Raw genomic sequence first — 72,089 nt, 5'->3', positions numbered from 1 at the left:
TGAAGAGCAAGGCTTAGATGTGGACTGTGTGGTGGAGGGCATCAGATGCCGTGCATTAGTGGACACAGGGTCAACCATCACTCTTGTCCTCCCCAACACAGTCCAACCATCCCGGCCTGGGTGGATCACAATGGCAGTACAGATGGTTACGGTCACTGGCGGCTCTGTGGCGATGAGAGGGAAGAGGTTATTCACTTGTGTATTTGTGGCTCACCCTAACTGTAACTGGGGAGTGGAATAGTCACCTCCCCGTCTGTATGAGACTGGTTGGGTTCACTCTCTGGGTCATGGTGCCCAGTTTGTTTTCTGTTTATCACAATAAAATGGTTGTTCAGTTCATTTAGCTTCCTCATCTGCCAATATGGACCAAATACTTGCCACAATACCTACAACTTGAGAGCAGTAATATCATTTCAGTAAATAAAGGTTATGTTTTAATTGGAAAACTTTATTATGCTTAAGTGTGATTGTGTGTGCTGTGAGGATGACCATAGAGTGGATCTGTTTCAACTCATCCTTTCAGGCCTTATCAGGCAATTTGGTTCCAAATCAGTCTTCCAACCCTAAAATGATAAATAAATGAGAAATGTCTAAGTTTTGCTGAGATGGGTTGTACTTGCAGCAAAGTGATTAATTGATTAGTCTTGTAGTCCGGGGGCCAGGATTAATCCAGCCAATGAGTTTAGTAGCCACCAGGGTGTTTGCTGAATTTATACACAGTTAAGGATGTAAATCAAAATTAAAGTCCTGTTTTCTTTTCTTTTTTTTGTAATTTACTGTTTATTGAAGATCATCATCAAGCAAACATTTCCATAAGATGTATTTCAGACATTGTACATATATATCATATAATCATATATATCACAAATCTCCACAAAGTATTTATCTGAGGTACACACTTATAGAAAAGAGGGAAAGGAAAAACAAGCAAAAGGAAAAAACTATATACAAGTAGGGAGTGTTTTTTTTTTACAACATATTCATTGATTTGTGAGAATAAAATCAGGCCTATGAGGTATTATGTAGTTAAACCATTTTTCCCAGTATGAATCAAATTGTTCCAGCTTATGACTAACAGATGCTGTTATCTTCTCCATTGTGTAAATGATCATTGTAAAGTCCTGTTTTCAAGAGTGATGACCACAAGACTATTGGGCTTCCATTAAAGAGTGCATATGATTCAGTAATTCTATTAATGAAGATAATAGTGGCAGCTTTATCCAAAATTAACTAGATGCAACCAGGCCAAATGTTACCTTCAATGTAAAGGGGCCCAGTAAAACACTCAGATATATTAAAACACTGTGCGTGGCTGGAATACATTGATCACGTGGACACATGTGGGGAAGGAAGGTGGTTTATCATATCTTCTCAGGCAATTGGGGATAAGTATTAACTATTAGCCTTGCCAGCATTATAGACAAGCAATGGACAAAAGGGAGATGTTCCCTATTTTATAGGGAACATTTTATAGACAAGCACTAAAATAACAACACGGAGTCAGTAAACTGCAGTTAAAGAAGATTTTATTTGAACTTCACAGCCTTGCTTTAAAGCCTCCCTGATCCCGCCCTCCCCGGGCGCGGATGCTATAGGGGGCACGTACTCACAATCCCCCGCAGGCTTTTCCCTTTGTTGGTGAAGCAGACCTGGCGCCCTTTTGGGACTGGCCTTTGTGCCGGCGCGCTGCCTATTTGTGAGCCGGTTCGAGTGCGCTAGGAAGTGGGTCACCACACCCTCTTGATTTCAGCTTGTAGAATTCACACTGCAAGTTCCTTGAAGTGAAAACTGATAACTGTGCAACAAAGCATTCAGATTTAAGTGGTCAATGAGGCTAATAGATTAGAGACTGGAACAGAGTAGCCACAGAGAAGAAAATAGACTGAATTCATAGTCAGAAAGATCAATAAATGAAGGGAATGATTGGGCTTTAAGCTAAATGGTAGGAGAGAGTTCAGAATCAGGTTTATTATCACTGGCACGTGTTGTGAAATTTGTTAATTAAGCAACAGCACTATAATGCAATATAGAAGAAAAAAAATAAGTAGAGCAATTAAAGTAAGTGTATATATATATATATATATTTATATATATTAAATAGTTAGATTAAAATAGTGCAAAGTAGAAATAATATATATAAAAAAGTGAGGTAGTGTTCATCGGTTCAGTGTCCATTTAGGAATCGTACGGCAGAAGGGAAGAAGCTGTTCTGAATCGCTGACTGTGTGCCTTCAGGCTTCTGAGTTGATTCAACAGCGTAGAAAAATATGGATAAAGTAAAAGGAATGGAGCGTGCAGCAGAGGTTACAGAAGTCTCCAAAATAAACAATGAAACAAAAAAATAGGAATTTAACTTCAGGCAATATGGGGACAAAATTGAAAAAGAAAGCTGGTGAATACAGGACAGAAGATGTTATATTTGAATTCATGTATGAAATAAGGTACAGTAGATAATCTCGGAGGTAAGGTAGATGATGCTTTGTTTGTTTTGATCCCATGGAATCTGTGGAATTCATTGCCACAGGCAGCTGTGGAGGCCAAGTCTTTGGGTATATTGAAAGCATAAGCTGTTAACTAGTAAGGGCATCAAATGTTATGAGGAGAAGGCAGGTGACTGTGGATGAAAGGGAAAATAAATCGGCTATGATTGAATGCTGAAGCAGGCTTGATGGGCTGAATGGCTTTATCTTGCTCCTATGTCTTATAATCTTACGGCCTTATGAAAATGGAACCTGTAGTTTAATTTGCACACTAGCTGGACAGTTGGGTTAATTGGCAATGTAGCAATATAAATCACTTCATTATTATAGATGTCCTTGTACCAACTCTAGCTTTATATTGCCAATTTCATTGACAATTAATTTGCCAAGACAACAACGTCAATAGACACACAGGGATGCTGGACCATTTCAGATGTTGTTTTTTTGGCAACAAAATGTAGGGCCTTGATATTCCAACTAGTACATTTTGGGAGTTTGGGCCAGGATTATTTTTATATCTTTGGGGAGAAACATACATTGGCTGTGGACAGTTATGAACAGATTGCTGCCTGTACCTCTGATCTCAAAGTATTCAGACTGTGTTGGCTGGTGAAGACATCCTACCTGACAACATTTTTCTGTTTCATCAGATTGTATCTTCACTAAAAATGAAAGCTCCCTAGCTTGGCTGCATCAAAAGCAAAAAAGATACATACTGTGTGTAATTTTGTATCATTCCAGTACTAACACTTTAATTAAAGCATGTTTAGGATTAAAGTGACAATTGAATATGGACAACACACACTCACAAAATGCTGGAGGAAGTCAGCAGGCCAGGCAACATCTATTGAAAAAGTACAGTCGACATTTCGGGGCAAAGCACATTGCCAGGACCTCCTTCCGATTGAGTATGGACCCCATTCTGAGACTCTTGAATTATAGCATAACCATTTTACTCAAGCCATTCTGAATATGATATCAACTATAAACTTTGGATACTTGAAATACCCTGGAGCCAATGTATGCTTCAAAGTGGCAATCATCACACTGAATAATGTGTTGCTTCAATAATTCATGTTCTTTGCTGACATTTAGGTTAAGTTGTTCTCTCATCTTGGCAAGTTACTTGCAAATGTTTCATCACCATTTGAGGAAACATCATCAGTGTGCTGTTGATTGTGGTGTGTCATCCATATGCTTGGCCTTTATATACTTTTCGAGCAGTTTATTGGATGCCATTTTGGAAACTCATTTATGATGTGGGGAGGAACTCTCAGTGCTGATTGGTTGCATGGTGAACCATGCATTGTGGTCCAGAATTTTGCCTGCATCAGCTCATAAACAGGATTGAGGTCTACATGTGTGTTTACAGAATTGCTTGTGGATAACCATGCTTCTTGGAATTCTTTTGCATGCTGTGTGTTCTTCACCGTGACTTTCACTGATGCTCAGTCGAAATTGTGCCCACCTCGATCTTCACGGGCAGAGACTATAAGAGCTGGTCACACCGTGTTACAGCCTGTTGACGTTCACGGATCCTTCATTGCCAGCTACAACTTTGACACTTAGGGGAAAACCTCAATTCCAATCCATACTGAGGCACTTGAAAAAAACTGTGCCTAGTTAAGGGCTTTATATCGAGTGCATAGCCAAACGATGCAACGTGCACATATTTCTCTGCACAATATTTCTTGGTCATTTAATCATCCTGTCATGCATCAATCAACTGGGCACAGGCCAGGCATCTCATTAGGATGGTGGCTTTAGCTAGATGCAGCCATGTGCATCCTTGAGAGTTTAGTTCTCATGACAAACCCACAATATTTCACAAAATAATAAGCAACATTAAGTTTTCTATTACATTTTTTGTACTTCTATGCATATTTAAGTTTTAACAAAGGCTGATGATTAGTGCAGGGCAGATTTTTTTTTACTGTTAACTGCCCAGCTGTCTGAGGGAACCACATGACCACAAAGACTGCTCTTGAATCTGGAGTTAATGGTTGTGTCTAATGATAATTAATTAATGGCCGTCACACAGTCGGGCTTGGATAACTAAATGTTCTTTTAATGGGAGGCTGATCAAATCTGGTAATAAATGCCACAAGTAAAGGAGAGCTCCCTCCAAATTCCTGTGTATATTTTAATGTTATTTGTACAATCCAGAAAAAAAATTCACTTGACTCTTTAAGATACTTATATCACGCTCACCTCAAGTTGAACATAGTTAACCATTGCCACCAGTGAAAAAATATCAAATATTAACCACATAATCAATACAAAATCAAATTAAGGTGAGACTAACAGTCAGTCTGCAACTTTCCTTGTATGTCAAATGTGTGCACACAGTGAACTTGAATAACCTTGTAAACCCTTTTGGAGTCTCCCATCATCCGTCCCAAAACTATTCGAAGATACGTGACCATCTCGAAACGCCTTGAAGTGGCAGTTTGTGAAAAGTTTCTCAGTGGTCTCATTGTGGCTATGTGCCAGCGGTGAATTATCACTGGGGTATGGGTGACCTGGGTTGAATAACAATTTAACATCAAGACCCCAGGTGCAGCACATTGCTGACAAGTATACACAAGAGGCTGAATAAAATTTAAAAAAGACAATGGCAAGGCGATGCCAAAACTAGACTTCAAATGTGTGAGAATCAGCAAGCCGTGAAAATAACTCCATCCTTCTGAAATCCCAGGAGCAATTCCCAGGAGTTGGATTATGAGACAGCGCAACAAAATTCAGCTCTGACATAGCAAAGAGGACATGAACTGCAGATATTTTATTCCTGACTAAACACATGCATTTATTTTTAAGTGTGTTTCTTTATAGGCTTGTTAGCAAGATTGATGCTTACAGTAATAACACCATAAAACATCGGCAACACACTGGAACTCAGCAGGCCAGGCAGCACCAATGAAAAAGAGTACAATTGACTTTTCAGGCCAAGACCCTGGGTTCTTCCAGCACTTTGTGAATGTTGCTTGGATGTCCAGCATCGGCTAATTTTCCCTTGTATGCCAAAAAACATAGGGATAGAATCAGGCGATAAGGCCCATTCAGTCTGCTCTGCTGGTTGATCCTTTATTCCTCCTCCTCAGTCCCACTCCCCAGCCTTCTCCTTGCAACCTTTGATGCCATGGCCTATCAAGAACCTATCAATCTTCACCTTAAGTACACCCAACAACCTAGCATCCATAGCTGCTCATGGTAACAAATTGCACAAGTTCACCATTCTCTGGCTAAAGAAATTTCTCCGCATCGCTGTTTTAAATGGCCGCCCCGTTATCCTGAGGCTGTGCCCATTTGTTCTATACTCCACCACCCTGAGAAACATCCTTTCCACATAAACTCTATCTAGGCCTTTCAATACTCAAAAGGTTTTACTGAGATCCCCCCTCAAACTTCTAAATTCCAGTGAGTACTGGCCCAGAGCCATCAAATGTTCCTCATGTGATACCCCTTTCATTCCCAGAAGCATCCTTGTGAACCTCCTCTGAACCCTGTCCTACGCCAGCATCTTTTCTTAGATAAGGAGGCCAAAACTGTTCACAGTACTCAAGGTGGGGCCTCTCCAGTGCCTTATACAATAAGAATTATGGAAATTGAATTATAGAGTCATATAATGATATAGAATGCAAATAGGCCCATGAGCCAACTCATCTAAGCAATACACTACAGGCTTCAGAACCTGGACAACTAATGTACTTGATGTTCTTAGTGACTGAAATTTACAAATTCTGCACAGAACTTGGAATTTTCTTACACATTAACAATTATATAAACTTGATGGTAGAATGACAAATGAAGATTAGGCAGATGAAATTGACACTGAAAGGTGGGTTCGTTATTTTAGACAGATGAATGAAGATAGTTGGGAAGTTGATTTTAAATGGGGCTTGGTAATGAATTAGTTTTTAAAAAAGCAAATAGGTTTCCGGGCTACATAAATATTTAAGTGAGTAGAAGATGAACTGATCTCCAAAAGTCATACAGTTAAAGATGGAACATTTGTTTCAACATTATAAGCAAGATTATTGTATTATTTTTGTTCTGTACAATTTTAGAGAAAAAAAAATGGGAAGGAACACCATGTAAACACCATGTAAAAGCTAAGAGATTTGCGCTCTCAGATAACTTTTACCAAGGTCTCAGACCTTAATTAGCTTGTTAGGGCTATGGCTTGTTCGTTAGGAAAGGCCAGTTGATGCAAATTTCAAAGCTTTATAAATACCATGTCCCAATAATCAGCAGCCATGGGCTCGTCTAAGCAGCTGCCTAGCATTCTGAAAATTAAAATAAATGATGCCCAAAAAGCACAAGAAATCTATAAGAAGATAGCAAAGCATTTTCAGGTAGCCGTTTCCTCAGTTCGTAATGTAATTAAGAAATGGCAGTTAACAGGAACTGTAGAGGTCAAGATGAGGTTTGTAAGACCAAGAAAACTTTCTGAGAGATCTGCTCGTAGGATTGCTAGAAAAGCAAATCAAAACCCCTGTTTGACTGCAACAGACATTCAGGAAGATTTAGCAGACTCTGGAGTGGTGGTTCACTTTCTACATTGCAGCAACACCTGCACAGATATGACCTTCATGGAAGAGTCATCAGAAGAAAACCTTTCCTGCCTCCTCACCATAAAATTCAGTGACATAAGTTTGCAAAGGAACATCTAAACAAGCCTGACGCATTTTTGAAATAAGTACTGTGGGCTGATGAAGTTAAAATAGAACTTCTTGGCCGCAATGAGCAAAGGTATGTTTGGAGAATAAAAGGGTGTGTTGCAAGGACATGGCTGGGGACGAACCCAAGTGCAGGACACAGGTGCGGAGATGGACAAGAGTGGAAAAGATATCCAGGAGAGTCTTTATGCGGAGACCAGGTTCACGTAGAGAATCCAGGAAATGATGTGGAACTTAGAATTGACCGTCCTAAAGAACCATGAAATGAGGTTACTCATACAGGAATCGACCAACGAACTGGCATCTCCTTGTTGTGATTTCAGAGATTTTATACTGATGGGAAGCAGATATGTGTGATTATTGGAACTGGGAATGATAGGAAATTAGATGAGGGGATTGAGACCCAATTATGGAGGTAACAGCAAGGTGGGGCATTGCTTGACGGGACCAGGACTGGGTGCAGAATTTCATGAAAAGAACATCTCTCCAGCTGTTAAGCATGGGGATGGATTGATCATGCTTTGTGCTTGTGTTGCAGCCAGTGGCATGGGGAACATTTCACTGGTACAGGGAAGAATTAATTCAAATAAATAACAGCAAATTCTGGAAGCAAACATCACACCGTCTGTAAAAAAGCTGAAGTTTAAAAGAGGATGGCTTCTACAACAGGATAATGATCCTAAACACACCTCAAAATCCACAATGGACTACATCAAGAGGCACAAGAGATCAGAAGATCTTGTCACGGTCCTCATGGTTCCCCTACCTAAACATCATCGGAAATCTGTGGATAGACCCTCAAAAGAGCAGTGCATGCAAGATGGCCCAAGAATCTCACAGAACTAGAAGCCTTTTGCAAGGAAGAATGGGCAAAAATCCCCCAAATAAGAATTGAACGACTCTTAGCTGGCTACAGAAAGCTTTTACAAGCTGCAATACTTGCCAGAGGGAGTGTTACTAAGTACTAACCATGCAAGGTGCCCAAACTTCTGCTTCAGGTTCTTTGTTTTTTTAATTTTGAAACTGCAGAAGATGGAAATAAAAAAGTAATCTTGCTTAAAATAGTAAAGAAATGTATCATCTTTAACTTTATGCCTTTTGGAAATCAGGTGACTTTTTACTTGGTTAGCTATTCATAGCAACAGAAATTTTGACCTTGGTGCCCAAACTTTTGCATGTCACTATACATTTGGAAAAATGGAAAAAATACCTTAGAGCAGGGATTCCCAACCTTTTTGATACCATGGACCAATACCATGGACCCCAGGTTGGGAACGCCAACTTTAGAATAAAACCTTGTGATGGCATGTGTTTCCTCTGGGTGCTCCAGTTTTTCTCACATTTTCAAAATGTTGGACTTAGTAGGTTAATTGGTCACATAGGTGTAATTGGACAGTGTGGTCTCAATGGGCCAGAAGGACCTATCATTATGCTATATCTCAAAAATGTACATGAAGATATGTGTTGGCTGGAGTAGTGCCATGAATATGGACCAGAGTTTGGGATGTTTCTCTAAAGTGAGACTTAGCAAAACTTAACAGAGTTGGTTAAATTATGCACTGCTCACTTAAAATAAATGAAACCCCCTTTTATACCGGGTGTCTGTAGAGATGCAGTTCCTTAGCCCCTCGCTAACAGCCACCTTCCCCAGACTCCCTACGTCTAGGGTTGATATGACTTGTGTCGCACCAAACCTAGGAGGTTGGGATGTCTCGCCCACCCAAACCCCAAGCTAAGTGAATACTGGGTAAACGCTGCTCACTTGCAATTAACTGTCAGCAAGAAATCACAGATCATAAACTGCACGCAATTATAAAGAAAGTGTATTTACAAATTTCAGTTTTATCCTACAGCATAGCAGTAAAAAGCTTAACCAGGATGTTACATAAATAAGTTGGAAACTGTTTTCAATGGTCGTAGGTGAGATTAGCCAAAGAATTAGAACTAAATTGAGAAGAATCTTGTTTGAGCAAAAAATAATTTGGATTTGGACTATTCAGTCTATGAGGTGAAGGACAGAAGTTTAAACGCTGCTCTGAAAAAAGGGACTTCATATATCTGAATGAAAAAAAACTGCAAAGATATAAAGAAGATAAGCAGAACATTCCAGAATGCCCTTCACAATAATCAGCAATAATTCAATGGGCCAGATGGCCAATTATGTACCATTCTTTCCCGAAAGCAAAGAAAATTCAGGGAATAAGTTCATATAAGTTTGCCATTCTTCATTTGGTGTCTAGCCTCATTTTTATGCAGAATTTATTTTTCCCTTTGCTTGTTTCTGTTTTTGACCTTTGCAAAATTTATACTAAGACATAAAAACACAGCAATCTGAATCACTGCCAAAACAAACAGAGCTTTGAGATGAATTTTAGAAAAAAAAACCATGAAAATCAGTTTTATCAATCATTTAAAGATTACACTTTGAAGCCTCAGAGCAGTTGTAAGTCTTTCTTTCCATACTTTTCTAAGGTATTGTATGTTAACTAATATCTCCTGAATTTCCTTCTCTGTTTCTTTTACTCTTATCTGGTGTTTTGGTTTCAGGTTGGCAGAAGTGAATGGCTCCCTGTGATTGTCACATTGATAACAAAAAGTTACATCTGAGCAGTCCAGGAGAGGAGGGAGAAAGCTGTTGTAAAGGAGAGAATGGGCAGCTAATTGATAGGAATATATCTCTTGTACCTGTAGGTGTGTGCATGAAATAAATACTTGATTCACCGTATTCCCAAAATTAAAGTAAGTATGGCAGACAGCCACTGTCTCCATACAGAGCTCAGAAAATAAATTATATTTCCACAACAAAGTCTATCAGGAAGATGAAGTTAAGTGTGAATACAGTTTGCCTCCAGTGGATTCAGCCTATATATATGCGTAAGCTGTGGAAGGAGTTTTTAATTGGTACACTTCGAACACGGCAATCTCATCTCCCACACCCAATCTCCTTGCATCCCATCCCACATAATGCCCAGGGGTTGTTGTAGCCTTGTGGTTTTTGTCAGGTGCCTTGTCAGGCTGGTTTGATGAGGTAAAGGTCTTTTACTGCAAGAATCTCAAATGAGGAACGGGTAATGATTTCAATATTCATGAGACAGTGTGATGTCAGAAATCTTCCCACAAAGTGCAGGATGAATCTAGAATCCTCTCCCCCTTAAGGCTGAGATGAAGTAAAAATGTCAGAAATGGGACTAATTCTGTCAAAGTATTGCATACGGCATGAAGACAGCAAAAGGCATTGTGTCAGAAATCAGGCGTGATCTAACTTAATGGCAGAATACTAACATAAATAGGAAAAAAACAAATTGTTTGAGATATTAGCGGGTGAGGGGGCATCTACAGAAGGAAAAACAGAGTTAATGTTTCAATTCAAGGACCTTCAAAGGGACACCTACAAAGTTCTGATGAAGTGTTTTCTATCCAAATTTTTAATATTTCTCTTTCCAAAGATGATGCCTCATCTGTTAACAGCTTCAGCATTTTCTGTTTTATTTATTTCAGAATTCTATGATGTGTATTTTTTATTTATAATTCTATATACTCCAGGATTCAAGGTTGTTTAATGTCAGTGTTAAGGACAGTGAAATAACTGCTACTGCAAATCTGATGCAGCACAAAAAACACAATAAAATGAAGAATACAATAATAAAAACCACAATAAATATGAATATACCTGTATAAGATAGTTTGTCCACATAAATTGGTTTTATGTCCATAAAGTGACAATAGGCACTGGAGCAGGAAATGATAAAGTAGTGGTGGTAGGGGCTGTAGAGGTGTGGTTTAGTGGGCGGAGTTATTATTCAGCCTTAATATTTGGGCGAAGTAACTGTTTTTGAATCTAGTGGTCCTGATATGGCTGCTACCTAGCCTCCTCCCTGACAGGAGGGAAACAAACAGTCCATATGCAAGGTAGGTGGGATCCTTCATGATATCGCTGAACTCTTTCTGACACCTTTCTGGATATATGTCCCTGATGCCAGGTAGGCTGGTGCCAGTGGTGCATTGGTCAGTTTTCACTACCTGTTGTGGAGCCATCCTGACTGCCGATGGGGAGTTTCTGTACCATGCAGTCTTGCAGCATATTCGGACACTCCATACTGTACACCTGTAGAAAGCAGACAATATTGATGTGCATTGTCCAGCTCTCTTCAATCTCCTCAGAAAGTAGAGGTGTTGGTGTTATATAGAATGTGCTCTGGGACTATGAGAGATTGAGCAAGATGCACAATGATAGGAGCTTGAAACTGCTCGCAATTTCCACTGCTGTGACACTAATGTAAAAAGGAGTGTGAGGGGGTGTGAGGCCTCTTCAAGTCGACAACCATCTCCTTTGTCTTGGTGACATTGAGGAAGAGGTTATTTGCCTGGCAGCAGGCTTTGAGCTCTTCCACCTCCTTTCTGTAGGCTATCTTATTGTTGTTAGTGATGAACTCGACCACTGTTGTGTCAGCAGTCAATGTGATTACACAGGTGTTTGGCCATGTGTGAGCAGAGAGTACATCAGTGGGCTCAGCACACAGCCTGTGTTGAGGATGATGGGGAGAGATGAGCAGTTGGACATCCTGACTAGCTGAGGTCTGTTGGTTAGGAAGTGCAACACCCAGTTGCACAGTAGTGTATTTAGACCAAGGAAGGGGAATTTTTTTCACCAAGGTCTGAGGGACAATAGTGTTGAATGCCAAACTGAAATCCAGTAAAAAGCAGTCTGATATAAGTGATTTTGTTTTATAGATGTGTCAGAGCAAAGTGCATGGCAGATGCAATGCCGGTAATGGTGAGTGTCCAATCTGGCAGAAATGGTGTTTTGGATGGGTGCCATCACCAGCCGTTCACAGCACTTCATGATGATAGGGAACAGTGACACCAGACAGTAGTTGTTTAGTTCTGAAGATGTAGAGTTATTTGTTACAGAAATGATGGTGGCTGATTTGTATTCTGTTGGTACAGCAGCCTGGATAGGCGAAGTTTCGAAGATGTTTATGAAGTCATCACTGAGCTGGTGTACTTGGGCTGGATGCCTTACAGGAATTAACTCACTGAGGAGTCCTTACATATGCTCCTGTAGCTGCTCAGCTGAAAGGGGATATCTTTCATTGCTGGCATTGTGCTGCATGCTTCAAAGCGTGCATAAAAGTTGTTTAGAGTTGCAGGGAGGGAGGTGTCACAATTACAGTCTAATGCTATTTTTCCTTGCATAGTCAGTAATGCTCTTGCTGCTCATCCACATATGCTATGGATCATTATCAGATAGGTGAACTTCTTGTGCAAAAGTGATCTTTGCCTTCATGATGCCTAAGATGTTTCATCTGCGTACTTTGAGGGCTATTCTTGCTTTAGACCTGAAGGCAGCATCCTGGGCTTTTAGTAGGAAGTGCGCCTTTGCGTTCAGAAAGGGCTTCTGGTTGGGCCATGAAATGACCGTTCTTGAGGTACTAACATCATCCACACATTTACAGATGTGGCCAACGACAGATGAAGCATATTCCTTGAGGTCTGTGTCTGTTCAGCTTGTGGCATCTTCCTTGAGTATCTGCCAGTCAGTCCATTCAAAACGGTCCTGAAGCATAGGTATTGTCTCATTAGGCCATACAGTGATGGTTTTCTTGACTGGTTTCTCCATTATCATCAACAGTAGTATGCGGGGATTAACATCAGATGGCATCTGTGGCGGAAAGTGGACCATTAACTCACCATTTCCCTTCACAACTGAGAACATTACGTTCAAGACCACATAATTTATTTACTTATTGAGACGCAGTGCGAAATAGGCCCTTCTGTCCCTTCAAGAAAGACCACCCAGCAATCCCCCTGATTTAATCCTAGCTTAATCACAGGACAACTTACACTACCCAATTAACCTACCAAATGGTATATCTTTGGACTGTAGGAGGAAACCTACACGATCATGGAGAGAACGTAGAAATCCCTTACAGGCAGTGGCAGGAATTGAACCTGAAATCTTTGATACTGTATAGATCACAATGTTCCCATACTGCATATGTACATAGGGTAGACATGCCTTGAAAATTGTTCTTTTTACAGCGGCAGTACAGTAAAATCATGAGCAAACATAAACTTAACTTAAAATAAATTATGAATAACAATATTTACTACAATGGGTTGTAAAATAAATTCATTAAATCTGATTTGAAAGTGGATTTTACGCTTGATAAACAGTGGTGAATTCTGAAAAGAAGAACAATGAACATCAACAAGATCTTCTAAGCACTTGTGAGAATGTTACATTTCAAAAGGGAAGATCATCTAGCCCAACAAGCTTGATAGCCTATGACTCTCTCACCACTTTTGTCTATTTAGCACATTTTGTACAAACCAATTGCAACTGAAGTACTGGCTTTAGTTGCTAATCTGTATCATGAGGAAAAAAAATCAATGATTTAATTCATATGCTTGCTCGAGCCTTGCTTCACTTCATCCCAGAATATTTAGAGATCTGTATACTTATTTAAATGAACAATTCTCTAACTGCTGAAGCTTTGAGATCAGGTGACACTAAACATGTTTGACACACTGAAAGGTCAAATGTCATATTGCAAAACAGTTGGTCCAGAATGTCAGTATGTTATTTAGAAGTCAGATGTATTTGTTGTAGAACTCACCAATAAGAATGTCATTTTTACTCCGAGACTGTAATAATCCCTGACAGAACTGGCGTGCTGAACATTAAAGTATCAGTAAGTTCTGAATCCACTTGAAGCTCACAGAAAGAAGATAATGAAAGCACTGCAGATTCCACTGAGAAACACTGAACTCTAGATAGCCAAGCTAGATAAAATTCGAGAAAAGGTGAGTGGTAAGCATTGCCAACTACTTCACATCATAACAATAAACAATAGACAGTAGGTGCAGGAGTAGGCCATTCGGCCTTTCTAGCCGGCACCGCCATTCACTGTGATCGTGGCTGATCATCCACAATCAGTACCCCGTTCCTGCCTTCTCCCATATCCCTTGACCCCGCTATCTATAAGAGCTCTATCTAACTCTCTCTTGAATGCATCCAGAGACTTGGCCTCCACTGCCTTCTTGGGCAAAACCAACTTTTGAATGGTTGTTGATTCCCTACATTGAGATATCACAGCAACTTTATAAATCACCATGTTTCAAGTATCACAGCATTATATAATCAAGTTGCACAGTACAAAGGCATTCAGCTCATGAAGTCCCTTTTAAGAGCCTTTCATTTTCTGATATACTTCAAATTATAACACATCATATTTTCATTTAACATATTACATACCCCGTGAATACCTTCTGACTGTCTAATGGCCATGATGTATTTGTCTTGTGATGGTGAGGTGATGTAATTTTCCCACCAGTGTGAGGTCACATGATGTAATTTTCCCACTGGTGTGAGGTCATGTGATGGCATGTTCCAACAGGGAAGCCCCTGTTGTGACACAGGTTAGATCGTTAGTTAGTTTTGCTGCGTATTTGTCTCATGACGCAGTTTTGTTTTAAAGTGGAGTCTTACTTTCTATTTTAAGGTGGAAATATTATTGTCGGCTGTTTTGCCAATCGCTGCCAGTTTTTGTTTGTACACATTTGTTACCTTTACAGTCTAGTTTTAGAGAGGGAAGTCTTTACCAAAGTACCGGAACCCGAAGGATTCAGTAAAGTTGGTCTCGTTTCGTGGTTTTGTTAAGGATCGACCTTATTGAATCTTCATTCAGGGATAGTGACCTGCATCTGAGATCACCCCTGCAAGATCAGGAAGGTTTGTGCAGTGTTCACCCTGCAGCAAAAAGGTCAGTTCATTTAAGCCATTTTATTTCCTTAGTCATGAATCCTTTGAGACAAGGCATATCTCAGCTGGGATTGGCAGTAACATCACGTCTTCAAAGAAATAAGTTTTCAGGGAAGTATCTCCTTACTGACTGTATAAATCACTTGGACTTCTGAATTTACCACTTTAAAACTGTGTTTGAATTTACCACTTTAAGAACTATTCCAGAGTTTGGCTGTTTGTTAAGTTGCCATATAGCAGTTAACTTCCAGTTAAGTTAATCCTGTGTTTACTTTTCACTTTTGTTGAGCAGAGTTTAATAAATGTTTATGTTTGTTTATAAAACCTGACTCAATTCTATATTCATTGTTGCCAACCGCATGACAAACATCTGCAAAGTGATTGTAATCATGGAGGCACGAGACTACAGATTCTGGAATCCGAAACAAAAATCAAACCTCTGTAGTAACTTAATTGTTAATCAGCATCTGTAAAGGGTAAATGGCCATTAACTAGCCATTTCCACTCACAATTCAGATCATGAAATAGTTCAAGTTCATGTTCAAGTTTATTGTTGTCATAAACATACCTATATAGGGCAGAAAAGTCATGAAAATGACCTTTTTGCAGCAGAAGCACAATAAAATTATGAGGAAATCCTAATTGGCAGGTTGTATTACCTGTTTTCCCAGGAAACTGTTTTAGACATTCATTTTCTTTCTCATGTTTTGTTCAGCTTGCTTTCTAGCATCTGCCATTTGTAAGATCACAAACAGATGTAAATAAACTTATGACTGACAACTTGTGTAACTCCTGATTGTAAATGGAGGTCAGTATTCAGCTCTTAAAATTTAAATGTAAAGCAATAATCAGGTTGAAGTTAAAAACACAGCTTTGCAAACAAGCCCCATCTAGTAGGGTCTCAGTCTATGACAGCAGATGCTAGCTCACTACACCCGTTTTATTATTGCTCATGAATAGAGTGTCTGATGATGGGTTGTTTCAAATGACAAGCTGATTCTTAAGTTGCTTAGTTCAAGGAAGCTTGAAGATCAGGTGGAAAATATCATTTCACATATCAATAACTGATATATGTATATTTGAAGCTTTTATATGCTCAGGAAGATTAGTTTCACAGCATTTACAACATTAATAGAAGGAAGCTAAGATCCATATCTCTAAAATACTTTTAGACCATTTATGTTAAAAGGACATCTGAAGGAATATCATATGCCTGTGAAATCACCCAAATGGGAGAAAAAAAAGAATGAATGTAGAGAGCTGTTCAAGCTTATTAGGAATGGCTTAAAGAACATCAAGAAGCCATGATAGAAACAAGGAGTGAATGAGAATCTATTCTTCCAGCTTTGGTTTCTGCAAACAGACAATTTATTTGTCTGTATTGAGAGCATCTCTTTTTAGCTTATAGGAATTGTACTTGTGTTTTGAAAATGCTTTGAGTTTAAGAAATCCTTTATGCTTTGTGCTTTTTGTTTGGAAATGGGTAGTATTTTATAAATTCTTTTTTTGGAAGATGTTTAAGATAGAAATCCTCTGAGTATTAAATATGTTTTAAGAGAGTTGTGTGGATTTAAATGTGTTTCACTGTAAATAAATGAACTGTGTTCTAAACTACTTTGTAAGTGGACGTATCTACTCCTTGGTAAGGAAAGAGAACCCACAGCTCCAGTTGAGGGTATTAACAGCTAAACTCACAATTGAGATTAAACAAGTAAGTAAGCTAGTCTTTGAAGATTAAGTAGTTGCAGTATAATTATCCTTTAATGAGAATATTCATGGCAATTTTTTTAAGTATGTCTTAGTCTTCATTTTGATTTAGAACTTCTCAGTCAGCAAACCCAATATTATCACAGTTGGCACCCAATTTGGCCATGTTATACCAAATATCCTGGTTGTTCCTCAAATTGAACATGATGGATATTTTAATCTTCAAGTCAGAGACTGGAATGATGAAAGGATAGAACAGAGTAAGAAGCAGATTACACAGGCCAAACCCTGCTGTACAACCGGCTGGACTCAGACCAGCCCAACTTATTCAATATCCCAATGCCTGGAGACAATAAATTGGCCCCATTTTAGATTCCCAATGCATGGAGGCATTGTGCATTCCTATCAGGCACACATGAGGTAGTGCCCACACCAATAAGCCCTAGAGGTACTTATGAAGCCTGGAGAACAGATGCTTGAGAACATGTACAAGAACAGGGGTTCCCAACATTTTTATGCCGTGGACCCTTACCATTAACAGATGGGTCTGTAGACCCCACGTTGGGAACCACTACACTAAAATTACTGAAAGGTTTGACTATAGCGAGGAAAAGAGGCCTACAGAGTCAGGTTCCTGTAGAGGGAGCTGCAGCAGCCTCACCAGTGCAAACTTCTCATCAAGTTTTTGGACTTCTGACCAGCTGATGCTGAAGGACTTCTGCAGTAGTTACTTGAGAATGCCGAGAGGCTACAAACCATCAGGGCCAGTCATATTCCCCAACATATTCAGCAATCCTTATTAATGTTATTTCCCAAAGCCTTAGTACCACCTCCTCTTGAATGTGGAAATTCATATCAGATATATGCCAGAGCTTAATAATGGCTTATAAGATCAGAGAACAAATGACAAGAGCAGACAGGAAGCTAGTTCATTCTATAATGTTACCCCTTTATCCTAGTAAAAACCTCTGCATCATGTGCAGAATAACCTGCAATCAACACTCGATACATGATCAATTTCAGATTGTTCAAGAGATTCTGAGCATCCACATGTCAGTAGCAGCATTTCCTCTCGTTCACACAGAAGGGCACTGAGGTGTCAGTCCTCATATCCCTCTGAAGGGCACATAGGGCTAGTAACAAAGTTATCAAACTAGTTTTATTCCTTGGGTTGATCACATTGACAGTGCTCTCCTATACCAGCCTCTCAGCAAGGAAGATGTAATCATTAAATCAAACAAGTTCCCTGGATAATGCCTACCTTAGGAAAAGTTATCTCCTAAATGGCTGGACATTGGGTTTAGGCCACAACTTCTAGCACCACCCCCTTTCTTTGTGGACAGAAATCTTTAAACAAATATATTTATTCTCGGAGAGAGGGAACATTCAGAGGCCACATCAATATTACAGAGAAGAGCATGAAACTAAAGGTGCACAATGAGACCCACCTCAGCCTTCAACCCCTAAATATATCAAGAGATAGAGCCAAATCCTTAACAACCATTCCCTGCCCAGCAGCTCCTGGAAAACAAAAATGTGAAGAAGCAGAAGGCCAAAGTTAATGTAACAGAAACTACACAGGAGAATTTTACCAACTCTAATCAAAATGCTCCATCTGATGAATACTATACAGTCATATCTAGTCTTACATTTCTATATGCCAGAGCTCATATTTTTCACAAAATTCAACCCTGCCATTTAAACACAGCAACATTCATTACAACAAATGCTGCTAGGATTGAATCATAAATGTATAAATCTTGCACAGATCTGTCCAATGGCTTATGGTCACACCAGTTTCAAGAAAGTGACAGAGAGAGGCTTTTACTTAACATTAAAATCTCTCAACTCTGTCATACAAATTTCCTAGGTGTGACAATTACCAATCATGGATATGGTTTAACACCTGAATTTAGACAAACGGTCACTCAAGAAGGATTACCAAAGATCATTAAAACCTTATAATCAACCTTAGACCCTTGAATTATGCTAGAGCTTTCATAACTGACTATGCTGAATTGTTAAAACTATTATATGACAGACGTATAACTGAAAAATAGAATCCTGTTGTTTTTACCCCACAAGATGTGAGACACTAGAAAAACTGATGAATGCAGTGTAGCAAGCAGTAGACCTCTGGTCAAGAGACCTAACAAAATTTCTTGTTCTGAAAGCTCCTGATTCTCCAAAAAGTGCTGTAATAATGAGGGAGAAGAAACATAAGTTCCCATACACTTTGCCTCATAACTTCACCCCAAAAGAACAGAAATTGACTGCCTTAGGACAATGTCTTACCATAGCATTCCATACACTTATTGAAGTAAAACGACTGCAGGGGTAGGGGCAAATCGATTATTATAGAAACAAAATCTATGGATTTTAAAATATGATAGTAAATTCCCAATGAATGAACAGCAAGCTACCATAGATAGTTGTGGGAAATGGCAAAGACTTTAACAAGATGACACCTTAAACTGAGAATATCTTCCTGAGAGCTATGACTTACAGTCCTTACTTGTCATGAAAGATGCAGAACCATCTTCTCCATGATCTAATGTAACGTGACATCCTTTTGAGCACTATACTCAAATATGGTACTGTGATGAATCAGCAATGAAAATCCATAAAGATGGATTCACCCAATTATAATTTCCCCTCCTGATTCTGAAAGGAAAATTTTCTATCAGAAACTGAATTTGAACCTCATGAGTTATAAGCACATCCATTAGAGAATCATACAGCTCAGTGTGCTGAGGTTAAAACCTTCAAATTATATCTAAAATAAGCAAATACAACAGAACTAGTCTTGATATGTACAGACTCTAATTATGTTAGGATTGTAGTAGAAAGAGACTTTCCCATCTGTTCAGCTACTGGATGGAGAATGCACAGAAGTGAACTGCTTCCACATTTGTCCGCATGGAAGAATATCTAAGAATTCTTATTACCTGGGCCTTCTTGTTCTTGTGATCATTATTTTTTATATGAGTTATACGTGATTAGTCTTCAAAACTTCTTGTGGTGAGGCTGCAACCATCACAGCACTACAAAACTTCATATTCCCATATGCTAGCACCCTCGCTGCATATAGTACTGTGCAAAAGTCTTGGGCACTCGAGCTGTATATATGTGCCTAAGACTGTTGAAAAGCACTGTATATTATGTGTTTCCAGTTACCAAGTAAAATTGAGTACAACTGAGATAATACAAAGCTCCTTCAAGAGGACCGCAATCTTGTCATGATTTGGAGACGTGTGTTCCTCAATGACGTGGAGAGCCATGTTGGCTGGAGTCGGGGCTTTATGCTTTGCCTCTTGAGAGGGTCACCCATGCCAAACAGGCCAAAGGGTAGAGGCCAGACTAAGAGTGGTCCGCCAGGTTCGGGGGTTCAGTTCAGGGCAAACCGCCTTGATTGGTAAAACAAAACTGCTATGGGAACAGCGATGAAGACTCCTTCTACATCTGAATGTGACAGTATTCCTGAGTATTCTCCTGGATTTCTGAAAATAGTGAAAGCCGGGCTACTGACACAATGAAAGACCTGAACACTGACAGAGATGGAGGACCTTCATTACTGTGCTAAATGCCAGCAGCATAACAGTCAGTAAGTAAGTAAGTAATACAAAGCTAAGTACTCTTATTTCTGTTTCCCAACCACCTTCATATTTTAACCAATAAACAGTACTGCACAAAAGTCTTAGATGCACCAGATATGTGTATATATATATATATTTAAGACATTTGCAAATGCCAACCAAGGGTCTTTCTTCAGTAGTAAAGGTTTTCAAGCCATGTGTTAACAACAGATAAGCAAGTGGAAGACAGCATTGAAGTTGCAATTGGGTGGCATGGTAGAATGCAGGAATCAAGAGATTATGGAAAGCCTGGCAAAACTGCTCTACTGTAGAGGTAAAGTAGGCTACACTTAATACTGAATTACAAATGTCCATAAACAAAATGCTAATTGCAAAAACAGACGTACAGAAGAATGTTACAACTCATTTATTAACGTACAGTACCCTCCTAAATATACCCCTGATCACTAACTCAGACCAATCATCACAAACACCTGATGCAACTCACCTCAAAGAATTGAGAAAGCTTATGGGAATTCAATAGAAAGTATTACGAAGGATGAACAACTCTGATGGGCAGAAGGGTGCAGAGTTGCCCATGTCCCCCTCCTCTGGGAGAATCACAAACTGTTACTGTTGCCAGGCTGTTAATGAGAGAGAAAGCGATGGAACAAAAACAAATTGGGACTGGAACATTTGCTTCAGACAAGGGCGAGATAACAGCCTGAGAGACAGTTATGTTTATCCACCATGTTATGACTCCCGAAAGACTTATGGCTGCGGAGAGGGCTGTTTGCGTGGTACCATACTGCTCATTAAAATTCCTCAGTGGACAGCCAGAGTGGGCTGGTTTGATGGGTTAAGTCATTCAAACCTGATTGACACCTGAGACCCGTGAGTGGGGATAAAAGTGAGGCCTGGGGTGACACCCCTCAGACGCACCAGGAGACACACTAGTGAGCATCAGAAACCCACGAGAAAGTGTGGGGCATCGGGGACCGAACGGATCGGTCAATTTCACTCACAGTGGTTATAGCAAGGCCGGTGGGGGTTTGTGTGTGTGTCCACCCTTGCCTGGGTGACGAGTCCACCGCGGAAGAACGGTCTAGCTAAAGGACAGAGGGGTCATGCTTGAATGGCCACAAAAACACATCGATGGATCAAGATCGTAAAGGAAGGTTTGCAAGACAATAGCTGTTACTGTTTGATCACCCTCTCTCTCTCCAACAATTACAACACATCGACCAATAACTACCTCAGCCTGCATGAACTGAACTGAACTTTATATTTCCATGTGACAATTCATTATTCCCTAGACAACGATAGAGCTTGTTTATTATTATTATTATACCCACACTTTTAGGTTTAGTATTGCTAATGCATATTATCTGTATATTTGCATTGATATTGATTTGTATATTTTACTAATAAACACTGTTGAAAATAGTACCACCAGACTCCAACGGATACTTCTGTCTTTGCTGGTAAGACACCCAGTTACAGGGTATGTAACAAAAGCAAGAGAACCTGACAAGAAAGTTTGGAGACCACTAAAAGGTGAATGTGTCCAAGAAAAGAAATTTCATAAAAATAAAGCCAACCCTGGTTTCCATCCTAGATAGAAACTTCCTTGTCTCATTACCCAGGTTATCAATGATAGGTAATTGAGACCTGGAAATGAAACAAGACTGTAAGTAAAAATGTCTCCATAGGTAACATCAAATTAGCACCAGAAGGATTTATTTTCAGAATGTGTGAAACCCTCATATCAGACTGGTAAATGTGTCCACATTGGAACCCTTACACCTCATCAGAAAGGGGTGTGAGATATACTAAATAGATAAAACGTATGTTTAGATCTAAAAAGAAAAAAAAATCCTATTCACTTGAGAAAGAATTCATTGACACAATACCCATGGAAAATACAATCAGAATGTTTTATTGGCTTTAGAGTAAGACAGACTCAAACTCCAGGAAGAAATATTGATCTTCTATATTTTTCTTTTAATATTTGATTTTATAATAATATTGTTCAATGCTGCCTTATTTATCATTTGCTCCTTTTGTAAAGTCACATTTACTATGGAAATTGTCTCATCTGGCTCAGGCACCCTTAAAACTTAATGACTCAGAAAATATTTGATGAGGGATCAACAAGTAATACTGAGTCTAATTTAAATGTCACTAACTAGTCCTTCCCTTTTGTTTATATATGAACTAATACACTGCAACCATTAACCCTTGCATCTGGCAAAGTGATTGTTCACGTCCACTTAAACATTCACTTTGACGGCATTGCAGATGAAATGAACATAGATGCATGGGAAAAAAAAGAATCACTTGCAGAAATGATTAATAACACCTTAACAAAACTGAAAGGCTCCAGCCCTGATATTGAAGGTAAATTAATAGAGGAATCTATTGACATAAATCCCTCTAATCTTGAAGAAAATTATAAACACTTATGTCGTTGAATCGTCCCACTCAGAGGAACATGACATTGAAACCGTTAGACCAGAACATTGTGAACTCCTCCCCCCCCCCCCCCCCCATTATTTTAAATGAAGACTTTTACGTTGGGCAAATATCTTCCTGTGCTTTCCCTTTATAGACAGCAGGTCATATCTATGACTCAGAGAATATTTGACAATTTCCATAGTTATCATATTATTAAGATTTTAGATGTTTCTATTTCTCCAATGAAGGCCACTATTGGTAACTGGATAATATTATGCATTTTTAGGTTATGCAAAATGGTCCTGAGAAAGGGTTGATCCACATTTTTTGCATGAGAAGATGAGATTTAAAGATGCACTGAACCAGAAGCTAAGATGAAATGTGAATGTTTTCCTCCCTAGTCAACTGAAACTAGTAAATCCAATAAGATTTTTAGAGATTTTCATCCCATGGACTGTTGAATCTACACAGATTTCCTACCTACCCTCATTCTAACAGTCTTGAATAGTTGTGGTGCAAACAATAGCTTATAGTGAAACTTTGTTCAGAACTATTGATGTTCTTAAGAATTAAATTATATCTCATATAGACTTTGACTCTTAGACTTGGAAAATGGGGTAACAGGCCTATGACAAATTTTACCATTGGAGACCAATTGATAGTGTTAAATTTTGAGCTGACACAGATACATTTAAGAGTTATACTATGATGTTAGATACTCAGACGGGACAAGCCTTCAATTATTGCCGTGTATTCAGTCACATGGAGTTATCATTGGCAAACAGTAACAAAGTCATGATTTGGCCCTGAAAAATTTTCATAACTTAAAAAGTATATTGGAGTAAATTTACTCTCATCATAGTACTGAGGTGATCCTTCATTTCACTCAGAAGGTGGAAATTTCAGATAAAACTTTTTCAGACATATGGCTATTAGTGGAACACTCATTTTTTTAATCTCTTTAGGGGAAATGGCTTTTGGAATAATTTGATTATTTAACTTACATTGTGTATCTTAAGACAGAAACACAAGTTCAGTTTTAAGGAATGATGTATGATGGCTGCACCAAACAGTGTTCTAGGAGGACATGGTATTAATCAACAATGGCTAGAAGAAACTCAGTCAAATTAAAATAATATTTCTTTATATAGTTTACTAGTCACTGAACTGACACAATCAGATGAACAAGGCATCTCCTATCACAAGTTTCTTTTGCAGACTCACACTAAACCCATGATTGGTTTAACGCTCTGAAAGAAAAATATATAAAATCTTCCCACCTTTCAAAGTAGCGAATACAATTTCTGGGTGGATTGGCACTATAAATTGGGTTGAAGTTTTTTTCCCAGTTTTCCAATGAACAATTCCCTTAGCCATTAGAATTATTGTTTCTTTAGTGTGCTTGATCTTTTTTTGAGACATTGAAGCCTGCAAGAATGGAGCTTTGACTTCTGCTTTTTTATATAACAGCTTTACCCCTGGGACTTCATTAACTCCAATACCTGACCTGCACTACTCTGGGTTATTTCTCATCTGACTGCTCTGTTATCCCTTGCCTCATACTCACCTCTTTACATATTCCTCTGGTTTGTCCTTAACCCTGAAGAGTGAAAAGCAGGGAATGCCCTAATTTTGTTATCCTTGCATATCTCCTTCTCCTAGTCCTGATCACTAACATTGCATGCAGGCATGCATGTTACTTGCTCATCTTGAGGGGGTTGTGACGTATCTGTTGCAAGTAATTGGTCTAAAAGTGTAATCCTATGGAAAGATGTGTTGACAAGCATATTTCTCTAACCTATTTGGATGTGGTATATTTACTTTTTAACATGGGTAATAATTTATATAAAATTCTTGAAACATTTTATCATATGCTCTGTAAATGTGTCATTCCTTGCTAATGATAGCACTATACAATCATAATTTACACCTTTGACTTTTAAAACCACCTGTCTTACTATGCATTGTGTGTTATACAATGGTAAAAGACTTAAGAAAACAAAAAGAGATTGCTCCCCCGAGGAATGCTATACACCTGATAACCTTGTTCACGATTCTGTTGCCACTTCTTTGGAAACACTGATATAATCCTTGAGCCTCCATGGTCAACAAAGCATTAAATTGTCACAAGGAAGAACTATTTGAATGTAATTGTTTTATTATTTGGGTTTAAGTATATATTGTGTATGTAACACAATGTAACAAGTAGGACCACTCACTCGACCAACAGTGCTATTTGTGTTGTTATTGTTACTAGATCAATTTTTATATTTTGTTGATCAAATCCCACAGTTTAACAGAGAAGATTGAGTAACCCTGCTCTGTTAAAGTTTTCAAAGTATATTTATTATCAAAGAATGTATAAATTATACAACCTTGAGATCTGTTTGTTACAGGCAGCCACAAAGCAAGAGATCTGGAGGAAACCAATTAAAAAAATATAAAGGCCAACCCCCAAAGTGCAAAGAGAGAGAGAGAGAGAGGAAAAGACACAAAAATCATGCAAGCAATAGAAGCAAGCAACAACAACAGCATTCCAAAGCAAATTGAGTCCTTAGATCCAAATCCCCGGAGCAGCCCTGAGTAGGCACAAAGCCTTGGATTCAGTTCATTTTATTAACAGGGCAAATCACCTCGAAGTTTGTAACACAAAGCACAGCAGCCTGGGGGCACTCTCACAGCCTCAGCATCATGGAGAGGGGACACCCCCCCCCCCCCGCCCCAGTCTATCTGGCCTGGAGTATAAATTGTCCAAACAGCAGACTTGTAATATCACAAACTGATATAAGTAAACTTCCAACTACCCATTTGCCAACTGCCACTTGTAATATCACAAACAGATATAAGTAAGTTTCCAGCTAACAGTTGCTTAACTTCTGGCCATAAATGGAAGTCTGTCTTCAGTTCTTGGAAATATAAATAAAAACAATTAATCGGCTTGAAGTTAAAAACACAGCTTTGAAAAGTAAGCTCTGTATTTAGTAGATATTCTGTCTGAATGAATCTGCAAGCTCACTACATCAGCATTATTGCTTAAGAGTAAGGACAACAGGTTGCTGATTTTGTGTTGTTTCAAACAGAGAAGCTGACTCTTAATTTGCTTAGTTCAAGGAAGCTTGAAGATCAGATAGATAATATCAGTTAGTATATCAACAACTGATGCATTTATATTTGATCGGTTGTATTTTCTCAAAAAAGTAAATTTCACAACATTTTCAGCAATAATGGAAGGAAACTAAGATGAATGTCTCCAAAAAAAGCCTTTGGATGGTATTAAAATGATATCCGAGGGAACATCATGCTTGTGAAGTCACCCAAGTGGGAGTAAAAGGGCATAAAAAGTAGGTACTTTTTAGGAATGGGTTAAGGAACCTTAAGAAGCCATGAAAGAAACAAGGGGTGAATGATAATCCATTCCCCCAGCTTCAGTTTCTGCAGCATACAATTTGCTTCTCTCCTTTGAGGGTATGTCTTTTTAGTTTATAGGAATAGTATTTGTGTTTTGGAAATCCTTTGAGTTTAAGAAACCATTTATGCTTTGTGCTTTTTGTTTAGAAATGGTTTGTGTTTTAAAATCCTCTACGATTTTTAAAAATGTGTGGATTTGAACATCTATTGCAAAAAATAAATGAACTGTGTCTTAATCTACTTTGTCAGATGGAAGTATCTTCTTGGTAAGGAGAGGGAACTCACCGCTTGGACACTGGGTATTAGCAGCTAAACTCTCCATGCAGAATAAACAGGAAAGTAATGTAGTTTTTGAAGACTGGGTAGTTACAGTATAATCTTCCTTTAGTGAGAGGTTTCCTTTTCTGCCTATTTACACTATACGTGATAGGGCTTAGAGTGCTCACTTGAGTTTAGAACTTTATGGTCAGAAAATATAATACCATTTCAAAGCATGCCCTGACCAATCAGGAAACTATCAGCTTTTGCTTTAAAAATCCCCACTGGCTTGTCCTCTATAGCTGTCTATGGCTGAACATTCCACAGATTCACTACTCTCTAGCTAAAAAAAATCTTCCTTACCTCCATTATAAAAGGTCTCCATTCAGTTTTGAGGCTGTGCCCTCTACTACCATAGGGAACATCACCTCCACATCCACCTTATCTAGCCCTTTCAACATTCAGTAGGTTTCAATGAAATCCCCACGCATTCTTCTGAATTCCAGAGAGATCAGACCTGAATCTGCCAAATGATCCTCATATGTTAACTCCTTCATTTCTGGAATCATCCTACTGAACCTCCTCTGGACTCTCTTCAATGACAACACATCCTCTCTGAGATATGGGCCCCAAAATTAGGCACTGACAGCCAACCAGAAAAGGCCCCCTTTAACTTCCTCAAAGAACCCTAACAGATCTGTCAGGCAAGATTTCCCTTCAGAGAAAACATGTTGACTTTGACGTATATTATCATTATTCTCCAAGTACTCCAAAATATCGCCCTTAATAATGGACTCCAACACTTTCCCAATCATTGAGGTTAGGACAAATGGCCTATAATTTCCTTTCATTTCCTTCCTCCCTTCTCAAAAACTGGAATGGCATTTTCAATTTTCCAGTCCTCTGGAATCATGCCAGAATCAAGTGATTCTTGAAAGATCATAACCAATGCATCTGCTATCTGTTCAGTAACCTCTTTCAGAACTCTAAGATGTAGTCCATCTGGCCCCAGTGACTTATCCATCTTAAGACCTTTCAGTTTGCCTAGCACTTTTTCCTTTGTAACAGCAATGGCATTCATTCCTACTTTCTAGCACTCATGGACCTCAGGCACACTGCTTGAGTCCTTCACAGTGAAAATTGATGCAAGATACATCTTTAGTTCATCGCCATTTCTTTGTCCCCCATTACTACCTCACCAGCATTATTTTCCAGTGGTTTAATATCAACTCTCACCTTTTTACTCTTTATATAACTGAATAAAAACTTTTATAATAAAAACTGCTTTATTATATTGGCTAGTTTGCTCTCAAATTCATCCTTTCCCTTCATATGGCTTTTTTTAGTTGTTTTTGTTGAATTTTAAAAACTTCGCAATCATCAAACTGCCCACTCACTTTTGCTACATTATACGCCCCTTCTTTCGCTTTTATGCAGTCCTTAACTTTCCTTGTCAGCCACAGTTGCTTACCCCTGCCATTAGAAATGCTCTTCTTCTGTGGGATATATCTATCCTGTGCCTTGAAAACTACTCCCAGAAACTTCAGCCACTTCTGCTCTGCCATCATCCCTGCCAGTATCCCCCTGCAATCCACCTGGATTCCCTTTATTCCATTGTATTACTGATAAATGTGACATATACTTCTCCCTTTCAAATTGCACGATAAATTCAATCATATGATGGCTGGCTTCTAACAGTTCATTTACCTTAAGCTCTCTAATAAGATCTGGATTATTACACCACACCAAATCTAAGATCATCTTTGCCCTAGAAGGCTTAAGCACAAACTGCTCTAAAAAGCCATCTCATAGGCATTCAACAAATTCCCTCTCTTGCAATCTGACATCAATCTGATTTTCCTGACACCTTTGCATATTGAAGTCCCACATTACAATTGTGACATTGACGTTATTACATGATCTTTCCAGCTCCCTTTGTAATCTCCACCCCGCATCCTGGCTACTATTTGGAGGAGCATATATGATTCTCATAATGGTTTTTCACCCTTGAAGTTTCTTAACTCCACCCACAAATATTCAACATACTCTGACCCAATGCCTTCCTGCCTGTCCTTTCAATACAAAGTATACCCTTTGATGTTAATCTCCCAACTGTGACCTTCTTTTGGCCACAACTCAATGACATCCACAATGTCATACTGACCAGTCTCTAATTGTGCCATGTTCATCTACCTAACTCTGAATACCTCATGTATTTAAGTATAGTATCTTCAGTCCTTCATTCTTTGGCCTTTTGAATATTGCCTCTGTGGTACAAGTTTACTCCTTGCACTGTCTGCATTTGTACACAATCATTGGCCTGTCCTTCCCTACATTCATATTGCCGCCATTACCAACTTGTAAACCTGCTGGCTCATCCTAAACTCTATCATAATTGCTCCTGTCCCTCTGCCATATTAGTTTACACCACGCCCAACAGCTCTAACACACCTCCCCGCAAGGATATTGGTCCCCCTCGGTTTCAAGTGCAACTCACCTCTTTTGTACAGCTCACACCTTCCCCGGAAGAGATCCCATTGTTCTAGAAATCTGAATCCCTGCCCCCCTGCTCCAATTATTCAGCCACATATCTATCTGGCAACTCATTCTATTCCTGTCCACATGGTCATGCGGCACAGCAGCAATCCCAAGATTACTACTCTTGAGATCCTGCTTCTGAACTTCCTTCCCAACTCACTGACTGTTTTCAGGACCTCCTCCTTTTTTAAAGCCAATAACAAGAACATTGCGATCTTTCCAAATCTATATCCCCTTCACATTGGATCTCTCAGATCAGAGAATTCAAATAATAATTTCATTGTGCACATTATATTCTACTTAGGCACAACCTTTTAGAATTCTGCATGAAAGAAACGCATTGGCTGTCTGTTTATGTAGGCATTAAGAATCTCCGGGCATTATTTAAATAGCAGTAGGGGGTTATCCCAGTCTAGGCTCACATTCTTACGTCAACAAGAAGTGTCAGTAAAAGAAAACAAGATGATCCAGTCAGTAATTTCAATTACCTTCTGAGCAGTGATTGCATGCTTTCCAGCAAACAGAGGCCACTGCACTAAATTAAACCTGAGTGATAGGAAAAGTCAGAGTATTCAGCAACGTTATTTAGAACCTTATACATTCAAAGTGGGTGACATACCCATTCAGACTTTAAAATGGAACTTTCATAATTTAAAAAAAATGAACTCACCAACTCTGATCATCTCTTCTACCTTGATAGGATATTTGTGCTTATTTATCGACCTGCACTAAACTCTCTTTATAACTGCACTACAATATTTTGGATTCTGTTTTCTTTGTACTCCCCCAGTTTACTTTTGGCTGAAATTATCTGTCGGGATGGCATACAAGCAGTGGTCTTTCACTCTATATTGATAGATATATGAGGCAAAAAGTACAAACGTAAATCGACACGGATATCAACACAAAATTAGAACCTCTACACTCACCTTAAGATGAGAACGTTTTCAGAATATGGAAACTACCATCCACACAAAGAAAGGTTGACCTTGGAAAGGTTGGACAACTGTATAATTATTACTATTTGCCTTTGGTCACTGAATGGTAGATTAGTACTGTCTGACTGGAAGGGTACCACTGGAAAGTTGGACCAGTTAAGAAGGATGGGACAGAGGATACCAGGCACTCATCACATAACACTATGATGTGATAACATTTCAGAAAAGATGCCTGGAGTCATGGAAGAACTTTCTGGGGCAACAGAGACAGCCAGCACACTTGTTCCATCCAATACATGAAGTTATGATTTTACAACCTGCAGATCTTGTCAGTCAGATCAGGTAAGCAGCATCAGGCTAAATGTGAAACTTCTACCACACAACGTCTGTTGAGACAGAACATGAAAGAACCACAAGGAAAGGCATAAACCACTTTGGTCACCAAGTCAGCTAGACGAGAGCCAGTGTTGAGAAATCTTGAAAATCTCTGATTGCAATGAGGGACAGGTAATGCTACATCTGTCTACATGTCAAAGATGGCACTATGCAGTTCAAGGTACAAAAGTGCACAAGGTAGAGGACAATTTAAGTGGTCTTGCTGAGACAAATTTTTTGTAATGTATCCATCAGATTCAGGTTCAGGTTAGTTTATTATCATTCAAGTAAAATTTCTTGCAGGATGCAATGAAATTCCTTGCTCACATAAAACCACAGGACCATAAATCTCAGAGCAGAGTTAGGTCATTTGGGCCATTGAATCTGCTCCACCATTTCATCATGGAGAGTACATTTTTCATCTCAGCCCCAATCTCCTGCCTTCTCCCCATAACTCTTCATGCCCTGACCATCAAGAACCTGTCAACCACTGCCTTAGATATACATAAAGCCCTGGCTTTCATCATTCATTAGTTTTCAATTAGGTGACCCTTCATTCTTTTGAATTTTAGTGAATACAGACCCAAAGCCATCAAGCACTCTGATGAAGCCATTCAATCCTGGAATCATTTTCATGAACCTTCTTTGAACCCTATTCCAGTGTCAGTGCATCCTTTCTAAGATAAGGGACCCAAAACTGCTTGCAATACTCTAAGTGAGACTTCACCAGTGCTTTATAAACTCTCAAAATATTATCCTTGCTTTCATATACTGGTCCTCTTGAAATGAATGCTAACATCACATTTATCTTCCTCACCACAGAGTCAACCTGCAAATTAAAGTTTACGAAATTGTGCAAAAGGACATGCAACTCCCTTTGTGTAGTGTATGGATCTATTTCTTTTGGAGCAATGACTCCCCTTCACACTACCTAGGGACTGATAACTTACCTATGTGCATTGATCTGTGTGTTCTCGTTCTCTCTTTCTCTCTCTCTCTCTCTCTCTCTCTCTCTCTCTCTCTCTCTCTCTCTCTTTTTCAATCTTTTTATTGAGTTTCATATAAATATAAAAAAAACATAAAATAATGAATAGGTTATGAATACAATAGACTTAAGATTACATTAATAATAGGATAATAATATCCTATTAAACATCAACAACAAAAAAGTACATTAATCAATCAAGTCTATATAATTATATATGAAAAAAAAACAAAACTAATCATCCAAAGAAAAAGAAAAAAAAATTTAAAATGTGTGAAAGAAAATATATATATGGAACAAGCACTAAACTAAAACTAACATGGGCAATAATAACAGTTTATAAGTATATGATAGTGTCAAAGAACTCCGGAACTCCATACCTGAACAAGAATAAACAAAGAGAAGGTCTGGGAAAGGCCAAATTAATTCACATGAAAATGTCGGATGAACGGTCCCCAAGTTTCTTCAAATTTAATTGACGAGTCAAAAATTGTGCTCCTAATTTTTTCCAAACTCAGATAAGAAATAGTTTGAAAAAGCCACTGAGACGTGGTAGGAGGGTTTACTTCTTTCCAATTTTGTAATATAGACCTTCTGGCCATTAATGTTACAAAAGCAATCATTCGTCTGATTGAAGGAGAAAACTGATTACCATCCTCATTTGGTATACCAAAGATTGCAGTAATAAAGTTAGGTTGTAAATCAATGTTCCAAATTGAGGAAATGGTAACGAATATGTCCTTCCAATAATTATGTAAAGTAGGACATGACCAAAACATATGGGTCAGTGAAGCCACTTCTGAATGACATCTATCACATTGAGGGTTAATATGAGAATAAAATCGAGCAAGTTTATCTTTAGACATATAAGCTCTATGTACAATTTTAAATTGTATTAAAGCATGTTTAGCACATATAGAAGAAGAATTAACCATTTGTAAATTTTTTTCCCATTTATCTGTTGGTATATTGTAATGAAGTTCTTTTTCCCATTGTTGTTTAATTCTATCAGACATTTCTGGTTGTATCTTCATAATCATGTTGTAAATAAAAGCAACTAATCCCTTCTGACAAGGATTTAAGGTAAAAATCAAATCTGAGAAATCCGTTGAAGTTGAGTTGGGAAAAGATGGTAAAACTTTATGTAAAAAATTTCTAATTTGTAAATATCTGAAGAAATTAGATTTAGGTAATTTAAATTTATTGGAAAGTTGGTCAAAAGACATCAAAGTACCTTCAAAAAAAAGGTCACGAAAACATTTTATACCTTTCCTTTTCCATATGCTAAAGGCTTGATCTGTCAAGGAAGGTTTAAAGAAAAAATTAAATAAAATAGGGCTATCAAGCACAAAGTTTTTCAAAGTAAAGAATTTCCGAAATTGAAACCAAATTCGTAATGTGTGTTTAATAACAGGATTAGATATCTGTTTATTAAATTTAACTAAATCAGCAGGAAGAGAAGAACCAAGAACAGAGAATAAAGAATATCCCTTTACTTCATTGCATTCCAAATTTACCCACTGCGGGCACAATAATGAGTCCAAATCCAATTTCCAATACGTTAGATTACGAATATTATTCGCCCAATAATAAAATCTAAAATTAGGCAAAGCTAAACCACCATCTTTTTTAGATTTTTGTAATTGCCTTTTACTTAACCTAGGGTTTTTGTTTTGCCACACAAATAAGGAAATTTTTGAATCAATGTTGTCAAAAAAGGATTTCTCTCTCTCTCTCTCTCTCTCTCTCTCTCTCTCTCTCTCTCTCTCTCTCTCTCTCTCTCTTCAATCTGAACACACCAATTAAAGCCACCTTCCACATGATGGCTTTTATTTAATTGATATGTAGTTGCACAGATACAACAAATTGGTAATGAGTACAAACCTGAATGTCAGAGGATATCACCAACTGCACCAACAGTTATGGGACAATTACAGGACTAAAGAGTGAGAGGAAAGAGTTAAACAGTATGGAATAGGCTGATACGGACTCTAACAAAGAAGCGCGTGAGTAACTGCATATTACATAGTGAAAGATGCACAACCAGCAAAGTTAAAGTGGAAATAATATAGTGATGGGTTTAGTCAGGAAAGTTGATGAATTTGATAGTGCTAATGAAGGCTGGCAGTTGTATATCTAGTGGGTTGAACTGTATTGTAAGGCAAATTGCATGGATGGGAAAAATTAACTATCCATGCTTCTTTGCTTAATGGGTGCTAAAATGTAAAAGCTATTACGCAAATTTGTAACTCCTGAAAAGCCAGAAAGCAAGACTTTCAAAGAAATTGTTGCAATTTTACTGTATCACTTGAGCCCTATACCACTGGTAGGACTGAGATTTCAACTTCACAAAAAGAGCCAGTCAAAGGATGAAAACTTTCCTGAATATATTACAGAACTCTGCAAACGTTCCCAGTACTCTGACTTTAGAGTCGTGTCATCTATGAGCATCTGCAGCCCAAACGGTAGCACCAAACAGAGACTGTTACAGCTGTGTATTGCTAATGAGAAGGTGTATGAGAGTGGTATTGGCAAATTTAAAGGCATGAAGGCCAGAATTGAATCCAAAGAAACAACAATGCCAAGATTCTATAGTGCACATCCAGTGACTTACGCACTACATCCTGAAGTGATGCTGAATTTAAGAACTTAGAGGCATCTAGCACTCTCTCAAAGTTTGAGTGGAGTGATTGGGCCATGCCCATTAGCCCCATGATCAAGAAGGGGAAGGCCAGAGCTATTCACATATGTGGGGATTTCAAAGTGAGCATCAACCTGGTGCTGTGTACTGTGCTGCATCCCCTACCATGATTAGAAGACATTTTTTGCATCTTTGGCAGGTGGGCAGGTTTTCAAAGATAGACTTGTCACAAGCCTATCTGCAAATGGAGACTGAGGAGTCAAACAAAAAATTCGTCACAATCAACACTCCAAGGGACTTCCAATATTGTCTTGTGTTTTCAGTCAAATCAACTCCAGTAGTTTGGCAGAGAACAATGGACCAAGTGCTCCAAGCTCTGCCAGGATCACAATGTAACCTTGATGACATCATTGTGACTGTCAAGAATGATGAAGAGCACCTCCAGAACCTTGATAAAGTGCTTAACAGGCTGAGTGAATATGGTCTGCATGTAAAGAGAGAGAAATGCGAGTTTTCCAAAAATGAAATCTCATATTGTGGATATGTCATTAACAACCATGGCTTACATAAGTCACAAGAAAAGATTGAATTGGTGCTCCAGGCACCCAAACCTGAAAATGTGTCACAGCTCAGGTTATACTTGGGCCTTGTAAACTATGACCACCGGTTTCTCCCCGACATTGCCACAGTACTGTTCGCATTGAATGTGCTGATAACATCAGATGAACTGTTCACCCATTATGACTCATCCTGACCATTAGACTTGCATGCGATGAATCTGCTTATTGGCATTGCTGCCATTTTGTCTCACTTTATGAAAGATGGATCTGAGTGTCCGATTGCACTTGCTTTAAGATCACTGACCAGTGCAGCACATAATTATGTACAGATCGAATGAGTGGCCCTAAGTCTAGTATAGGGAATGGAGAGGTTCCCCCACTAGATCTATAGACAGAAGTTTACACTAGTTGCAGATCACCAGCCCCTTGCCTCCAGTCTCAATCCCAGGAAGGAATTCCAACGATAACTGTGGGCACCGCTCCGAGGAGCTCACTCTCGTGACATAGAGTTCAACAGTACTAAACAACACAGCAATGCTGATGGTTTGTCACAACTTCCACTGCTGATAACTGATGAAGAAAGGTTGTCTTATTGTGACTCGGCAGAAGTGTTCCACATCACGTTGGTGGAACAGTTGCCGGTAACAAATTCTGAAATACAAAGGGAATTGTAGAATGACCCAATGTTGTCAAAAGTCTGTGAAATTACCAGGCAAGGATAGCCAACTCATGGTGACACTACGTTTCTAGAGTTCTCAGTGAGATGAGACCAACTGTCGGTATGTCAAAGAAAACTGATGCATGGACCTCGTGTTGTGGTTCCCTCTAACCTGCACACCGGAGTGTTAGAAAATCTGTATGGAAGACACCTGGGTGCAGTCAAGATGAAACGACTCACTCAGAGTTATGTGTGGTGGCCAGGAATAGATAGAAAAATTGAAGACTTAATAAAAAGCTGTATCGAATTGTACAAAGTTCAAAATGTACCCACACAGGCACCGTTACACCCATGGGAGTGGCCATTAACACCATGGTAAAGAATATATATTCACTTTGCTGGGTCATTTATCAACTCCATGTTTCTGATTGCAGTAGATGATCATTCAAAGTGGGCAAAGGTCATACCCATGATGTCAATCACATCGGAAAAGACTGTTCCTGCCCTGAGGACTATCTTTGCCAGAAAAGGCTTACCAGAACAAATTGTGACTGACAATGGACCACTATACACATCAGAAGAGTTTAGATCATTCATGAGGAAAAATGGCATCAGACATGTCAAGTCAGCTCTCTCACCACCTAGCACTGAATGGGTTGGCGGAAAGGTTTATCCAAACCTTCAAGAAATCCATTACAGTTATGGGCAAGGAGGACATTTCTTTACACACACATGGACAACTTCCTTTTTGTGTATCAGATCTCTGTTCATGTGATGACATCAAAAACTTTCAGTGTTGTTCATGTGCAGGAATCTGAGATCTTGCATGATCTCCTGAAACCAGATCTACAGAGGGAAGCGCAAAATAAACCATTTAGCCAGTTGCCAAGTAAAGCAGCAAGGAGCTATGAGGTTGAACAGGATGTCCCAGTGTTAGATTACCAAGAAGGCATGTGGAAATCCGTTCGTATAGCTATAGGAACTGGAAACTGGATCACTGATATACATAGGGGATATTGGAGATCGTACATGGAGACATCATGTGGACCAGATACTGGCTGCTCAACCGAAGAACACACCTGAGTCGACTACATCCAACAACACAGGCACATCACATACACTGGACTTACCTCTCAGTGATGATCATGTCACTAAATGACAACCAAGAACGTTGACTTTGACAACACACCTGCCAAACCTGCTGCCATTCCACACGTCCAGAGGCACTATCCAGAAAGAAACAGAGCGCTACCCAAAGGACTGAATCTTCAGTACAGGGAAGTTAGTTATGGACTGTTATTGTGGAAGCATGATTGTTTGAATATGGTTTGTGAAAGGGAAATTGAAGCTTTATATTACAATAATCTAAAGGGGGAGGAATTGTAATATATGGATCTATTTCTTTTTGAGCAATGACTCCACTTAGTACTATGTATGGACCGACAACTTGTAAACGCATATGTATTCATCTGCTCTGTCTGTGTGTGTCTCTCTCCCCCCTCCTCTCTCTCTCTTTCCCCCTCTCGCTGCAAAATGAATACACTAATTAAATCCATCTCCCACATGCATGTTTTTATTTGTTTGATATTTAGTTGAACTGGCACAACACTTTGCATCTCAGATTTTTGAGTTTTCTCTCCATTTAGATAATGGCCTACCCTTTTATTTCTTTTATCAAGGTGCATGACCATATACACTATGTTCCATCTGCCACCTCTTTGCTCATTCTCCTAATAAGTCTTACATCTGTTGCCTCTCTACTTCCTAAAAATGCTTGCCCCTCCATCTATCTATGTATTTTCCCCAAAATTTGCAACAAAACCACCAATTCCATTACCCAAATCATTGACATATAACGTAAAAAGAATCAGTCCCAACACAGATCCCTGTGGAGCACATTGACAGCTAGCCAGAAAAGGTCTGCTTTATTCTCACTCTTTGCCTTTTGCCAATCAGCCACTACTTTATCCATGCTAGTATTTTTCCTGTGTTACAAATGAAGGGAGCAAAGTCGCCCCCCCCCCCCTTTTTGAGAATCGCAAGATCACTATTATTTCGGGTCTGATACCCAGGAAATGAGAGAGATACACATCATGTCAGTAATGAGAGAGACGCAGGATAACAGAAAAGGCAGTTGTTATTGACAATGCAGGAATACACAAAAAGTGGAATGTCTCCTTCAAACAAAAGCAGAACGGAACCACTAATTACTGCTATTGTCTCTTGAAGGAGGAATTGTGTATTGAGTACTGTACTATTCATTGAAACCCCTCAGGGCAGTCAGAGTGGCCTGGTTGAGGGATTGCATCCTCCCAACCTGATTGACATCTGAGACCCTGTGAGTAGGGATAAATGTAGGGTCTGGGGAAAAAGCCCTCAGACGCACCAGGAGAAACGCTAGAAATCCAGTAACAGCGTTTTATAGTGAAAGCTGATGAGAGCTCGTGTGCGTCCTCCCTTGGCTGGGTGGCGGGCTCATCACGGAAGAACGGTTTAGCTAAAGGAGAGGTCATACTTGAACGGCCACAACAACGAAACACCGATGGATCGAAATCATAAAGGAAGGTTGGCAAAAACAATAGCGGTAACTGTTCCCATTCTTCTATCTCTCCCTCTCTCCAACAATTGCAACACAGCGACAAACAAACACTGGAGCCTGTGTGAACTGAAACGAACTTTATATTTCCATCAGACAATTCATTACTCCCTAGACAACGATAGAGCTTATTTCTTATTGATGATTATTATACCCGCACTTTTAGGTTTAGTAATGATGACGTGTATTATCTGTATATTTACATTGATATTATTTTTGTGTATTTTTACTAATAAATACTGTTAAAAATAGTATCATCAGACTCCAATAGACACCTCTATCTTTGCTGGTAAGACACCCAGTTACGGGGTTTGTAACACCTGTAATAAAATGGACTCTTAAGTTTTTAAGCAGTCTTGTGTGTGGCATCTTGTCAAAGGCCTTCTGAAAATCCAAATACAAAACATCCATTGATTCTCTTTTGTCTATCCTGTTAGTTACTTCTTCAAAGAATTCCAACAAATTTGTCAAGCAAGGCCTTCCTTTGAGGAAATCATGCTGACTGCATGGAATACTTTTGTATTTCATCTTTTCCTTCTTAATAAGTATTTTTGTTATTTTCTGTTGGTTTTTAAAAGCTTCCCAATCATTTAACTTCCCACTAATTTTTGCTGTATTATATGCCCTCTCTTTAGATTTTATGTTGGCTTTGAATTCTCCTGTTAGCCACTGTCATGATATCGTCCCTTTAGAATACTTCTTCATTTTTGGGACGTATATATCCTGTGCCTTCCAAATTGCTTCCAGAAATTCCAGCCATTCCTGCTCTGCTGTCATTCCAACCAGTGTTATTTTCCAATCAATTCTGGCCTACTCCTCTCTCAAGCCACTGTAATCCTCTTTACTTCACTGTAATACTGATGCATCTGACTTTAGCTACTCCTTCTCAACTTTCAGGGTGAATTCGATCACTATATGATCACTTGCCCCTAGGGTTCTTTTACCTTAAACACTCAGATCAATTCTATTTCATTGCACAATGTCAGAACCAGAATAGCTGATCCGCACATGGGTTTAGTCACAAGCTGCTGTAAAAAGCCATTTCATAGGCACTCTAGAAACTGCCCCTCCTTGAATCCAACATCAATCTGATTTTTCCAATCTACCCGCATATTGAAATCCCCCCATAACTATTGTAACATTGTCTTTTTTGGCCTGTATCTTCTATCTCCAATTGTAAATTGTAGACCACATCCTTACTACTGTTTGGGGGTCTGTATACAACTCCCATCAGGGTCTTTTTATCTTTGCAGTTATTAGCTCTACCCACAACGATTCAACACCTTCCGACCCTAAGTTACCTCTTTCTAATGATTTGATTTCTTTTTTTATCAACAGAGCCACAAAACCCCTTCTGCCAATCTGCCTGCACTTTCAATACAATGTCTATCCTTGGACATATAATCTTCTTTCAGCCATGATTCAGTGATGCCTACAACATCATACATGTCGATCTGTAACTATGCTACAAGTTAATCTACTTTATTCTGTGTACTATGTGCATTCAGATATAACACTTTCAGTGCTGTATTCATCCATTTTGATATTGTCCGTCTTTTACATTGCAACTCATCTTTGCTCACTGCAATTTTACATCAGCCTCTGCTTACTAAGAGTCTCATTACATATCGCCTTTGTTTGTAAACCCAACTACACCATCCTCAGCTCTATCACTCCGACCCCACTGCCAAATGACTTTATACACTCCTGAATAACTCTAGCCAACCTGCCTGCAAGGATATTGGACCCCACCATGTTCAGGTGTAACCTGTCCCTTTTGTACAGGTAATACCTTCCGAAGAAGAGATCTCAGTGACCCATAAATTTGAATCCCTGCCCGCCCCCCATTCCTGTTCCTCAGCCATGTATTCTCCTGCCAAACCTCTCTATTTTTACCCTCACTGGCATGTGGCGCAGACAGCTATCCAGAGATAACTATCCTGGAGATCTTGTTTTTCAGCTTTCTATCTAGCTCCCTAAAATGTCTCTTCAGGAATTCCTTACCTTGTCTACCTATGTCATTGGTGCCAATATGCACCGAGACTACTGGCTGCTCGCCCCTGCCCTTGAAAATGCCATGGACCCGATCCAAGATATCCCTGATCCTGGCACTTGAGAGGCAACATGCCATCCAGGTGACTCCATCTCATCTGTTGTTTGTCTGACCATGGAATCTCCAATCAATACTGCAGTCCGCTTCTTCTCTCTGCTCTTCTGAGCCACAGCAATAGACTCAATGCCAGAGAAACGTTCACTGTGGCTCACCCTAGTAGATTGTCCCCCTCAGCAGTTTCTAAGGTTGTATATTTATTGTTGAGGGGAATGGCCACAGGTGTACTCTGCACTTGCTGTGCATTTCCCTTTCTTCTCCTGACAAGCACCTAGTTAACTGTCTAGTGCAATCTAGGAGTGACTGTAGTTCCTATCTATAATCTCTTCATTCTCCCATATGAGTTGGCCATCAAGCTGCAGTTCCAGTTCCTTAATATGTTCTCTCAGGAGCTGCAGCTCGGTGCGCCTGGTGCAGATATGCTCCATCCTGAAGTCTGGAGGTCACCCAGACCTCCCATATCCCGCACAGAGTACAAACCACTGCCCCTGAAGCCATTACCTTGACACAACTATGCCCTAACAGACAATGAATGAACAAATAGGAACAGAACGAGAGGAACTGGCCAGATAATTCACCTCACGCAAACATGATCTTCATAACATCATAAGATATAGGAGCAGAAGTAGATCATTTGGCCCATCGAGTCCGCTCTGTCATTGAATCATGGGCTGATCCAGTAATCCCCACTCACCTGCCTTCTCCCCATACCCTTTGATGCCCTGGCTAACCAAGAACCTATCTATCTCTGCCTTAAATGCCACCCAATGACTTGGCCTCCACAGCAGTTCGTGGCAACAAAATCCCACTTCCCAACCATTGATGTCAGGCTAACAGGTCTATAGTTCCCTTTCTGCTGCCTCCCACCCTTCTTAAATAGCGGAGTAATATTTGCAATTTTCCAGCCATCCAGTACAATGCCAGAATCTATCGATTCCTGAAAGATCATAGTTAATGCCTCAACTATCTTTTACCATTTATATACTTAAAAAAAGCTTTTAGAATGTTCTTTGATAGTAGTCACCAGCTTCCTTTCATAATTTATCTTTTCCTTCCTAAAGACCTTCTTAGCTTCTTCTGCAAGATTTTAAAACCTTCCCAATCCTCTATCTTCCCACTTGCTTTGGCTTCCTTGTATGCCCTCTCTTTTGCTTTTACTTTTGCTCTGACGTCACTTGTCAGCCACGGTAGTGTCTTTCTTCCATTTGAAAATTTCTTCTTATTTGGAATATATCTGACTTGTACTTCCCTCATTTTTTGCAGAAACTCCAGCCATTGCTGCTCTGCTGTCCTTCCTGCTGGTGTCCCTTTCCAGTCAAACTTGGCCAGTTCCCCTCTCATGCCATTGTAATTTCCCTTATTCCACTGAAATACCAAGGCATTGGAATTTAGTTTCTCCTTCACAAATTTCAAAGTGAACTTGATCATATTGTGATCACTGTTCCTAAGGGTTCCTTAATCTTAAGATATCTTATCACCTCCTGATTTTGCCTAAACATGATGAACCAAAGCCACATCCACACTACGCCAGATAAATCAATAACCAAAGCTTGTTCTCTTCGTTTTTACCTTCTGTCCACACTAAAATGACGTTTTCGTCTCTTGAAACCGGAGCCTTTCAGAAGCGCTCTCCAAAGTGTGTATTTTTGAAAACGCTGATTTGGCAGATCAGTGCGGATGGGGTAACTGGAAAAATCTGAAAACACTGTCAGACAGCTGCGTGCCATTTTATTGTTTTCTTGAATGCAACCCCCCGCACAATCTAACAATTTCAGAACAGATGGCAATGAGACTGAAGCCAGAAGAGTTAGAAATATACTCACCAAATTCTTTGATCCATAACTTACTTAATAAATAAGTATACTCACTTTGTCCTGTTTTCTGTCCTTGCTCATATGAAGGTGGTTTACCTATTTATGCAAGTACTTCTCTGACAATAGATGTGTAACAGCTGAATGTAACTTTGTATGGAAATACAAGATAATACTGATGCATACATGTTATATACATTTAACAAGGTGCTTTATTAATGCAACAGAGTTAGTCAGTTTTTCAATGTTCATCATCAGCCAGATCATACTTTTCATGAACTCCCTGTCGGTTGCCTCCGTATGCTCCAGTATTTGTTTCTTTTTACTTTTAAGTTCTTCTGCGCGAGAGCCAACAGCTGTCCACCATTTAAGTTTTTTTAGTCTGTAACTACACAAATGTGTACTTTCACAGCGAGGTTTAACACCAAATATGTCGCTTGTTTTCGGTGGATGTGTCTTGCGCATGCGCAGTAGGAGGAGATTTGCCAAAGTATCCATTTCAATGTTGACAGAGATATTTTTAAAAATGCATAGTGTGGACACCTATCATTTTTACGTAAAACCGGCACTTTCAAAATTATCCGGTCTAGTGTGAATGTAGCCTAAAATTGGCAGAAACAAAAGAAAGTGAACTCAAAGCATTGCTGCTCCACTTGCACTTGCCTTATTTTTATTGGCCCTTTCTAATGAATCCCTCTTGTTGATTGGTTGCTGCCCAACTCAGAGAAACTGCCACATTGCTCTGCCTTTTAAATCTTGATTGCGATCATGATTGAAGGGTAACTCTTTTTACATACTCCCTCTTGTTGATTGCCCAAATATCAATAGGATCAAGGTCTACAGTTTAGTTTACAGAATTGTTTGTGCAAAACCACACTTATAGGAATTCCCTTCTATGCCATATGTTTCCTTACACAATGACTTTCATTTAGCCCCTGTTGAATTTGCGCTCCTCTCAATCTTCACGGGTAGAGACTAGGGTTCATTGTGAAGGCAGTCATGGAAAAGTTAGAAAAGACAGTGTTACCAATTATAAACCCTAAATTTGGCTCTATTACATTGATGAGACCTTTGTTATAGTAAAACACAGTGAAATTGAAAGAACATAAACTAATCAATGAAGTTTTCAACAATATTAAGATCACATAGAAACAGAAACTCAGGGGAAACTTGAACATTCTTGAACATACTTGTCAGTAGAAGCACAGACACAATTTGGAAGCTTTGGTTTATTGTAAGGGAACACATATAGATTGGACTCTAAACTTTCACAGCAACTACCTAAATGCACACAAGAAGAGCTGTATCAAAACTTTGTTCTGAAGAGCAGAGAAACACTGCAACATGGCAGAACTAAAGGATAAAGAGGAGAACTGTCTCTAAATTATTTGCTCAAAGCGGGTGAGGTCAACAACCCACCAACCAAGAAGTAACAAAACAGGCTGCCTGTGATAAACTATGTATACATGTCTGGACATGCCCCTCTGCTGACTGCTCCTGAGGCTCCTCCCACAGACCCCTGTATAAAGGCGATTGGGGCACTGCTCCTCCCTCAGTCTTCATTATGACGTGCTCCCTTTTGCTATTAATTAAAACCTATTGTTCACTTCCAGTCTCTGAGAGTTATTGATGGTGCATCACTGTCCTTTCATACATATGAAATAGCTCAGAAGTGTTGGCCTGACTGCTCCAAGAACAGAGAATCTCAATCGCACATAAGCCAACAGCAACATTGAGGAGAGTACTTTGCAGACAAAAAGAATGAACCAAGTTATTAAACAAGCCCAATGTGGTCTACAGTGTGTGGACAGCAAATATTACATTTCTGAATGTTCCATGGACACTATCATGTTATTCCTTTTGATACATTATGTATTTATTTTTGTAATGTATAGGATATTATGGTTTGCACTGTACTACTGCAGTAAAACAAAAATCTCATGCTATATAAGTCAGTGAGTTGTAAACTCAGTTAGCTTCATCATGGGCACTAGCCTCCCCAGCATTCAGGACTTCTTCAAGGAACGATGCCTCAAAAAGGAGACGTCCATCATTAAGGATCCCCCATCACCCAGGACATACCTTCTTCTCATGGTTCCCGGCAGGGAGGAGGTACAGGAGCCTGAAGACACACTCAGGAATTCCAGAGCAGCTTCTTCCCCTCTGCCATCAGATTTCTGAATGGATGTCGAGTGGCCATGAACACTACATCTCACCTTTTTCCCCCTCTTTTTGCATTACTTATTTAACTTAGCTTATACTTCTTACCATAGTCTACAGTTTTTATTATGCTCTGCTATGTACTGCTGCAGCACAACAAATTTCACAGCATACAGTATGCTAGTGAAATTAAACCTGGTTCTGATTCTGATTCTACATGGAGCTTCAATTATAAGCAGTACAATAAGATAATCCACGTGTTGATTTGATAAATATGAATGTATCAATTGTGCAGGAAATGAGATATTGTCAGTCATATCATCAGGGGGCAATGGTGACCAATGACAATGGGAACATTAATTATATACAAAGACAATATGATTAAAGAGGGGCTGATTTTTTTTTTCAGGATGAGCTATTCCCTTGTAGAAAGTATGGAAAAACATCTTCCATTTAAGATACTTCTGCTTTTCTTATCCATTTGTTTTCTCCTTATGTAACACGCACATTATAACGAGCATTTAGATTATCCATGTGCATGATACCCTGCCTGACATGCAGCAAAAAAGAAGTTAACTCTGAGTTAACAAAATAATCCAGAACAGAAGAAATCAACAAGATAGAAGCAGGAGAAAGCATATGTTACAAAATGTTTCTAACAAGACAAAAGCTGCCTCGTAAATAGCAGAGAATATTAGTTCCATTTTGGTTCTGGCATTTCTATGATAAACAGTGACTCAGTCTCACATTACAGACTTGTGATCCATCTACTCTTGAATCATTACGAACACCTCAACAACTAATAGGCTGTTCCATTCTGATAATTAGAAACCGACTCCCACCAGTACCATCATTACCACGACTGAAATTTCTGTTTTAAAACTGGAAAATAAAAAGAAATTCTACACAGAGAAACCCTTGGAGTAGGATGCAGGCAAGCCACATTATAGATAAAATATTGTCTGCAGGCTTATAAAAAAAAACATGTGCCTTGTTTTGGTAATCGGATTTATTTCTTATCAGTAAAACCTGATATCTTTATCTTTACCCTTATTTCTATGTATATTGGAATCATTGATATATGAGGTTCCTGCATTTTTGTAGAAGGAAAGATAAAGCACAGGACTATGCATTGATGATCTGGAGAACTAAACTACAAAACTGTTTCAGTTTTCAATGAGGTATATTCCTGAACTATTGTTCCAGTCACCTCTTCTTCCACTGACAAGTGCTGGGAGATACAGTTTGCCTTCAAGACACTATGGTTTTATTATACCATAAGACTATAAGATATAGGAGTAGAAGTAGGCCATTTGGCCTATCAAGTCTGCTCCGCCATTCAATCATAGGCTAATCCAGTGCTTCCAGTCATTCCGACTCCCCTGCTTTCCTCAAGGATTATAAAGTTAAGCGCCAAGAGCTGTCAGCTGGGTCTAGCTTAGATGGGAGATGTCATGGGCAAGTTTTTCACGCAGAGAGTAGTGAGTGCGTGGAATGGGCTGCCGGCAGCAGTGGCAGAGGAGGAAACAATAGGGACTTTTAAGAGACTCCTGGATGGATACATTGAGCTTAGAAAAATAAAGGGCCATGGGTAAAGCCTAGGTAGTTCTAAGGCAAGGACGTGTTCGACACAGCTTTGTAGGCCCAAGGGCCTGGATTGTGCTGCAGGTTTTCTATGTTTCTATGTTTCTCCTGTTACGTACCCGTGGGTATCTTGTACTTGTCACGTGACAGTGGTGTTGAAGATATGCTGGACCTAAGGTAGTGGTCTTGTGATGGTGGAATGACATCATTTTCTCGCCAGTAGAGGTCATATGACAGTTTTTCTCTACAGGGTATAAAAGGAGGACCCCTCCCTGTCAGGAGGGGCAGTTCGTGGCTGGATTTGCCATTTTCACTCCATGCCACTGCGTGGTGCAATACTATGACGCAGTTTGGTTGAAAGGTGGAGTTTTATTTAATGTCTAAAGTTTAAAAGGTCATTGCTGGTAGTTTCTTTATAATACTGCCAGTTAAAAATCAGTGGAGAGTGAAAATCGGAGTTCGGGAGCTAAAAGATCGAGAAAAGCCGATTTCGACGTTGAAACAGGTTCGACCTTGTTTGATCCTCATTCAGAAGAAATTAGTTGGCTGTGCCCATGTTAACCCCTGAAAATAATAGCAGAAAGGGTTGGGTACAGTTTTGTAAAGGAAAGGTCAGTGCCTTTAAGCCGTTTCATTTTCATCTTCGTAAATTCTCCGGGAAAAGTATAGTTCAACTGGGAACCACAACAACACGACGTGAAAGAGAATTTAAATCATCTAAAAAGTCCTACTTTGAAGAACTGTTTTTGCAACATAGCTTTAAGAACTATTTTTGCTTTATCGCTTTAAGAACTGTTTAAGCTGCTGCACAGCAGCTGATTTCCGGTTGCGTTAGTTGGTTGTTTACTTTTGGGGGGTTTGTTTTTCAGTGTTTAATAAATGTTTTATTAAAACATTGTTTTAATTGTTTAAAACATGGAGTCAAAACATTAAAACAGTGTTTAATAAAAAAAAAACCCTGCCTCACTTATATGTTTATTGTTGCTGAATTCATAACACTCCCCATACCCTTTGATGCCCTGGCTAATCAAGAACCTATCTATCTCTGCCTGAAATACCCCAAATGACTTGGCCTCTATAGCCATTCATGGCAACAAATTCCATAGATTTACCATCCTCTGACTAAAGTAATTTCTGTACATCTCAGTTCTAAAAGGATGTCCTTCAATTCTGAAGTTGTGCCCTCTTGTCCTAGAATTCTCTACCATGGGAAACAACTTTGCCACATCTAATCTGTTCAGACCTTTTAACATTTGGAATGTTTCTATGAGATCCCCCCTCATTCTTCTGAACTCCAGGGAATACAGCTCAATAGCTGCCAGAAGTTCATCATATGGTAGCCCTTTCATTTCTGGAATCATTCTCATGAATCTTCTCTAAACCCTCTCCAATGTCAGTATATCCTTTCTAAAATGAGGAGCCCACAACTGTACACAATACTCCAAGTGTGGTCTCACAAGTGCCTCATAGAGACTCAACATCACATTGCTCCTCTTATATTCTATACCTCCAGAAATCAATGCCAACATTGCATTCACTTTCTTCAGAACTGACAACCTGAAGCTCAACCTTTAGGGTATCTGGCACAAGAACTCCCAATTCCTTTTGCATTTCTGCATTTTGAATTCTCTCACCATCTAAATAATAGTCTGCCCATTTATTTCTTTCACCAAAGTGCATGACAATACACTTTCCAACATTGTATTTCATTTGCCACTTCTTTTCCCATTCCACAAAACTACCTAAGTCTCTCTGCACGCTCTCTATTCCCTCAACACTCTTCAATCCTCCATCTATCTTTAAATTATTGGCAAATTTAGCCACAAATCCATTAATACCTTGACATCATCATTGACATACATCGTAAAAAGCAATAGTCCCAACACAGACATCACTGGAGCTCCACTGGTATCTGGCAGCCAACCAGAATAGGATCCCTTTATTCCCACTCTGTTTTCTGCCGACCAGCCAATGTTTCCTCCATGCTAGTAACTTCCCTGTAATTCCATGGGTTCTTATCTTGCTAAGCAGCCTCATATATGGTGTCTTGTCAAAGGCCTTCTGAAAACCCAAGTACACCACATCTACTACATCTCCTTTGTCTACCCTGCTTGTAATTTCCTCAAAGAATTGTGTAGGTTTGTCAGGCGGTACTTTCCTTTCAGGAAACAATCTGCCTCTGGGTATTCCGTAATCTCATTCCTAACAATCAAGTCCAACAACTTTCCAACCACTGATTTCAGGCTAATAGGTCTATAGTTTCCTTTCTGCTGCCTCCCACCCTTTATTAATGACGGAGTAACATTTGCAATTTTTCAGACATTTGGTACAATGCCAGAATCTATTGATTCTTGAAAGATCATTGTTAATGCCTCCGGAATCTCTAAATCTACTTCCTTCTGAACCTGTGGGTGCATTCCATCAGGTCCAGGAGATTTATCCACCTTCAGACCATTAAGATTCCTGAGAACCTACTCATTCATAATTATCACTGAACAAACTTCACTTCCCTGATACTCTTGAATGTCTGGTATACTGCAGATGTCTTCCACTGAGAAGACTGATGTAAAATATGCATTCATTTCCTCTGCCATCTCTGCATCTCTCATTACAATATCTCCAGTGTCATTTTCTACTGGTGTTATATCTACGCACAAATTTCTTTTACCCTTTATATACTTAAAAACTTCTAGTATCTTCTTTGATATTAGTTACCAACTTCCTTTCATAAATCATCTTTTCCTTCCTAATGACCTTCTTGGTTTCCTTCTGCAAGTTTTTAAAAGCTCCCCAATCCTCTGTCCTTGGTTTCCTTGGCATGCCCTCTCTTTTGCTTTTGCTTTGGCTCTGCCTACACTTATCAGCCATGGTAGTGTCCTTCTTCTCTTTGAAAATTTCTTCCTATTTGGAATATATCCATCTTGTACTTTCCTCATATTTCGCAGAAACTCCAGCCATTGCTGCTCTGCTGTCTTTCCTGCAAATATCCCTTTCCAGTCAACTTCAGCCAGTTCCCCTCTCATGCCATTGTAATGTCCTTTATTCCACTGAAATACTGACACATTGAGTTCATTCTTTCCCTCTCAAATTTTAATCTGAACTCAGTCATATTGTGATCACTGTTCCATAACGTTTCCTTAACCTTAAGTTCTCTTATCACCTCCGGATCATTGCACAACACTCAATCCAGCACAGCCAATCCCCGAGTGGGCTCAATAACAATCTGTTCTAAAAAGCCATCCCTTAGACATTCTACAAATTCTCTCTCTTGAAGTCTAGTACTGACCTGGTTTTCCCAATCCACTTTCATGTTAAAATCTCAACGATTATCATGACATTGACTTTCTGACATGCCTTTTCTACCTCTTGCTGTAACTTGTGTTACGCACCCCGTAACTGGGTCACTTACCAACAAAGATAGGAACGTCCGATGAAGTCTGATGATACTATTTTGAATCATATTTATTAGTAAAAAGACACAAAAATAATATCAATGCAAATATACAGATAATATACGTCGTCAATACTAAATCTAAAAGTGCGGGTATAATAATAATCAATAAGAAATAAGCTCTATCGTTGTCTAGGGGATAATGTATTGTCCGATGGAAATATAAAGTTTGTTCAGTTCATACAGGCTTCAGTCTTTGGGGACTGCTGGGTTTGCAATTGTTGGAGAGAGAGAGAGATTTTTGAGAAAAGAAACTTGCCGGCTTTCCTTTATGATTTCGATCCGTCGGAGTCTCGTTGGTGTGGCCATTCACTTGTGGCCTCTCCTTTAGCTAAGCCGTTCTTCCGTGGTGAGCCCGCCACCCAGGCAAGGGAAGGATGCATTCATGAGCCCTCACCGGCTTTTGCTATTAAACGCTGTCACTGGATTTCCAGCGTTTCTCCTGGTGCGTCTAAAGGGGTTGTTCCCCAGACCCTCGTTTATCCTTACTCACGGGGTCTCAGATGTCAATCAGGTTGGGATGATGCAATCCCTCAACCAGCCCACTCTGGTCATCCCCTGAGGGCTTCAATGAATAGTACACTACTCAATACACAATTCCGTCTCCAAGCGACAATGGCAGTAATCAATGGTTCTGTCCCGCTTTTGTTAGGAGGCATTCCCCCTACCTTGTTTATTCTGCGTTGTCTATGGCAACTGCCGGGGCTGTGATCCGGCATCTCGCTCTCTCTCATTATTGCCATGATGTGTATCTCTCTCATTTCCTGGGTCCCAGACCCGAGTTAATAGCGATCTTGCGATTCTCAAAAAGGAGGGGCGACTTTGTACCCTTTGGCCCCTCAGAGTTGTGGCACATTCGTAACACTTGTAATCCACATCCCAGCTGCTGTTTGGAGGCCTGTATACAACTGCCATTATGGTCCCTTTACCACTGCCATTTCCTAACTCAACCCATAGAGACTCTGCACATTCCAATCCTATTTCATCTCTCTCCAATGATTTAATATTATATTTTATACACAGAGCCACACCACCCCCTCTGCTTATTAACCTATCTTTCTGATATACCGTAGATCCTTGAATGTTAATCTCCCAATGGCGGCCATCCTTTAGCCAAGTTTCACAGATGGCCACAACATCATATTTGCCAATCTGTAGCTGAATTTCAATATCGCCCATTTTATTCCTTATGCTACGTGTATTCAAATACAACACTCTCAGACCAGAATTTGTTGCTCTCTGTTTTAACTGCACCATGTCACTATTGACCTGTAACTCATGCCACTGGCTTTGATTAAGCCTCATCTCCTGCTTTTACTTTCTATAATGCCTGTCATGTGCTATCTTTGATTTATTTCTTTTTTCCCCCTCCTCAGCCCTATCACTGCGGTTCCCATTCCCCTGCCAAATTAGATTAAACCCTCCCTAACAGCTCTTTTAAATGTGCCAACAAAGATGTTGGACCTCTTTGGGATCAGGTGTAACCTGTCCTTTTTGTACAGGTTGTACCTCCCCCCAGAAGAGACCCCACTGATTCAAGAATCTGAGTCCCTGCCCCTACACCAGTATCGCAGGTACACATTAATACACCTGTTCATGCTATTCTTGCACTCACTTCGCTTGCACGAGGCACAGGCAGCAATCCTGAGATTACTACCATAGAGGTCCAGCCTTTCAGTTTCCTACCTAACTCCCTGAATTCTCTCTTCAGGACCTCCTCCCTTTTTCTGCCCATGTCATTGGTACCAATGTGTAAAAGACTGTCACTCTCTCCCTTCAGAATACTCTACACCAGATCCAAGACATCCTGTACCCTGGCACATGGGAAGCAACACACCATGCAGGTATCTCTATCAGGCTGACAGAACCTCCTGTCTGTTCCCCTCACTATGGAATTCCCTATGACTACCACATTCCTCATCTTCCTCTTTCCCTTTTGCACCATGGAACCAGGTTCAGTGCCAGAGACCTGACCGCTGTGGTCATCCTTTTTCAGGTTATCTCCCTCAATCGCATCCAAAGCGAGGTAACGATTACTGAGGGGGATGGCTACAGTGGTGGTCTCTGCTGTCTGAGCTCTTTCCCTTGCTTCGCTGACCGTCACCCAATTATCTAACTCCTGGAGTCTCGGGGTGACTAATTCCCTGTAGCTCCTCTCCATCTCCGGTTCACTCTCCCTAATCAGGTCATCGAGCTGCAGTTCCAGATCCCTAACACAGTCTTTCAGGAGCTGCATCTCTGTGCACCTGACGCAGATGTGGCCATCTGGGAGACTGGAAGATTCCCAGGATTCCCACATCCGACACCCAGAGAAACATAGTAACCCTACTGACATGCTTGCTATTCCTCAAAAAAAGATGCAAAGAAAAACCAAAAATGAAGTCCACTTACCCACTTACCTCACCAAAGCCTGTCACTTCTACTCTTGCCACTGGCCTACTCCCAACAATGGCCACTCCACTTATTCCTTCTGTACTTTTATTTAGTTTGTCGAGCTTAGTTGACGCCGCTGATAGGTCCCGCACAATGGGCTAACACCTGTGAAGCTCTCGTTTTGAACCACCGACTTTGACTTGCAAGAAGCACTCCTTCATCAAATTCATTGGCCTGACAATTTTTTTCATGTTCTTTTTTCCCCAATATTAAAAAAATCCTTTCACAAGTGAACTTCATGCACCTTTCAGGAACTTGGTTTTATGTCCTTCGAGCATAAGATTGAAGACTGCACTGATAGAGTTACATGAAGGGACACAGTGATGGTCACTTACCCTGATGTTGTTTATCATTAAATTTATGAGTACATAATGTGCACATGAATGAAAGACTAATTTTCTGCGGTGTCAAAGCCTCATAGCATCAGGTAGGCAGCTTTGACAAGAAAAAAATACAGCAATTTGTAAAATGTAGATTGCAATAAACACTCCAGAAAAAAAGATAGTGAGTTGGAAACATGAATGAATGTGACAAAGAAATACAACATGCATGGGAAACTTGTAAAGCAAGGAGGAGAATATTTGGGAGAGCTGGGAATATTATTGGGAATGCTAAGGCATGAAATTAAGGCACACAGTAATGTCAGATGTGTAGCACTTTCAGCTTTGAGACAAAATCCCATTCCAGAAACATTACGATGTAATGGCAAAAGTTGAGCTTATCATCAAATTTATGAGTACATGTATGTACAGGTACAATGAAAGACTAATTTGCAGTAATGTTAAAGGCACATAACATCAGATAAGCAGCTTTGACAAGGAAAAAATAAATGTATTGATACTCCAGTGCAACACTGACATTAAGTAAGGCTCTATCTTTTCTTTCATTTGGACCTCAAATCATTATTCTGGTAAAGGACAACAGAAATCTTTGACTGAAGTTTAAATCTCATCATGTTGCAAAGTTTTCTGTGAGAAGTTTTTGTGCTTCAATTGGAGGCAAGAAAACTCAAAGTTATAAAGCCTCTATATTTGAAATAATTAGTCAAAGAAGAGGTCAAAAACTGAAAATTATGGATGTTTCAGTAGGTAAGACAATATTTGTGCTGAGAGAAATAGAGTTGGTGTTTTGCTGTGCTATCTGGATTGTGCTTTCTTATGGACTTGAAAGGTTTAAACAGGTTGCCAAAAGCTGGCAAATGGGATATGTTTGGATGGATCTTCTTAGTCAGCAAAAATCTTCTAGACCAATGTCCTGTGTAGAATCAACATGACTGCGTCAATTTACATAAAACTCCATGAAAGCATTATCAGATTATTTAGGAATTTGGCTCACTGTGATCCACTGGGTTCAAATTTCCATGTTTATTTCCAACTACTGAGGGCGTAGTTAATACACTAATTTATGACTGATCAACACCTTGGTTCACATACTCTCCTCCAATTCCTGCAGCCATAGATCCTGTGATCCCTTCCAGTTTATCAGGGCTCAGATCCCTACATTCCCTTTAAAACAACCAGAATCGTATTTCCTGGACACATTGAAATTCAACTCCATCTGCTTCCCATGATTCTTGAAAAAAAAATTCTACCATGTAATATTTGAAAAAAAAATGAAAGGGCTACAAATTACAATGGGAGATAGAAAAGGCAAGTATAAAGGGCCATGATGCAATAGTCATGGGGTATTTCAATATGCAGGTAGGTAGGTACTGGATCCCAAGAAAGGGAATTTGTAGAATGCATACGAGATGGCTTTTTAGAACAACGAGGTTGAGCTCAGTACAGGAGCAGCATTTCTGGATTAGATGTTATGTAATGACCTTGATTTGATTTGTGAGCTTAAGGTAAAGGAACCTTAGGAGGCAGTGATCATATTACTATAGAATTCACCCTGTAGTTTGAAAGGGAGAAGCTAAAATTGAATATATCAATATTACAGTGAAGTAAAGAGAATTACAGAGGCATGAGAGAAGAGTTGACCAAAGTTGATTGGAAAGGGACACTAGCTGGGATGATGGAATAACAGCAATGATTGGAGTTTCTGCGAACAACTTGGAAGGCGTAGAAAAATACATCACAAAATGAAGAAACATTCTAAAGGGAGGATAAGACAGCTGTGGTAACTGGACTTATTGTATAGTTCTGGTTCAGCAGTCTTGAATGCCACAGATCTAGCCCTCAACAGACTAAAAATCTCCTGGTTCATCCACGGCTTTTGGTTTGGTATATCCAGTATGCTCTGAAAGGTACTCACTCATCCACACAGATCAAGATGAATTTGATGTCAACAGCATTCAAGTGCAGCTCCAGTGCATGTATGATACCTTTGAAGATGAGCTAACTTTTCATTCTACTGCCCTTGCAGTGTGGATATATAAAACTTTCGCTGAGTTAAACACCTTCTCAAAAACCATCAGGAAAAGAACCTTCCTTCAAGGTTTTTAATGGGATCTTTCTTATGAAACTGCACAAATTTAAGTAAAATATGTATTAAATTCAATACAGAATTGTTGTATGCCTGAATGTACTGTCAATTGTTCTCACTATCAGTGCTAACCAAGGTAATACACACACCCAACACTCCATAACTATGTCATGTGAATAAACAGTAAGCTCGAGTACAACAATTTCTTAATAATGAAAAACAATAAACATATTTCCTTCAAAATATATCTACTAATGATTTCCAATATTAAATAAAAACTTAGAACTAACAGATTTTGCTGTTTTAAGGGCAAAATAACAGTTTACTGTATGTACAGGAAATGATGTTCTAGAGACCAGAACAGTCAGCTTCTCTCCATAGATGCTACATACCTGCTGAGTTCTTCCAGCTTTTTTTTATATATATGTGTTGCTTAAGATTTCCCGCAATTGCAGAATCTCTTGTGCTTCCATGTGTAACTGAGTCTGAACTCATTACCCAAGTGTGACTTCACCAAAGTCCCAAACAACTGCAACATAACATCCCAAATTCTACCTTGACTGATGAAGTATATAGTTGCCAAGAATGACTGTGGGGAAGAGGGTGGGTACTGTGGATGAACATAACTACCAGGAGGCTTTGATGAGAACCTCACAACACAGCCACTTTCACTTAGTGTGGAGGTAAATATAAATGGGGTAATTAACATTATGTGGCTTTGGAATCCAACAGCCATTTTTAGTAGAGTGCTGCATTCATTCACCATGTGCTTCAAATATAATTGTTATTGTCACCATCTGCAGTAGCAGCTATTAGTTATTTATTATGGCAATCAGCAACTTCCATTTGGATATCACATTTTGAAGTACATACAGACTGGTGAAAATGCAGTGATGAGCACATTGCCATTTTTGCTTGAATTGGATTTTCTCCACTAAACAGCCCAAAAGCTGCGGTGGTTTTAAATTGACTGAAGAGGCAGCATAAGGATTAAGGATGACGGATCAAATTTATTGGCCTTATAGTTAGGAATAATTAGCAGCATTTATCTTGATGAGGACCATCCCATATCCAGAAGAATAATTTATTAGAATCAATCACCTTCATTAAGGATCTTTTAAATATTAAGGTGTAAGTTATATCTCTTATAACTGTTCTCCGAGTACAGACTGAATTTGTCAAGTTGGAGTAAACTACCAATGCTCACAGAACAACACAATTCAGAATTACTTTTAGACTTGCACTGCTCCTATTTTCTGTCTTCCTATGATCTTAGAGTGACTTTATTTACCAAAATGGAGTCTGAGTAAATCCTCTAGGGCCGCATAAAGTGTATTATGTTTGTTCTAACCTGAAATTATTGGAACTTGCAGAGAGAGTCATATTTGGATCTAGGAGTCAGAATTCAGAAGAAGCTGTCATTGAGCACATTGCCATGATAAAGATTTGATTCAGTGCTGAAATACTGGCACAACGTGTGCTCTGTGGCATGCCAGTTTATTAATTGATGATTAAGCTTAATCAATATGAACTCCTCAGAATTTGGCAATCATGGGTAAGCAGACATGCCTATATGAGAGAGATTCACCTGCTTATCCCATTGACAAGTATAATGAATTTGAAAACATGCTTAGGCAAACTAGTTAAAAATAACTTGCATGAAGTCATTATACTTTAGTTGATTGCATTAATCATCCAACAATGATGAGAAAATTGGGTCAGTGAACTAAAGTGAATCCTGCTTCAACATATGATAGGGAAAATCTGAAAATAAATTCTAAATGCACTAAGACCCTCATCTTTCCTTTTCTTTTATTCTCTCCTATTAGATTTCCTTTTCTTTGGCCCCTTATCTTTCCCCTATCACACCCCAGCTTCTTACATTATTTGCCCTCCCTTACCTACCCTTTTTCTTCCTTATCTGGTTTCACCTATCACCTGCTAACTTGTTATCCTTACATTCTGCCCACATCATTATTCTGGATTCTATCCCCTTCCTTTCCAGTTTAGGTGAAGGACCTTGGTCCATTTCACCAACCTCCATTTAGCTTACTGAGTACATCCAGAATTTTTTACATGTGTGATAGACAATCACTATCTTGGGTTGGGGGAGCCCTGTTTTGTGTCTATCTCAGCTCTCTAATGATCAAAGAGTTGTTTTTGAATAAGTTAAGCTTCCAATTAATATTCACTGTTTAGCTTCTGGCCATAAAAGGGAGCCAGTCTTTAGTTCATTACATAAATGGAAGGCCGCAATCAGTTTGAAGTTGAGAATAACATGCTTGCAAAGAATATTGTCTATAAACCCAGACTTATGAGGCTCATTTTTCAAGAGATGCAGATTAAGACAATTAGGTATTGAATTTGACTTGCTTCAAGCCAGCCAAAGCTGACTAAATTGTTTAGTTCAAGGAAGCCTGCAGACAGAATTAATATTATCACTTAGTATATCAATAGCTAATCTATGAATAAATTGGAGGGTCTGTATAGTCACGGAGTCAGCTTCACAACATTAAGTGTTGGCACCTGGGACCTCTGTCTCCAGAAGCTTTTAGACCATTTTTGTTGACAGGTATCTGAAAGAATATCACAAGTCACTCAGGTGATTAAAAAGATTGCATTAATTTAGAAAGCAGTTCAGGCTTTTTAGTGATGGTGCAAGAAGATCAAAGAGAATGAAAGAAACATGGGGTGAACTAGAGTCCATTTCTTTGCCTGCGACAGATTTGTGGGTATGCTTAATTGGTTTATAGAAATTTTACTGATGTTTTGGAAATCCTTTGTGTGTTGGAAATGATTTGTAATTTGGAAGTCTTTTATAAGATAGAAATCCTCTGAGTTTTAAATGTATATTAAGAATGTTGTTTATATGTATCTCCCTGAAAATAAATGAACTGTGTATAAACTACTTTGTTAGATGGACTTATCTTCTCCTTCATAGGAAGGAGGGACCACCCCTTATATACTGGATATTGGCAGCTAAACTCACCATGGAGAATAAACAGGGAGGTGAACTAGCTTTCAAAAATTGGGTAGTTACAGCATAACCTCCCTTTTGTGACAGTAAAGCCATGACTATTTGTATCTGATAGGGCTTAAGGTCTTTGAGTTTAGAACTTCGCGGTCAGTAAACCCAATGCAATCACACAAATCACTCAAGATTTCCAGCATCAGTTGAATCTTTTGTGTTTAAGTTTGCACTTGTTGAGAAAGTAGTTATATATCTTGTGTGAAAAAAAAATGCATTGCAAGCATTCAAATAAAAAATGGAAAAGTTCATGAAAGCAAAAATTGTTGAAATTACAGAAGATCATGGAGCCAACCCAGTGCGGACTCCTTTATAAAGGTGGAATTGGGTGATAAGACCTTGCCAGGGTTCAAATTGATTGTTTTCTAAAAAAAAAATTATAACTTTTTCATAATATAGATAATCCCTTGAGCAAGATCAAAGTGAAACATCAAATCCTGTACAAAGCTACGTATTATCCATTGTCTTATATCAGAAGATCTATTGATAGATAATGATAATTAGATTTCCTCATTTCTATTTGCATGCATGAATAGATAAGATCATATAGTATGGAAAATGCGCTCAGGCCCAATTTATCCATGCAAGCAAGCAAATAGAAATGAGGAAATCTGATTATCATTATCTTTGAATGGATCTTCTGGCTAAGGCACAACTCCAATGAAATACTCAAGATTGCTGATAACACCATTGTCATTGGCCAAATCAAAGGAGGTGATGAATCAACATATAGGAGGGAGATTGAAAATTTTGATGAGTGATACCACAACCACAATCTCTCACTTAATGTCAGCAAGACCAAGGAGTTGATTATTGACTTCAGGAGGAGGAAACCAGAGGTCCATGAGCCAATCATCATTGGAGGATCAGCTATAGAGAACATCAGCAACTTTAATTTCTTCAGTGTTATCATTTCAGGGTACCTGTCCTGGACTCAGCACATAAGTGCAATTATGAAGGAAGCATGACTGTGCCTTACTTCCTTAGGAGTTTGTGAAGATTTGGCATAAAACTTCAACAAACTTCTATAGATGTGTGGTGGGGAGTATATTGACTGGCTGCTTCACAGCCAAGTACAGAAACACCAATGCCCTTGAACAGAAAATCATACAAAAAATACTGGAAACAGCCCAGTCCATCATGGGTAAAGTCCTCCTCACCACTGAGCACATCTACATGGAGCATTGCTGCAGGCAAGCAATCTTCATCATCAGGGACCAGATCCCCGCCACCCAGGTCATGCTGTCTGCTCGCTGCTGCCATCAAGAAGGAGGTACAGAAGCCTCAGGGCTCACATCACTAGGTTCAGGGAAAGTAATTACCCCTGAACTATCAGGCTCTTGAACCAAAGTGGATAACTTCAATCAACTTCCCTTGCCCCATCACTGAACTGTCCCACAACTTATGGACTCACTTTCAAGGCCACTTCATCTCATGTTCTTGATACTTATTATTTGTTTAGTAATATAATTTCTTTCTTTATGTATTTGCATAGTTGTTTGCCTTTAGCATACTGGTTGACTGCCCAGATGGTGCTACCTTTAATTGATTCTATTATAGTTTTATTGAGTATGCACACAAGAAAATGAATTTCATGGTTCTATATAGTGACAGATATGTACTTTGACAATAAATTTATTTTGAAATTTGAACTCCAACCAAGATGTACATCCAAGCTAGTCTCATTTATGTGTATATGGCCCATATTCCTCTAAAACTTTTCTATCCATATTCTTTTAAAATATCCTTTAAACACTGAAATTGTCTCTACACAAGACCTTTATACTCACTGCTGTTACTGTATGCTCACGAAGGACAGGACCCAGAAGCAGAGAAATGGCAGGATTTCTCAGTCACAGAGGTTGTAGGGACCAACTCTACCCAGGAGCTGCTGATTGCAGGCTCACAACTCAATCCGGGAGTGGAGGAACAGCAGGAGAAGACAGAAACAAGAGGATAGACATTGGAATATCACCAGAACCTCAGAGAAATGACTGAGCGACACTTCGAGACAAATCATTTTCTGCAACTCTATGGCACTGACTAAGAGTCGTCTTAAATCATCTCAGAATGCGGGAAATATGTGCCAGTCACAATTGACATGACAAGATTAAGCACAAGAGCTTAACGGTTCTAGTTAACATATTAATTAATAAATACAGGTGCTCGAGAACCCCAGAAGCTCAGCGCCCTACAGCGAGCCACAGAAGCCACGATGGTTTGGGTCATACACAGCCTTGGTGGAGATAAAGAAAACCCTGATGTCAGTAGAGTCAGCGTTTATTTCTGGGGACCTCTCAGTTCACCTCTGATTATTTATTTCCCTTTCTCTACCCTGAACTATGGCCTTAGCTTTGGAGTGGGCTTCTCCCCTTGCCTTGCTGTTGATATCCTACTGCCAGGCATGAAAAGCTTTCATTTTGTTGTTGATTAGCTCTTCTGTTTCATTATCATTCTCATCAAACCATTTTTCTGGTCTTATATCCAATGATGTTTTTACAAGTATGAAGGAAGGTGGTCTTAAGAGTGGTCTAATCTGCCTCAGTGTCCTCTGACTATTGCTTTGTGAGTCTTCCAGAAAGGTCAACCTGGACATGTTGGACGTTTGCTGTGTCTTTTAGGCTCTCGATGTTGAACCTGTGATAGCTCAGCTTATTTTGTACTCTTCTTCATCATTTTGATGGTCTTTTTGAGCATGTATGCCAACGGTCTGTCCAGTCATCATTTGCACTGATCATGGCTCTTATATTCTTTATGTCTCTGCGATCCAACTTCTGAATAATAACATAATCTATAAGGTGCCAAGTCTTTGAATGGGAATGCATTCATAAAGCTTTTGCCTTATTTGCCTGGCAGAAAAGGGTGTTGTTAATGGTCAGGACACGTTCAGAACACTTGGACAGTTACAGCACTCAACTGGAGTTGATGTTGCCAACCCCTTCCTTCCCAATTGTGCCTTTCCAGGAGTCGCTGTCCCTGCTAACTCTAGCATTGAAGTCTCCAAGAAGAATGACCTTATCTTCCATGGGAATATCTGATAATATATAGTCTAGTTCAGAGTAACAGTTCTCCTTAACATTGTCTGGTGAGTCAAGGGTTGGAGCATAGGTACTCACAGCTGTAGCCATTTGTTTGTTAGTGACCTTAAGGTGCATGGTTCTGAGGCATTCATTGATGTCAACTGGCAATGCAGAGAGGTGACTGATGCTGCTGCTCTTTATGGCAAATCAAATTCTGTGGATTCCAGTTTCATCTGCTGATTTCCCCTTCCAGAAAAAGGTGTATCCACGCTTCTTTTCCTTCAATTGTCCTTCCTTGGCCAATCGCATTGCAGAGAGTGTGGCAAAAGGTCAATTTGGAAACTTCTCAGCTCTCTTAAGATGATGGCAGTGCATCTTTCAGGATGATCGTTGGTTTCACTGTCAATGAGTGTTTGAACATTCCAGGTTCCAGAATTCAGATGCTTCTGTTTCAGACTACAGGTTTGCGATCTCACTGGGTGCAGTAATCCAGTCAGGAGTAAGGAGGCAAGCTATTATTAGGGCAACTTTTCTAGCTCCTTCCCCATGTGGGGTGAACAGAGTCGGCTCTGAATAGGGCTGCTTAGTCATGGGTGCAGCTGCCAAAAAGTTCGATCTACCTCAGTCCAGGTTCAAGATAACTCTTTCTAAAACCCACTGCTTGTGTGCCAGGTTGTGGCTGGTAGCTCCCAGACATCACTGTCATGCTCTTGTCACCACTTCAGGATGCTACGGGGCGTTATCCAAGTTGGTTGATCACATTACCAAACCACGAAAAAATGACTGTGCGACAGATCTTTTAATGTGGCGATATGAATACACAAGCAGCCACTATATGATCCTTGACAGAGAAAGGACTGGAGTTCAATAGCATGGAGACTAAGACGATTGGGTGCCCTCTTCTGCTGCAGCCCTCGTCCATCTTCACAAAGCTTATGGTGGTCCTCCTAGTTCCAAGATTCCTGAGACTCTAAGTTACCACCATCTTTCACCTGGTCTTGGTTAGACTGCGCTTCATCTAGATCTTTCCCCTTGACTTTACCATCATGGGTGATCCTAACAGGAGCTAAGCTCCAATCGATATCATTTTCAGGTTCTCAGGATCACACAATCTCTCCACCACGACAAGGTGGTGGTACCCAGAGTGGAAGTAATGGGCTGATGATGAACTGACAGATCATTTAGTTTGTAGAATCTTTCATGAATGCATGAAAAAAAAGTTCCTAACTGAAGCTCAACTCACATATAAAGGAGCAGTTGAAATTGTTGTAACAATGGAAACAGTAGACAGAGGGATAATTGAATTGCAGTCAGGAATGAAGTGAGTGTCAAAAAATTTGCAACGTCTAAACGGAAACCAGATTGGCTGAACAAGTTGTGTTACTGTTGTTTCAGGGGCTCACAGACACCAGACCAATGCCAGTTTAAAGGTGAAACTTGCAGAAAATCCAACAAAGTAGGAAACATACAAAAAACATGTTGGGCAGACAAAAATAAGTGGACTGCACAAAGAAGAATAAAGATGAGAACTGAAGTTACAGTTTCAGAAAGAACACCAATATGCATGCTGCTGATGAAACATTGGATAACGATGAGAGTGGCACGGGAGAGTGTAGACTTGAGATTTAAATGTGAAAACTAACAGGAGACAAGCAACATGGTTTACTCCAGAAGTGAACAGCAAATTATTTAATATTGAATCGGACCCTGGCTCAGCTGTTTCAATTATCCCATAAAATGAGTGAATGGTATTTCAGAGATACTAAACTGAAGCCTGCAAATATCCAACTAAGAATTTATTTTGGAGAAAAGAAAACTCCTGCGGGAATAACATTTGTAACAGTAAAATAAACAACTGACCCATCACATTGGATTTGTATTTGGTAAAAGTAGGAGGGCCAGCATTGTAGGGCTGTGATTGGCTAAGACAACTACAATTTGATTGGAGATCCATCCAGTATTTGCATATCCCTTGAAACAGAGTCAATAGAAAGCATATTAACAAAGGTGGATGATGATTCAAGGATGGCATTTGAAAACTCAAACATATCAAGGCCAGAATAGTGCTACATGAAACTGCCACAACTAAGTTTTGCAAATTCTTTTCTGTACCTAATACCATCTCTGATAAAGTAGCCTGGGAGCTAGATTGCATGGAGTCTGAAGGAATGCATTCCAAGGCTGAGAGGAGCACATTGCCAATGCCAATGGTCGCAGCAACCGAGAAGAATGGGCCTGTCAGGATCTGTGGTGATCTTAAGGTCACCATCAACCCAGTACTGAAAGTAGATCAATACCCTCTGCCCCGGATAGATGATATCTCTGTAAACCATTCTAGAGGGAAACAATTCAGCAAAGTGGGCTTAGTTGAAGACTATTTACATTGGAAATGAATGAAGAATCAAAAGTGTTTCTCACCATAAACACTCACACACGGCTTAATTGTAATAGTGGGATTATTTTTAGAGTAGCAGCTACACCTGCACTTCGGCAGAAAGCTATGGATCAGGTGCTGCAAGGCTGGTCATGTACTCAGTGCTACCTGGATGACATCATTATTTCTGATGAGGATGAAAAGGAAAATCTCCACAATCTCAAGACAGAATTAAAAAGATGTTAGGATTATGGGCTCAGAGCACTGGCAAGTGTGAATTATTTTACTGTGGTCACACAATTGATGCACAAGCATTACACAATGGTGTTGAGAAAATTCAAGTAGTGGCGGATGCCCCAAGCCATAGGACAAGCCACAGATGCAGTCCTTCTTAGGATTTTCAGTTACTGTAAAATGTTCCCTGCCAAACCCAGCGACCGTGCTCCACCCCTTGAACATTACTACAGATCAGGAAGAAATAAACAATGAGACAATGGACAAAGCAGTGTTTGGTGGCTTTCAAATAGGTGAAGGAAATGGTAATGTCTGACATTGTACTAACACATCATCATTCACCTTGTCCAGTCAAGCCTGCTGGTGATGCCTCACCTTATGGTATAGGTGCAGTCATGTCATGTGTTATGAGTCATGGAAGTATACGTCCCATAGCCTTTGCATCACATTCACTTACTGCTGCAGAGAAAAAATTTACACACAGGTTAACAGAGAGGCTTTGAATCTGATTTTGGGTGTAGAATATTTCAAAAGATTTTGTATGGGAGAGAGCTTACCCTCATTACTGATCATCAACCACTAGTGTCTATTTTCAATCCACAGAAGGGTGTTAGCATCATAGAGTCATAGAGAAGTACAGCACAGAAACACTTTCTTTGGCCCACCTAGTCCATTCCAAAACCATTTAGACTATCTACTCCCACCAGGACTATAACCTTTCATATCCTTATGCCCATGTATTTATCTAATCTCTTAAACGTTCAAATCAAGCTCGCATGTCCCCACTTGTGCTGGTAGCTTATTTCCTACTCTCATGACCCTCTGAGTGGAAGAAGTTTCCCTTCATGTTCCCCTTAAACTTCTCTCCTTTCACCCTTAACCAATGACCTTGTTTGTGGTCCCGCCCACCCTCAGTGGAAAAAGCCTGCTAGCATTTACCTTATCTATATCCCTCATAATTTTGTATACTAATATCTGCTCTCCTCTCAATCTTCCACATTCCAAAGAATACAGTCTGAAATATCAACCTTTCCTTATTAATCAGGTGTTCCAGATTTGATAACATCCTTGTGAATTTTCTTGTACCCTTTCAATCTTACTTACATATTTTCTGTAGGTAGGTGACCAAAATTGCTCACAATACTTCAAATTAGGCTTTACCCATGTCTTATATAACTTCAAAATAACATTCCATTTTCTGTACTCAATGCATTAATTTATGGCGGCCAATGTGCCTAAAGCTTTCTTTACGATCCTATCTACCTGTGATGCCACTTTCAACAAGTAATGGACCTACATATTCCCATAACCTTTTGTTCGACTGCACTCCTCAGTGCCCTACCATTCACAGTGTAAGACCTACCTGGTTGGTTCTGTAGATGTGTAAAACCTTGCACTTGTCTGCATTAAATACCATCTGCCATTTTTGAGCTCATTTTCCAGCCAATGCAGATCACAATGCAAGCCATGATAGCCTTTCTCACTGTACACTAAACCCCTAATCTTGATGTCATCTCCAAATTTGCTGATCCAGATAACCACTTTATCATTCAGATCTTTGAAATAGATGACAAACAACAAATGACCCAGAACCAATCCCTACAGCACACCCACTAGGCACAGGCCTCCAGTCAAAGAGGAAGTCCTCTACTACTACTCTCTGGCTTCTCCAGCAAAGCCATTGTCTAATCTAATTTACTACTGCATCCTGCATGCCAAGTAAGTCTACCTTCTTGACCAGCCTCCCATGAGGGAACTTGTCAAATGCCTTACTAAAGTCCATTTAGACAAAATACACTGCCTTGCCTTCAACCACTTCCCTGATAACTTCCTCGAAAAACTCTACAATATTGGTTAGACATATCCTACCACGCACAAATCCATGCTGACTTTTCTTAATCGGTTCCTGTCTATCCAAATACTTATATATCTGGTCCCTTAGAATTTCTTCCAATAACTTTCTCACAACTGATGTCAGACTCACCAGCCTATAAATTCCTAGTTTATACTTAGAGCCTTTTTTAAACTGGGGAAACTTTGGCTATCAACCAAACCTCTGGTACTTCTCTTGTTGCTAAGGATGATTAAAATATCTCTGCTAGGACCCTGGCAATTTCTGTACTTGCCTCCCTTGGGGTCTGCGGGCATGCCCTCTCAGGCCCTGTGGATTTATTCACCCTGATTTGCCTTACAGTAGCAAACCTCATTCTCTGTAATCTGTGCAAGGTCTACGAAGTTGATGCTACTTTGCCTCACTTCTATAGACTCTGTGTCTCTTCGGACTCTCCTGAAGAATGCTCATGTATCAACATCACAGGTTGAAATCATAGGTTTGTCAGCGGCAGTTGGATTTTGTTAAGGTGCCACAATGCCAATCCAAACATAAAGGCATTGAGTTTATCAGGGAGCAGATTCTGTATTGTAGGATGTTTGTAGGTATGGTCAAAGACAAATGTTTGTCATAAATATTAACTTAATCAAGGGATTGATGTTGTTAATTTGCACACAATGTAATCCCACATAGATGGGGGAAAATCAATTAATCAACTTGTTTTGATGATGATTGTTCTCTTCTGTTTCTCTCCTGAAACAAGCCACTCTTATAGGCCAGATTCATAGTCCTTAGTGCTGTGCCAATTGCAGACCTTCCATGTTCCATTTCATCTCCAAAGTTACCAACAGTTCCTGATTTTGAAATGATTCTTTCATCATGGTGACTTTACACTATCAACAACCTTCTCCCTTTATTTCTAATTTGATGAACTTAAAATTAATTGTCCCTAAAGTCCAATGATCATTTACCACCGAACTATTAGTAAAAATCTAGTTATTTGGCGGTATGATAATATTGCACCTTGAAATGTGTTAGGCATCTTTGAGGTTTCATCAGCTAACTAGACCTTGTCATGCCAATTGTTTCATCTCTACATATGTCACCTTCCAGAAGATTCTCTCTGAATAAAACCGTGTTATTTAGATTTTAAAATTGGAACTGTCATTAACCTTTTCTTCAGGTAATGTGGTTAATTATACAAGATATTCATCATCTATTATCTGCAAAACAACAGAAAATTATCAAATGTTTGGCCTCAGGAACATACCTTATGGGGATCTTATGTTTCTAGTTATCTATTTTTTTCAAGTGAACAGTTTTGCATTCTTCTGCTCTATTAATCACAATTGATAATCTTATTAAGGTTTCAAGCTTTGTGAGGTCTGCCGCCCTGTTTTGCTGCCCACTGACCTGTGGTTGATAATTTGATAGAGTACAGCAGCTGATCTTAATCCCTCAATATCACCAGTGGAGTCAATCAGCCTATTAATGAACATTGCCCTAATCATTTTTGTCTGAGTCCTTGAATTCAAGTTGACAAATTGCCAGATTGAAAAATATGCAATCATTTCAGGAAGGTTATTTGAAGTGTCTGTCTCCTTATTCCACTTGGAGAAATGGTTGCTGATGGAAACCAGACATTTATTTGACTCTTGCTACTTATACAACACGATCAATGATTTCAATTTTTTGTAGAACACAGAAATGGGGTTAAAAGAATTCTTGTGAGTATTTGTGAGTCAGTGTTCTTAAATTTCCTATTATCCATTTCACCCCTTCTGACATGAGCCCTGGTATCAGCTGGAATTACTCTGTCCAAATCTGGGAGGACAGCATCTCAAAGGACTTAGGCCTGTCAAAGTATTTCTATTGAAAACATTACATCTTGAAAGACAAAGCTTGTCACTATAGACAATAGACAGTAGGTGCAGGAGTAGGCCATTCGGCCTTTCTAGCCAGCACCACCATTCACTGTGATCATGCTGATCATACACAATCAGTACCCCGTTCCTGCCCTCTCCCCATATCTCTTGACCCCACTATCTATAAGAGCTCTACCTAACTCTCTCTTGAATGCATCCAGAGACTTGGCCTCCACTGCCTTCTGGGGCAGAGCATTCCACATATCCACTACTCTCTGGGTGAAAATTTTTTTCCGTAGCTCTGTTCTAAATGGCCTATCCCTTATTCTTAAATAGTGTCCTCTAGTTCTGGACTCATCCATCAATGGGAACATGCTTCCTGCCTCCAGTGTGTCCAATCCCTTAATAATCTTATATGTTTCAATCAGATCCCCTCTCATCCCTCTAAATTCCAGTGTATACAAGCCCAGTCGCTCCAATCTTTCAACATATGACAGTTCCGCCATTCCGGGAATTAACCTTGTGAACCTACGCTGCACTCCCTCAATAGCAAGAATGTCCTTCCTCAAATTTGGAGACCAAAACTTCACGCAATACTCCAGGTGGGGTCTCACCAGGGCCCTGTACAGCTGCAGAAGGACCTCTTTACTCCTATACTCAATTCCTCTTGTTATAAAAGCCAGCATGCCATTAGCTTTCTTCACTGCCTGCTGTACCTGCATGCTTGCTTTCATTGATTGATGTACAAGAACACCTAGATCTCGTTGTACTTCCCCTTTTCCTAACTTGACTCCATTTAGATAGTAATCTGCCTTCCTGTTTTTGCCACCAAAGTGGATAACCTCACATTTATCCACATTAAACTGCATCTGCCATACATTTGCCCAATCACCCAACCTGTCCAAGTCACCTTTCATTCTCATAACATCCTCCTGACATTAAACACTGCCACCCAGCTTTGTGTCATCAGCAAATTTGCTAATGTTACTTTTAGTCCCTTCATTTAAATCATTAATGTATATTGTAAACAGCTGCAGTCCCAGCACCGAACCATGCGGTACCCCACTGGTCACAGCCTGCCATTCCGACAGGGACCCATTAATCACTACTCTTTATTTCCTGTCAGCCAGCCAATTTTCAATCCATGTCAGTTCTCTGCCCCCAATACTATGTGCCCTAATTTTGCCCACTAATCTCCAATGTGGGACTTTATCAGAAGCTTTCTGGAAGTCCAGGTACACTACATCCACTGGCTCTCCCTTGTGCAATTTCACAGTTACATCCTCAAAAAACTCCAGAAGATTAGTCAAGCATGATTTTCTCTTCATAAATCCATGCTGACTCAGACTGATCCTTCTACTGCTATCCAAATGTGTCATAACTTCCTCTTTTATAATTGACTCCAGTATCTTTCCCACCATTGACGTCAGGCTAACCCAGGCATGGGCACACTATGGCCCATGGGCCATATGTGGCCCGTTAAGCTTTTTAATCCAGCCCGCAGAACTTAATGAAATTATATTAATAAACCTTGTTAACGTTTTTTCCCCGCAATTCTGGCGTTTTCCCAATAGATGAAGCACTCTATATACATTTGTGGCAACCCATTTCCTGGCACATCCGAACCGGCTCACAATTAGCCAACGTTCCGGCTAAGGGAGATAGCCTGCGGGGATTTGCGAGCACAGAGCTTTGGAGCCTCTGCGCCATGGGGGGCAGGTTGAGGGAGGCTTAAAAGTGAGGCTGGGGATTTCGAATAAAGTTTTTTTCTTCGACTGCAGTTACCGACTCCGTGTCGTAATTTTAGCGCTGCATGTAGCACACCGCTACACATTGACCTTTGTTGAGGTGCAGCGTATTACTCCACATTTGCGCTTTACTCTTTGTACGGCTCGACCTATTTGTGTGAACAGGCATTCAGCGTCATGAACATCAACAAAGCCAGCCACAGATCCAAGTTAACTGACCAACACCTCAGATCCATCCTGAGAATCGCCACAACAAAACTAAATCCAGACTTTGATGCGCTGGCTAAAAAGGGAGACCAACAACACTGTTCCCACTGAAATTAATGTAAAGAGGGTTTCTTCTTTTTGTTAACTAGCAGGAATGCTAATTTACTGATAACGAGAATGGTATTCCTTTGTAAACCAAATGGGGATTAATGTTCTTTCTTCTGAGTCTGTAAGCTTTTGTTGACGGGCTTTTGGGCAGATCGGCGCGAGGGGGTCGAGAGAGAGGACGCAATGCTCTAAGCTGGGCGAGGATCGGACCCCAAAGGGGGGTCCGAGGCTGGGAGATTCTCCGAGGACGGAGGGGGGGATGAAGCTAGATGTGCTTGGTTGACCATTCGGAGGGTCCTGAGCTGTTTGGAGAGTCGAGGAGTTCGGAGGGTCCTGAGCTGCGAGTCGAGGAGTTCGGAGGGGATCGAATGGTGGCCAGAAGACTTCAGTAATTGAGCTCCAACGGCTGTGCATGAAGTGGTTTGGACTTTGATAAGTTTGGCGCCTTTTCTTTAATTTTCTCTTCATATATACTGTATCGTTATTAATCACTTAGTTATAGTAACCTTTATAAATTGTACTCATTTAATCGCATATGGTGTACTGTCTGTTTGTGGGCGAGGCGGGGACATCACACAGCATCCACACCAGCTGATTACCCAGTTTGGCGGGGCCGAAGGCTGCTCCTCTAGACGAAACGAGCTGAGCCAGCCTGAGGCGACCCAGGGGGTTACATTGTGGGGTGCTCGTCCGAGGTTGATTTCTATGGAGGCTGTGTGATCACCCTATTTAAATTGTGTCTGCGGCGAAGAGCTGGTGTGCCTTTGTGGGTGTGCGATTGCTGGTTATCGCTGCGTGTGTGTTGGGTGGGGTGGCTGCTGTTGCTAGCCTGGAGGTCATTCGAGTTCCGACTAGTGCTGACGAAATGGTGGTGGGACCATGGGTTGTCCGTACTGTTTGGAGAGTGAGGAGTGACAGGTTGGGATGTTTCAGCAGTGGTGAGCTCCGCCCAGTTATTGGAATAATGTCCAGCCCTAAAGGGGCCGAAGCGTGGGCGGAGCGGACCCCTCAGTTATTGGGTGAGTGGCAGTACTTGGCTGAGGAAAAGCGACAGGGACGGGTTGAAAGTTAGGGTAGGCGGGCTGGTGACTTTGTTAGAACTGTCAGGCGCAATTACCTCGAAGTGACCGCTGCCAGATCTGGGAAAGTGCGTGTGGTTCGACTGGAAGTCAAATGCCGCAGCTGGGGGGCTTATCATACCTGTGGCAGGAGATTGGTGGGAAGTTTTTAGGGTATCCCTTTTTGCCTAGGGGGGCAGATAAATTGCTTTTGGTGCCAAGGGGATCTGTCAAGGGGATCAGTTGTTCCGTTGATTCGAGAGGTGTCGGGAAACTTAGAGGAGGCCCAGTGGGGGAACGGCTTGGGGTCTCTGGGGGAGCACGTTCCCAGCAATGTACCAAGGAACTCCCGAAAGGAACAGACTCTATTCCTGAAGGCTTAGAGGGGCCACGCGCACAGGTGTTGTTACGGATGGATGGAAGTCAAGTTAAAGCCATCCTCGGCAACGGGGCGCCGGTTAAGTTGCTGTACAGTTTGTTTCATAACCGTTATTGGAAGCATTTACCCTTGACGACATTGAGAACACTGGAGATTCGGGGTACCAGTGCCGGTGATTATCCAGACGACGGTTGTTGGTCAGTGAAAATGGAGTTCTTGGAGGCAAATGTGGAGGAGACTGAGGTTCAGGAATCGTTAATGCTGATGTGTCTGGACCCTGTTGAGACGGGCAACGTTTCTGTTCTAGCGAGAACCAATATCCTGCTGGTGCGCTTGAGGGCCTGCCCGGAGGAGGCAGGTGAGCATTGTTTGGAGGCATTGTCGATGCACCCAGAGTTTCGAGCTGCTTGTGTGGACGTGTGTAGCAGCATTGGGTTGATACCGAATTCAAACAAGAGCCAGTGGCGGTACAGCCTGGGGGAAGTATCTGAGGGTGAGACCCTCTTAGTGGACGCTGCGAAATACCACGAGAGAGGGGAGTTGACTGCTGAAGACACCTCGGAGAGAGAGAGGTTGCAGCGACTGGCCCCTGAAGCCATGGAAGACGTAGGCAGCGTGTGTGTGGATTGTATTGCGTTGAAGAGGCGCACTGTCAGTGACCAGAATATGGCCCTGAGGGCCGGAGAGGCGATGGCCTGTCTGAATGGTGCGATGTGGTTTAAGGTGCTCGATCTGAGGAGTGGATGTTGCCAGATCCCGATGAGTGGGGCCGACAAGGACAAGACGGCCGTTATAAATTCCCTAGGAGTCTTCGGGTCTGAAAAGATGCCACAGGGCATATCTGGAGCCCTTGCAACCTTCCTGCGGGGCAGGTGGAAGACCATAGAGGATATGGAGGCATTTGGAGTTTTGGTGTATGTGGATGATCTCTTGGTATTTGGATTTGCCTCAGGAGAATATGAAGTGAGGTCGTTGCAGGAGCAGCTGAGAACTACCGAGTTAAAGTGTTTTCGGGACACGTGCCAGGGCTGGCGAAGGTCGCAGCTCATGAGTGACTGTCTCTACGGAACCAAGTTTGAAATGAAGACGGAGAGACTGGAGAAAGTGATCTGGAACCATTCGGAAGACTTACAAGTTGGAGAGAATGAAGAAAGTTGTCTGACTGAGGGTAATAGCAAACTGAGAACCCAGAGAGGGGAGTTTGCGGAGGTGAAGAAATTACAGACGAATCTCAGAAGAGAGAAGCGGAAGCTTGAAGGGAACCTGAAGATGACCATCGACAGTTCAAATGAAGTGCAAAACCTGAAAGTTGATCTGGAAGAAGTCATGAGGAAGAAAAAGCTGGAGAGAAGTGCAGTGAATACTGAACAGGAGGCTGAAGAGACTGTGGGAGCAGTGCAGGCCACGTGTTTCCGTTTGGAGAAGATCAAACAGCAGCTACCGATCACAGGAATGAGGAAGAATACAGATTCGATGGATGATGTGCTGGATGTGCGGTACATGCTGCCTTTTGCTGACTTTCCCTCGATTGAGGAAGAGACCTTTGGCCCTTCTCCCATTGAGTCAGGTGTAGCGGGGAGGGTTAGCTGTGTGCAGTGTGGGGCATGAGTGAGAGGTTGAGAGAGGAGTTGGTGGTGGGCCCAAGGTATCCCCAGTTGTGTCCGAGCCTGAAGGGTTTAGGTGAGGGGGTACGGAGGCCTCAGAAGGGTTAGGGAACTCCCAGATAGTTGGCCTAAGTAGCGCCTGAAAAACAGGGCGTGAGGGTTACTGTGTGGGGAGGAGATGTCACTGTTTGTGCTCGGGTTATGGTGTGTTGGCAGGAAAGGTGGCGAGTTATTTAGTAGTCATGAGGACATGACTTTTATTTGGTGGAGGGAGAGTGTAAAGAGGGTTTCTTCTTTTTGTTAACTAGCAGGAATGCTAATTTACTGATAACGAGAATGGTATTCCTTTGTAAACCAAATGGGGATTAATGTTCTTTCTTCTGAGTCTGTAAGCTTTTGTTGACGGGCTTTTGGCAGATCGGCGCGAGGGGGTCGAGAGAGAGGACGCAATGCTCTAAGCTGGGCGAGGATCGGACCCCAAAGGGGGGTCCGAGGCTGGGAGATTCTCCGAGGACGGAGGGGGGGATGAAGCTAGATGTGCTTGGTTGACCACTCGGAGGGTCCTGAGCTGTTTGGAGAGTCAAGGAGATCGGAGGGTCCTGAGCTGCGAGTCGAGGAGTTCGGAGGGGATCGAATGGTGGCCAGAAGACTTCAGTAATTGAGCTCCAATGGTTGTGCATGAAGTGGTTTGGACTTTGATAAGTTTGGCGCCTTTTCTTTAATTTTCTCTTCATATATACTGTATCATTATTAATCACTTAGTTATAGTAACCTTTATAAATTGTACATTTAATTGCCTATGGTGTACTGTCTGTTTTTGGGCGAGGCGGGGACATCACACAGCATCCACACCAGCTGATTACTCAGTTTGGCGGGGCCGAAGGCTGCTCCCCCTAGACAAGAACGAGCTGAGCCAGCCTGGGGCGACCCAGGGGGTTACATTAAAAATAAGTTGCTTCATTGTGTTATGTAAAAAATGCATTTTGGCCAGCTCCTCCTTCATAGTTCCATAGTTCCCTTTGTTCAACCATAATACT

Source organism: Hypanus sabinus, chromosome 18 (assembly GCF_030144855.1).
Source record: "Hypanus sabinus isolate sHypSab1 chromosome 18, sHypSab1.hap1, whole genome shotgun sequence".
Taxonomy (NCBI): domain Eukaryota; kingdom Metazoa; phylum Chordata; class Chondrichthyes; order Myliobatiformes; family Dasyatidae; genus Hypanus; species Hypanus sabinus.
Note: the sequence above shows the minus strand (reverse complement) of the source record.